The sequence below is a fragment of the Phoenix dactylifera genome, chromosome 7 (assembly GCF_009389715.1).
Source record: "Phoenix dactylifera cultivar Barhee BC4 chromosome 7, palm_55x_up_171113_PBpolish2nd_filt_p, whole genome shotgun sequence".
NCBI lineage: Eukaryota > Viridiplantae > Streptophyta > Magnoliopsida > Arecales > Arecaceae > Phoenix > Phoenix dactylifera.
Genome location: NC_052398.1, coordinates 5576414 through 5647931, shown reverse-complemented (window position 1 = coordinate 5647931; position 71518 = coordinate 5576414). Strand labels below are relative to the sequence as shown.

Below are 71518 nucleotides of genomic sequence, written 5' to 3'. Positions count from 1 at the left end.
AGGAGGCTGTTCGAGCGAGCTGCACTGCCTACCAGATCTGGCTGGCCAGGAATGCTCGCACTTTCGGCGAACAACGTATGTCGCCGCGATTTGTGGTCGAGAGTGCCCGCGTTCAGGCGGCAGAGCTGTGTTATACCACCCCTATTGGAGGGACCTTGATAGCTCAGGACATCTGGGGTTCCCACTCTGCTTCGGCAGTATCCCGTACGGTGTTTTTTACCTGGGAGCCCCCACCCCCGAGTTTTCTCAAGGTCAACTTTGATGGATCTGTTTTGGATGGTGGCATGCGGGGAGGCGCGAGTTTTGTTATTCGGAACCCATCTGCCAGGGTTGTGGCTGCCGGTGGCAGTCAGTTATTTGACACTTCGGTTCCGAGTGCGGAGCTGAGAGCAGCCTGGGCGAGCCTTCGCCATGCCTGGTGTGTCTTACAGGCTAGGTCCATCATCCTGGAGGGTGATTCAGCCACCGTCATCAGTTGGATTCAGGGGGTCCAAGGGGTGGCGGTAGTGACCATCCCTTGCTCCATGACATTTGGGCTATGGCGAGGGATGGATGGGCCTTTCAGGCCAAGCATATTTACCGTGAAGGTAATGGTGCTGCGGATTGGGTAGCTGCATATGTAGCTTGTCACTCCGGAGGCACCTTGTGGATTGGTGATGGGGAGTTGCCCTTGGCACTCCGAGGTATCCTATTTTTTGACCTTATTGGGTGTATCCGTTCCCGTCAGGTATGATCCACCCGCATTAGAAAAAAAAAGGATAGATAAATTAAAATACTAGCTAAATTAAGTCAGATGATAATCAAATAAATTAGATAAAACACAAAATTGGAGAAAAATTGGACTTGAGATCTCCAACGGCAACCTTGCTTCGATAACCTCAAGCATAATTTAATAGGAATGACTCTTGCCCTGATCAAGTGGATAAATGGATGACTTCCGCAATAACATATTAATTAAGAGGTTTTGATAACCTACAATCTTAGTAGCCAGAAATTATTATAGCCAGATATGTAATAGTTATTTAATGGCAAAAAAGTAGGGTAACTCTCAACTATCATCTAATTCGCCAAGGTGGATTACATTGTATGGATTGAAAATCATTAACCTTTGTCATTGATGCAAAACTCTCAATCGATATAATCAACTATGTATGCAAGCTATAATGGATTGAAGAAAATCTGTTGCCACTAATTCAACTTTAAAGTTCTAATGTTGCCTTGGATGCATGAAATTCCAGTGTGGGCCCACATGTATGGTACACTAAAGCTTGGAGTATGCGACAATAATTGATTTCGTTGGTGTCACGCCCCGGACCTGGATCCGTGACACGGCCGTGCTATTGCCGACTGTCGCCCACAGTAGCACGCAGCCTCATACAGGGGTAACAGGTAGCCAAAAGGATTCAAACTTTCATATATTAAAATATTTACAGTACAACCTTGAAGTTCGATACCAAAAATACAGAACTTCTATGCTATTCAAATGTACAAAAGTATATAAGCTTCTCCAAAATAACGAAGCTCTGTAACAAAATAAAAATATATCTGATGGCGATCACTGGTGAGGATCTGAAAGAAAACGAAGCATAAACAGACGTGAGCTACACGGCTCAGTAAGTAATCCTGCATAATCCTACCGGATCAACTAGTAGGCTAAACATGTATATCAGGGTTTGAGAAGCTGAGATGCATATTTATCTAATAATCATCATAGCAGAATATGTATGCAAATTAAACAAAGCAGTAGTGCAAGTCACAAAATTTTTTATAAAATATGCATATGAAACCGTGCCCCCGGCATGCCGTGGTCCATTCTCTCGGATGCTACTGCGAAGTCCATTCGGCCACTGGCGGGGCCAGCTAGTCATTATCGGCCACTAGCAAGGCCAGCTTAGTCATTCTCGGCCACTAGCAAGGCCAGCTCAGTTGCATTCGATCAGTAGCATCTTTGAGCTCATTATAGTGCCTCTTGGTTAGCTAAGACTTTATAAACTTACATGCATGATTAAGATATCAGCATCATCATGTTGCATACATAGCCAAAGCTTCTGAGATCATGCAAGTTACTTATGCATTGTAACATATCATGCATGAAACATATATACTTAAAATAAATGCTTAGGAAACATTAATAACATGGCATGATCCATAACAGGATTAGGACAGGTTACTTACAGCAATTCGTTATCCAAAGTCCTGGTGGCAAATCGTTGATTCCTAAAACCACATTATAGGAATCATGTTATTCTCTATTTATTATAGAATTTGGTTCATCTTATCATGGACTTGCTTGGGGCCCCAACCAAGGATCTTAGCCTATTTAATTTAACCAATTTGAAGCCTTCGGTGTTCGTTTAAAGCCATTTGGATCCATATGGTTAATTGGGCTTTTAATGACAGGGTTGGGCCTGATTTAAAACTAAGTCCAGCCTCTTTCAGCCAATTAGGCCCTCTGTCAATTTAATTAGCTTGGACTGGGCCTGATTTACAATTAATTGGGCCTGCTGGGATTACTATTGCATAAATGGGGGTTCAGACCCAGCTCAATTGGGCTTAATTGACCCGTTTAACTCGATTGGGCTTGAATCAATCCTTCATCGGACTCACCCAAATCGAATTAAAGGATTTAGGCCTAGCAGGTTTCGGATCCGGACTCAGATCCGACCCGCTAGGCAGACCCGTTAAGGGTCCTTTCCGGGGGGTTCCAGAGGCTTCCGCCTCTTTCGCGCGCCCCTCTCCCTTCTTCGGCCTCTCCGCCTCCCTCGTGCTGGTTTCCTCCCCTCTGTTTCACTGTTGACACAGAGGGGGAGAGCACCCCACAGTGGAGTTTCTTTACCCCTGTTAAACCCTTACCCTAATACTCCTTACCTTGGCCGGTTGCAGTCGGGCAGTACCTCCCCCCTTGTAGTCCCTCCTTCCTCTTGGAGCTTCAGGGCTCCTTCGCCTTCGGCTCCAGGGCTTCGGCTCTCTCTCTCGTTCAGTGTTCTAGGGGGTCTGTGACTTTGGGGTCGCCGGCAGAGGCTTAAATAATTTGTTTAAGGGATGAGACCTCCTCTGAGAGGTCCCATCCTCTCCTTCCTTGCTTCGAGACTGTCAGCCGCTCCCCCCGGTCTCAGGCGCACCGGAATCGGCTGCCAGGAGGGGGGTTGAGGTGGCGGCTCCAGGTTTTGCATGGCTGGGGGGCCCCTCGGTGAGGTCCCATCCCCCCTGCCCTCTTAGCTTCGGGAGCTTCCAGCTGCCCCTCCTTGCTCTGCCGTTGCGTCTGGCCTTGCCACGTGGGGCATGAGGTGACCCTCCCCTGTCGGCCAATTGTGGCCTTATCCTTTCTCTTCTCAGCATGAGGTGGCAACCTCTTTCCGGTTGCCACTCTGATAGTACTGCCCACAGTAAAAATTTGGGCCCAAACCCCTAACTGGGCCTATTTCTTATTGGGCCTAGTAGGTTGTGGGCCCGAACATTACAGTTGGCTTTGGTACTGATGAAGTGTTACCTTCTATCTTATGATAGAAATTATCGACAGTTTCCTTCAGAGAATAAAAAAGCATCATGTCCACTATTTTCTTTCATCTCACTAACTTATCCACCAAAACTTTTTCAAGTGCAAAGGCTGATAGGAGAAGGGAGATTAATCTAAAATTCGGCATGTAGAATGCTCAGTCCGATACCACTTTATATCGCATTGACAGCAAATTAAGCCAGCCCTCCACTACAAGAAAATTCAACTTTAACATGCATCCCTCCAAATTTCAAAAATCATCCATCCCTCTAGGTATCTTGTTAAATTTCGTATATCCTTTCCCAAAGCCTACCCTGATGTTTGTCCATATATGGACTCACAAGTTCATGTGAACTCTTCTAACTAGTTGGCAAAATCTTTCTAAACTAGAACTCTTCGGATCATCCTACAAACAACCTTGAATTGACTGAAAACTCGATAATTGATGAAAATCCCTCATTGATGATCCAATAGGTCGGGTTATTGATGCACGACCTTCCATCATTGATCCAATTAAGATCTGGCATCAAGATCTGGCTGACTCTAGGTCGAAATCCAATCGACCGGATTCTAGTTGTTATATATATATATATATATATATATATATATATATATATATATATATATATATATATATATATGTGTGTGTGTGTGTGTGTGTGTGTATGTATGCATATATATATATATATATATATATATATATATATATATATACACATATGTATTTATGTATGTATGTATACGTATAAACTATCACAAAATATCTAGGATTTGGACTTGCATTCTCTTGCAGTGCATTTATGCCAACCGGTAGTATTGTTAGGTAACGAAAGCTCAGCATGCTGGGCGTTTTGATGGATGGGCCATTGGAGAATACCTCATCATTCCCCTCGAGCCAAATCCAACGTTTCTCCGTACCCACTCGTTCCCTGCGTCTCTTCCTTAATGGCACATCTTCTCTCTGCCCTATTATGAAAGGGATGGCAACCTAAACAGCCAAGATACCGACGAGAGACTTGGAATCCCAACGTACGTTAATATGAGTCGCCTACAAACAATAATCATGTACGAGCCATGTGCCGGGCGCGAATCGATTTGCCGGGATCAAACGCTGTTTCCGGGCTCATATATAATTCCACTTCCCACCCGGGTCCGGACATCGGACATCGGTCCAACGGAATGTAGGGCCATTTGTTTGGCCGTCGAGACGCCAGTACGGCAAATCATGGTTTGGCCTCCCATTTTGTGAGAATTTGTCCCGATGTGTATTTAGTTTTGTATTAATTATTAGAATAAATTTTAAATATTCATATAAAATTAAAAAAAATTAAATAATATATTCTAACTATTTTTTTAAATAAAATTTTGAATTATGATAAATGATATCAGCGTAGATCCGGCTCATAATATATATTATAGATTAAAATATATTACAAGATGAATTTATTAGGGTTGATCCTTGCTATTTTTTTTGGTAGGAGTGCCTCTCATGCAACGCACTTTTATTGTCCCTCATGGTATGGTAAATGCATCAATCTAGGACTTCACCCAAAATAGATAGCCGGAAGGTATTATTTGGCTTCTTTAGTCCTGTATAAGTACCTAAGATCTCTTGGACGAATAACTGATGTGGGACTAAACACACATCCGGACGGGTCCTCACATACTTTATTCATTTAAGTCCTGACATCCTTGTCAGGCTAAGGATTCAAATCTATTCAAATCTAATCGAATGCACCACGATAGGTCCGTGGTCAACCTTCATTAATCCATGCTGTAGGTCTCCTAGTCCACATAGGCTATGGGCTGAGTTCGCTCCGATACCATTTATAACAATCCAGGACCTCACCCAAAATGGCTAGTTGGAAGGTATATATTATTTGGGTTCCTTAATCCTGTATAAATACCCAAGATTTCTTTGGCGAATAACTAATGTATGATTAAACATACATCCGTACGAGTCCTCACATATTCTCCTCGTTTAAGCCCTAACGTCCTCGTTAGGCTAAGGGTTCCAAATTCATTTAAAGCTAATCACATACACTACGATAGGCCCATAGTCAGTCTATATTAACCCATGTCGTAGTGCCTCCTAGTCTACATAGGCTATGGGTCAAGTTCGCCCTGATACCATTTGTAGCAATTAAGAACCTCATCCAAAATAGCTAGCTAAAAGATATTATTTGGATTTCTTAGTCCTGTATAAGTATTCGAGATCTTTTCAGCGAATAAACGATGTGAGTGGGACTAAATATACCCGCCCGCACATATCCTTACAGTAAAAGGATAATCTGATCTTGTAGTGAAAAGGTAGAGCACCGGCTTTCCACGGACGCGTTACAAGATTTGATTGCGGTCACCATGATAAAAGGAGCTGTATGTAAGAGCAAATGCGAGAGGGAGGTTTTGGACCGCTTTGTTCTCACGGTGATCATCCTTAACCCACCGAATTCAACTTTGCTACAGCACCTCTCAAGCCTTACTGCCCACGCTTCGTGGTTCATGAAGTCTCCGAAGACCGTCTGGATCAGCTCTGAAGGAAGTTGTCAAATTATCGTGTTCATATATATGGTCATCATGTGAAATCATAGTTACGTATTTCTTTGAAATTGTTAAAGGTGGCAAGCCCACTGAAGCATCTCAAGCAATGGTCATGTGAAATCATACTCATGCAGTAATTCTTTGAAATTAAAGGCCATTCTAGTACTGTTGAGTTGCAACTGGTTGAATATTTGATGATGATGCCAATGCATCACTCGCCACAAAGGACGGACAATTAGAAGTATTTTGCGGCAATGTGACGATAGCTAGCTTCAGATTCATGTGCTATAATAGCTAGCTTCAGATTCGTTGTGCTATAATAGCTAGCTTCAGATTCATTGTGCTTCCCCGGTTATAGCAAACTGCTGCTTATATTAAAATGGCATTGCAATTTGAGCATTGACATTGTAAAGCCATTGGTCATAGATGACTCCAAGATTATCATCGAACTACTTGATTTGATAACTACATCCTAGATTTGATAACTACAACAAAAGTTTGCATCAAATGTGATCTGAATTTATAGTTAGCATACAGTAGATTACAGGCAAAAAATAAGATACATATGCAATCCCACCCTATTATTATTGGCTAGGCAACATTTACTTTCATAGCCCAAATTTATACATATTGAAACTTTATAACCCAAGAAGATGCTTTGCATGGATGATCTGAACACATTTTATGAATGTTAGAATGGAACCATGCACTGTTGCTTCCTCTATTTTCAAATTTATATGTTGATGTAAAGACAATATGAGTAGCGTCTATATTATTAGCGCAGTGATCTAAACAGTGCATGCCTCCATTCTAAGGTAATCTATTCCTTACTTCGTAGGTAAAAGAAGAGGTAACGTCACTGGTAGGTGACAACATCTGCAAGTCCCAAATAACGTGGGAAAAAAGTTTTAAGAATGGAAACCTTTTTCTCTCTACGTCGTACACCCATCGCCATCAAACTTCTGACAAGGGATGCATGCCCAGAGGCACAAAAAAAAAACCCCAAATAATTCAACGATATGATTAACCAACCAAACACAACAGTCCACCATTAACACAGCATTCAAACCCCTCATTATATGGGATCAAAAGTCCGAAGAATAGCCTCAAAATTAAGCTTCTCCAATTCTCTCTCCCTCTCTCTCTCTCTTGATGGTGCATCCAGAAACACCACAACCACTACATTCTGATAGGGAGAAATTCCTTATCTTGCGTTGCTTTAGCAATCCCATCACTGAAACAGAACCCTTTGGAGTTTGCCAAACCGCATCCCATTGCCTTTTTATACAAACCCACCCCATCAAGAACTCAAAGACGAAAAGAAGACGAGGTGGGGAGAGAAGTCAGGGGCCAACTTCCACAGTTCTACTTCTGGGTGATCTCTTCCCTACCCCTTTCTGGTCCCTCTTCTCATTGGCTCCTCGCTCCCTCTCTCTCTCTCTCTCTCTCTCTCTCTCTCTCTCTCTATATATATATATATATATATAGGGCCCTCCTATTTTATATTTTTTGATGGGAAGATGATGAACAGAGCCAACTCTGGTGAGGCCTACGTCCCTTCAGTGATGTCCTTCGTTGGGCTGGAAGGCAGCAGCCAAAAGCAGCAACCTTGGGACTGGGACACCACCACCATCCACCACCACCCAATCGCCACCGCCATTCCGGCCGCCGCCTCCACCACCTCCCTCGCCCTCCAGAACCACCATCCCTTCTTCCCCAACTCCTCCTTCCTGGATTGCCCGCCCTCCCTCCTCCCTGTCGACAGTTTCTCCTTCTACTCCCCGCCCGTCGTCGACTACCCTGCGGCGGACTCGGCGGCCCACGTCAAGCGGGAGGACTACGGCGGCGCCACCGCGGCCGTCGCCGCCCCTGGTGCTGGTAGAATTGGGCTGAATTTGGGCCACCGGACCTACTTCTCGTCTGGAGATGCGCTCGCCATCGACCGGCTCTTCGCCCGGTCCCGAGAGGTGTACTCGCTGAGCCACCAGCCGCCGCGGTGCCAGGCCGAGGGCTGCAAGGCTGACCTCTCCGGCGCCAAGCACTACCACCGCCGCCACAAGGTCTGCGAGTTCCACTCCAAGGCCACCGTCGTCATCACCGGCGGCCTCCAGCAGCGCTTCTGCCAGCAATGCAGCAGGTGAGAGCCTGTTTCATATTATATTCTAATCTGGAAGTACAAAATCCCATAAAATCTTTGGTGTACATCTGCCAAAAAAAAAGAGAACTTTTGTGGTGCTTATTGTTATATTGAAGTTTGAGTTCAATCACTCTGCATATCTTGGCTTCTCTTTTTCCCTCCGGTCTGTTGGTCTGAAAAGTTGTTCATGTGTTGTTTTTTCCTATTTTTCTTTTTGAGTGTAGTTGTTCGTTTGTTGTTGAGTGCTAGCTTCTTGGAAATGGATCGAAACACACAAATCTATATATATCTCGCCTTTTTTGTGGTTATAATATTAATATCTAGAATAAAAACCTCCATACATTTATTGTGCTCATATTTAATAATTTCAAAGACTATATTTGCATCCAGTTAAATTAATAATATTATAAAATTAATAATTTGATTAATATTTTGCTGCATTTTGGATAAAATAAATTTTAAAAAGATAAGTATAAACTTTTCAAATTAGTGGATGTAATTAACTTCCTTCTAAAATTTTAATTTTAGAGAAATTTTTATAATTTACTCTAATATTTACTAGTATGGGGTTTGGGTGCAAAGTAGCACCTAAAATTAGTGTTTAGGATTTAAGGCAGTGTCATCTTCGTTTGCTTGATCTCTTGATCACTTGATATTTTATGTTGAGAAAGAGGTTTTGCGTCTGTATTTGATCTCAAATAAGGTTTGGTTTGTTCCATGTTATTCTTCCATACTTTTTGAGTGTAGCGATTAGCTTGCAGCTTTTTTCTGACACTGGCTGCAAAACCCAAGGCTCCCTGTTTTTTTGGTACAAAGGCTCCTTGTTTTATTTGTCTTTGTGAGCCATAGGAATATAAGCAGCTGGCATGAGAGAGGACTGCCTTTCTATTTTCTCTGTGTTTTCCAGTAGATGAGTACAAATTCCCTGCTCCTTCCTCTCCTCCTTTCTTGTTACCCTTTGGGCCTTTCTGACTGCGCCTGCCCCACCCTCTCCGCTGCTTAACATTAAAGCAATCAGGTCCTCTATATCTAGAACTGGGTGTCTCCCTCCCTGTCCCCTCTCTTCCTAGCTTCAACATCTTTTCTTGACACTGGGATCATCTGAAAGTCTCTACGCTCCTTTTCCTCATGTTGGAAAAGGGGTAAGTGGGGTTCTTAGACTTCTCAGAACGGTGAGCTCTTCTTGTTTTCTCCCATGGTGATAGGCATCTCACCTTTTTCCTCTTCTCCCATTAAATGGTGGCCAGGTTTCATGTGCTGGCCGAGTTTGATGCGGCCAAGAGGAGCTGCAGGAAGCGCCTGTCTGACCACAACCGCAGGAGGAGGAAGCCTCAACTCCCAGCAGGAAACGCAGACTCCTCAGCCCCCAGGAATCCAACCCCCAATTCCATGGAGAAGAGCAAACAGATATCAAAGGCCCCGAGAGACAATTGTAATGAGCTCAAGCCTCAATATTTTCGCGTTTTCCCACTTCCTTCTCTCAAATATTTCATCTTCTGACGGTTTTTAACTCCCATTTTGAGCAGCAACTGGGAAGTCCACAGCTGCCATATGTAAGACCAGTACAAGCTTGGAGGGGCAGCTGGAGTACTCAAACAAAACGACCCCGTTGAGAAATGGGCCAGATTTATCTCTGGGAGGGGTTGGACAAGTGGAGAAAGGAGGTATGGGGTCTTCTAATTCTATGTACGAAAGCCAAGGACAGTTTGTAGCCATGGCAGAGGAGAAGGTTTCGCAGCAGCAGCAGCTGCTCTCTTTCTCACCTTCAGCATCCAGTGGGACCTTCTTCCACCACCATAACCTCTTCTCCTCCAGTTCTAATGAGGCCTCCCCGTCTGCAGGGGGGGGCTCAGACCACACCACCAGCCACCACCACCAGAACGACCTCCTCCACCCGGGGCAGGCCATGTTTGAAGCGGACTTCATGTGAGGATGGATGAGAGCCATGGCAGGTCCTCCAGAGAGGGATTGTATATATCAGTCTCTCTTTTTCTGCTCTTCTTTCCTTCTTACCCTTTCAGTGCGAATAATGTTTTTCTTTTCAGAATTAACTAGCAGTGGTGCAGAAGGGTATTCAGGACTTATATATGTACCTTTCAAGAGATTTTAAGTTGCGTTCCCTTCTTGGCTGCATTCTTTTTTGAACTATTCTCATCTAGCTGCAGGGTTTTTTCCTATTCAAGAGAAATTTCATCTATTAAGTTAAATCTATAAATATACTAATTTCGAAAAATATTCATAGTAAAATAAGCATAAACATGTTTAGCAATGTGAAATGCTTAAGGAGAAATTCTCATGTAGCATGGTGTATCATAATCAACTTAACAAGATCTTATAGCAATTTTTTCAAGGTCTCTAAACCTCTACCTATATTATCAAAAGAAAATGATTTGCCAAGGTTTTAGATGATAACATGATTTTAAAGAAACATATATGTTTGCCAATTATGTCTTTTATGATCATTTTAAAGCACACTAGTAAACTATAGATTTAAATAAATTAAACTTAGAAGCTTTTAATAGAACAAAGTGCTGTCCGTAAGAGTGTGCGTGTGTAAAACCCTAGGGTTACACTCTCATTTCCTAAGATACGTCTAACAGCGTTTAAAATCACACGTGTCTCGGTCCTTGTGTGGATGTGAAACACAAGAAGCAGATGCAGTTCACAAATGATGTTGGATCACGTATGTTTGCACGCATGCAGAATTTTTTTTTTTTTTTTGGTTGGATTTCAGGAAGATAGATTTATGCAAGCTGCGAATTAAACCACGTCTTCTTGGATGAGTACATGATATGTAGCCTTTTGATCTGATATCGCAAGAAACTGTTAGGTTACTTCTGACTGTCCGCCGAAGCCTGAAGGAGACAAAAGGCCCAAAGGCTAGTAGAGTCCTGCTGAAGCCAAGTTGAGCAGTAACCCCGTACGTGTAAGATCACGTGTGACACATTAATGAGATTTAAGGAAGGTATTAATTTAAGGGCAGAAAAATGATACATCCGCCTTCTTCCCTCAAGAAAATCACCGCTTTCCTGATGAACAATGACACTTGTCCTTCTTTCTGAGACGTAACAAGAAACTCGTGCATACGTTCTCTATTATTTATACTTATCCACATTATTATTCCCATAGGAAAGAGTGTTACGTCTCATATTTATTTGCATCAAGAATATAAGATTATATATAATATATATATATATATATATATATATATATGTGGAGGAGGGAGACTTAAGTTGATCGTAGGGGCTTTGCAGGTACAAGTGTAGGGGTTTGCAGGTCCTCGTAGGGCTTGCAGGCCTATGATATGATATTATATAGAGAGAGAGAAGAAAAAAACTATTGGCGATTTGGCCGGAAATGGCTCGCAGGGTCCCGCGCCGGAGGGACGACCGGGTGTGGTGCGGCGGCCTCAATGGAATTCTGATTCCAAGGCTTATTTTAGAGTGCCGTAGGCGGACTAACTGCTGTCCATCGGAGGCCGTCAGCCGTCACAGAGGCTGTTTGGATCGCAATTTTTATGCAGCTGTTGACCAGGCAGCGTGGTCGTAGTTCTCCGACCGGCGCCGCCCTCTCCATCTGGACGGTGGCTGGTGGAAGCGTGCAATGTGGAATAAGTTTGTACCATATCTTCATGTTGTCCAAGATAAATAAGATCCAGATCCGTGAAACAAAAGCATCGGATGTGTTAATCTTTCATGAATTGCTTCTAACTTTTTAATGCTGTTAACCTTCACTATTGACTGGTTTCCATGTAATCTGAAAGGATATATGTGTATATATATATATATAGCAAGTTCAAAGGCATTATGTATTAATTATGCTAGTTAAGCTTATGTAATTGACTTGACAGAAACCTCGTAATATTCCATGAGATTTCGATGCGTAACCAAGTAGATGGCAACATCGGATAAAATGAATCACGCCCATCTCTCATGCATAAATACAAGGAGCGATGCTTGTTTGGTGCGGACAAGAAGTTGTTCTTGCCACATGGCGCAAAAGTTTTGGCAGAATTAGTAGAAATTGGTGCAAGACAGACAACGTGGTTTAGATACTAAGTTGCCAAAACAGCGAGTCAAAAAGATCTTTTTAGGTGTCCAAAGCATTTTTTTTTCCAAATAATACGTCGCATCCAAATGGGAGCAGAAGTAAATCATTCAGCCTAAGTTGACGTCAGACCCAATCGATCCTTACCTAATCTCACCATAAGACTCGTGGACCTGAACTTGGCATTTGCCAACTCCTTATTTAAAAGCAAAGTTTTTAAACCAACGTATGCCACCCGACAAAGAGCTAGCTTTGTTGAAATTAGTTCTACCACACTTTATAGCTATCAATTGTCCAATGCGGCCGGCCTCTAACACACATCATGATCTTGCAATATGTGATGCATGTCAAGGTACGCAAGATGTGTGGTTGAGATTGGAAATGGCCGGACATGGGCGCGAAATAATAATATCGTGAAGATTGTAAAAGAAAACCCCAGCCACCCAACCAGTCTTTGGGCCGTGATGTACACAGTCTTCACACGGTCGCCGTTCTTGTGGAAGACTCACACACGGCAGTTACTCACATGGAGGAGATCCTTCGGTTTGATGGTTCTCGTACGCTTGTGAAAACTACCTCTCAGCGCCACTGGGCTTTGGATGTGGCCTGTCTCTTCCTGTAGGCATGGTCTAGCTTTATGGCGTGAGGCCCACACTAATAGCTCTCTCTCTCTCTCTCTATCTCTTTTGTGGCCAAGTTTCAGTCTTCTGATCTCAGAGCCGTGCCTTGCCTAATTACCATTAATGTCATCCAAAATCATGAAGCTTCTTGGGCTAGTTGGTTTCCATGGTGGCTTGGTGGTCCATGAAATGAAACACGACCTCACATTGCCCGAGGCCTACACGAAAGCCGATGTTGATGGTTCGGAGCTCGGTGATGGTAATGAATCACCTTGGGTTGGTCCACGGGCCAGAGCAAGCGAATTCAAGTATCATTTGGACCGGGGTGGATTAATTAGTGTGCGTTCGGCTGGACCACACTTGGCCGGTGTCGCATATTGGTGATCGAGGCCTATCAAGCCTTTAATTTGTTAGTTAGGAGAAGTCATGTCATCAGCAAACTCACATGGCCGCCGCCTCCACCTTTGTTGTGGCTTCGATACCTTGGAGATGTCTTGTGATTTTTTTTTTTGCACTGTTTTAGCTTCTTAATTTGCCCGAAATCCAGCCCGATGGTCCGAAGCTTCGATGTGGAAGGTCGCTAGTAGATTTGCAGGAGAAGAGCAAGAGCCCATTCACGTTAGAAGACTTGCACACGGAGCAAGAAGACGAGCTTGGAAGGTCGTTGGAGCCCTTTTGATGCTTAAATCAAATAGAGCTATCGGAAACATCGCGTGGAAAAGAAATAGTAGATCAGGAACAAAATAAAGAGAGTAGAGAGTATGTATGTATTATTGTGTTGCATGAGGATTGAGGAGTACCTTGGGTCTCCTTTTTATAAATAAAGAATCTTTGTCCCATGAGGATTGGGCTCTACAATTTGGAGTTAAGTGGAAAGGGGATTCTTCTTTTCTTATCTTGATCAGCTTAGGAATGTAAATCTGATTAAAATAGATTTCCCTTGATGCTACGTGTCAGTCCATGATTGGATGATCGGTTTTAGGCCACATCAAGCTTATTTAGCATGACTTGGTATTGCCTTAAAAGCTTTCCTCTTGCCATCTTTAATTTTACGAACAACATGGATTTATGCATTGCACATTTGTAGAAGAGAAAGTAGGTGTGACAAATTAAAAGCTAAATCATATGTACCAAAGAACCCAGGTAAGACATGAATAAAGATAGAGGTTACATGAGTCCAGCGAGCCTAGAGTTGAGCATTTAAAAGGCTAGATCATTATTTGGGTTTGGAGAGGACCAGCCAGGAAGCAAACAAGGAGGGATTATTTTGATGGACATTCTACCAGTTCGAGCCTTGTTGAAAGAGTATTCCTTGTTCCATTATCTCCAAATTAATAACCCAACAAACTATGGTGACAAGAAAGTTCCGAGGTGCTGTGTAGTCCGAAACTTGTGTTTTGATTGCAGCTCACAATGTCATCTTAAGTGGAATGTGTCATCATTGGCATAGCAACTCTCAGAACTTGCAACTATATCCAAATGTTCCTTGGGATACCATCTTCATCTAAGATGATAATATTCCTTAACATTTAAGCTTCTCCGTGCAAGCTATTCTCCAAATTGATCGAGTTAGAAAGCTCCTTTCAGTGACCAAGGTTATATATTGTCTAAATGATATCAAGGAATAAATAAGAAGTGAGATCATTTCTTCAATGACTCGCTCATTGGTAGGTGAATAGTGCTATCCATGCTAACATAATTTCTTTTCCAAAATTGGGTGGCTCGATCCTAATGGAAAGAATGCAACTAAGAAGAAGATAACCCTATTAGACTTCTCTATTCTACATGAACTTGACATTAATGATGCTGCAAAATTACTGATACAACCCAAAATTATTATCGCATCCATATCTCATCGTCTCGATGTATTTTGCATTTTTTTCTTTTTTTTTTGTCCTTTTCATCATTTATTATCTTTTTTTTAAAAAAAAATCACACCCTCGCTCCACTTTCCTCTTGATTTACAACCCAAGACGGCACTATAAATATATATACTCTTCTATTGATCAATTTGTTCCAATCTAACACGCACTCCATTGGCAATCAAATCAAAAATTTCGTTCAGCCTCCTTCTATATTGTATAAATGAGGTTTGATCACTTGAAAAGCGGAAGTCATCCCAATTAATTAAAATGATAAATAACTACTTTATTGAAGGTTCCTATATATTATGTCAGATCTCAGCATCTGTATCAGAGAAAAAAAGGTTCATTCTAACTTCTTTTGGACCATTTCATGGTCCCCTACAGCATGGGCTATTGGATCCACATCAAGATACATATAATATAAGCCACAATTTTTATGATGCGTCCATTTGACGTACTTACGCGATATGTGTTTCCCCGTGTCTCAGTCAGGCTTGTATATCACCACCACCCTTGCAAAACAAAGAAGGCTTGAAGCTTTTACTAGTAAGAGATCCAAATATCTTACTCCTAAAAAATTTATATTTCTCATGAAGGTTCCAAATGAGAAATGTATGCACCACGTTTGCATCACCATGCTTTAAGAGACGGTCGAAAGGTTCCTCTTTCTGCTGGTTGACGTCGAAATAAATAGTTTCTTCTGAATGTCAAATCTCTCTACTTGGAGTGCAACGCGCGTATGGCCCCCCGCTAACCTTGACCCGTAGAACTGCGTGAAAGCGGTTCTTCTCTTTTGCTTTCTCTCCGTTTTTTTTATATGCATACATGTTGGTATATTGATGGATTATTCTATGCGGCCCATCATTCCGAAAGTGTTACTTAAGAGAGACACGACTTTATCCCATCTGCCTTGCATTTTTTGCTTCTTTCTGACTTTATGAGCTATACTCATACACAATGGGTGTAAGTCACCGATGTAAAAAAAAAAAAAAAAAAAAAAAAAAAAAAAAAACAAAATGTTGATGGATTCCGCTGCTGGAAAGGAGCCTTCTAATTGGGTCGGTCAGCTTAACTGTTCGGATGTTGTCTGATGACGTGTTAGCTGCCGAGTGGCATGTATCACGGAATGTATCTTGTCGAACAGATACATATGCACGATCCGATATCTTAGTTGTGGCCCTTGCCCTAGAGAAAATCTTTGGAAGCCACTTGGTGCCAAAAACTCGAGCAAAGTTGAGCTGCACCCATCCATAACAACCTCGCAAATGTTCTAGCTACTTTGACATAACAACCATAACATGCATGCATGCCTACTTTGACCTTAACAAGTTATTCATCTTAGTCTATTCTGATTCATCGAGCAATGTTATAGCTAGCTAGATACGCTAATCACATTGAAGCAAGCCTCAATTAGAAGGTTCTTTTCTTTCTTTTTTTGGTTGGGATGAGACATTGTTACTTGGGCCATGATAAGCTTCTGTTTTTGTCTGAACAGGCCAAAACGCCAATTTAGAGTTGATTTTTGTAGGCAGGGTTCGCTCGGCCTCGAGCCGGCCCGTTGGCATCCCTATCCATAAATGATGACCATGAAATTTGAAAAATTTGGACCTCAAAAATCGGCCCCCTAGAGTGAGTTCTTACAAGTCTCCAAATATTTTGATCTTGTTTTTAAGAGGACCTTGAAGTCAATCAAAAAATATTTTGAAATTTGGTGGATGATACCATTAATCCATAAATCTGACTGCATCTAGATGAGACCGAGCCTTGCTTAGCTTAGGTCAAGGAGAGCCTTCTGAAGCATTTGAGTTTCTTATGGTTAGTTTGTTATTATCATTATGCTTTATGTTCTTCTTTATCCCAGGTGCTTTTGGTTGGTAACCATGCCGCTGAGGGATGCTAAGCGTCATGTAGAGCCATTAAATGAGAAATCAATAAAACGAATCAACAAGAAAAATATGAAGGGCAATGTGGAGGCTACCGGATTAGGTCACTAAGAGTGTGGGCATGGAGAAACGTGGTGATCCCGTCCAAGTTCCATATCCTAAACTTTGGTATTTTGAGTTTTTTTATTTTTTTTGCTAAAAACGGTGGTATCATGTATAACGTATACGGATACAACCAAGAAAGTCAAAAGACAACATGTCACAGAGTGCACTAGACAGCTCCGCCTCACCCATCCATATGTGGGCCTCTGAGTGGTTTGCAACAAAGGAGTCCACCCAATCTGCAGCTCCATTCACCTCACGAAATACATGCTTCGCTTGAATAATCATCTCATCACAAACTAATGCCCGGATGTCCCTCAAAAGCGGGTGGTAGTCGCCGACCCTCCGACACATGCAAAATCCATCCAATGATCGTCGCAGAGTCACCCTCCAAAAGGACGCTCCTCATCTGCAGAACACGCCTGATATAACACAGTTCAGATCATGCCGCTCTCAACTCTGTCCCTGGCACTGAGTTTCTTTTTACTGTTCAAAACATTGCTCGGAGAAAAAGACTCATAAAGATTTTTTCCTGCACCATTCAGTTGGGAGGTATTGGTTTGAGACAAGTTATTTCAAATGGACTGCCAATCTAGCAGGAAATCCAGTCTAATTTTATTGGATTTCTCAAACAGATCCTTAGATTTCAACTTGTACCAAATAATAACTTACAATATTGTATGTGAACATGGCTTAGGGGCACACTGAGGCATGTCCGATAGATAGATACGGTTCTTTGTGACTCGCGTCATCGTATGTCGTGTGAATACGTGTAGCTCTTTGTGGGTGCCCATTCTCGGACTATGTTTAGCTTTTATGGATCCCGGCCCATCGTTGACCACATTTTATTGAGCATAGCTTCGGCCTGCTCACAGGCCTGTTCGAGTTTTAAAATGAAGAATCCTAGTCTCACCAATCTTTGATGTGCCAGGCTCCAATAACAGCAACATGGCACGGTCCCTTGAAGATTATCTTGTGGGGAAAAAAAGGGTCCAATTCAAGATTTCATAAGATGTGAGCAATTTATCAAGGGTGCCAAGTCTCCCATTTGCGAGGAGGGTGCTTTCGGATTTGCCTTAAAACCACAGAATCTTTTTTTGTTGTTGTTGTTGATGAACGAGGAGAGTTAAGATAATGTTCTATGATTGAAAATTTATAATATTATAAAAATTTGTGCCTTTATATGTATTTAAGAAGCTACAGTTGATAAAAATACTTCAACTTTTAAACTCTAAAATTTTTCAATAAAAATCAATCTATGATTTTAAAATCTAAAACCTCTAATCATAGTCTAAATCTTATTTTTAAGATTATGAGTTTCATCTTCATTATTTAAAAGAAGCGATCAATGTTTGCAATGACTGAAAACTCGAATAAGAATTTAAAATAATAGTCCCAAATATGTAAAAGCTGAGATAAAAAGGGTCTGATTTCTTTAAAAAAAAATTCTTTTTTTTTCTTTTTATAATTTGAGAGCTGTCCTCGATGGACATACCTCCCTTCCATAGTTTGCCATATTAAGAATGGGCTTAAGGTGAGCCTGGGCAATAAGGCTAACACGGATAGCCTAACTCATCCATGGATATCCGGAATCTGTTGCTTATATGTTTTCTTTAGTGAATCAAAATTTAATCACCGATGATACGAGGGTTTCTGAGTTTATCCATGTTGGTGATCGGACTAGGCATAAGTTAATACCTATATTTTGTTTTATGCTTCCACCATTGTTAAATTGCTATTTAGCATATTTTAGATAAGTATTCAACAATATATATATATATATATATATATATATATATATATATATATATATATATATATATATATATATATATATATATATATATATATATATATATATATATATATATATATTGCAATTTGCCACCAATTATAAACACCTGGAAAAGTTGGAAGGGGTTGGCAAGTCTTGTGAAAAGTTGTCTGATAGGCCTTGGGCTAAAACTTTTTAATAAATAGTTACTGTTGCAGGGAGGAGGTGGCCTTGAATTTAGTCCCACATCGACTAGTAGTGGAAAGGTTCTGTGCCTTAAATGGGGGATGGAAATCCTTACCTCTCGAGGCGCCTTTTGAAGGGCAAAATCGTGAGGGCAGTGGTCTCCCCCCGTCTGCGCTGGACGCGCGGGCCGGAGCGCCCAAAGGGCAGTGGTCTCCCCCGTCTGCGCTGGACGCGCGGGCCGGAGCGCCCAAAGGGCAGTGGTCTCCCCCGTCTGCGCTGGACGCGCGGGCCGGAGCGCCCAAAGCGGACAATACCTCGGGAGAAACGCAGTTCTCTTTCTTTGCTAGCTTAATGTGGGCTATGCTGTTGTGTGAGGCTCCGGCCAAAGGCCGTCCCCGCAACAGATGGCGTGCCAGGTAGGGGGCGCCTCCTCCCACCGTTGACTACCCCTCGGGACTGCGGAGGCTCAAGAACCTTCCCGCTGGGGGGGCTATGTTGCAGGGGGGAAGGGGCCTTGAATTTAGTCCCACATTGGCTAGTAGCGGAAAGGTTCTGTGCCTTAAATGGGGGATGGAAATCCTTTCCTCTCGAGGCGCCTTTTGAAGGGCAAAACCGTGAGGACGCCCAAAGCGGACAATACCTTGGGAGGAACGCAGTTCTCTTTCTCTACTAGCTTAATGTGGGCTATGTTATTGTGTGAGGCTCCGGCCAAAGGCCGTCCCCGCAACAGCTACTATGGAGTTGGCTACAGACGAAGATCTATTGCATTAAATAGATTTTTATTCTCATAATATTTGCTCGGCATTTCTTTTTTTTGTTTTATTGTGAAAGTACATGCATGAGAGTTTAGCAGGAAAAGGACATTTGAATGGAATTTTAAGTAAAATGAGAAAAAACCTTCTACCTTGGTTTCAGCTGATTCCCTTCCAATTTTCAAGCTTTTATTATTATTATTGTTGGGGGAAAAATCTCAAGTCATACCGCCACGGAGGCGCTCGGCTAGAGAACGCCGACCGGAAAGGCGCTCGACTAAAGGACGCCGACCAGAGAGAGCGCCAAGAGGCGCCCAACCAAAATAACCAAGTAGGGATGCTCGGCTAGAAAGAGCCAACCAGAAAACGCCGACCAGAGAAGCGCTCGAACTAGGAAGCGCCGACCAGAGACAAAGCGCCAAATAGAGGCGCTCGGCTAGAAGGTGCTCGCCCAAAGGGCGTCGACCAGAAGTACTAGAAGCAACCCCGCCACAGGGCGCCCCTCTGGGCGACCAGCTCGGCTCGGCACCCTTGCCGAGCCGATGCCTTAACTAATACTCCTCCCCGCCAAACTTTCTCGAAAGGTCCGGCGGCTATACACGCGACTCTACTACAACCTGCCACTATCTCCAAGCCATCAAGGCATAAGATCTCCGCAGGTATTCGGCACGACCTGCCATTAATGCATGAGACTCCCTCAAGTCTCCAATGCACTCAGTCATTTAATGAACACGGCTCAAGACGATCTCCGGATCACTGAACCATCAAAGCGTATGGCTCTCCCTGACCGTCGGTTCATTCGGTAATAAATGCACTTACCATCCACAGACCTCAGGCCTATCACGGCCGGCGGTTCAACGACTCCAACAGGTCCGATCGACCGTGACAACTCCCTGGTTCCGGTCTGAGTCGGCCTTATTTTCCACTACGCCATTAATGGGCCAAATTGTGCCCAATTATCACAAAAGAGGACAAATTCCCCTGTCACCTCCCGGGTAACACAATATCCCTCTATAAAAGGGAACCTGGGGGAAAAAGGGGGGAGAGGATTAAAAAACACGAAAAAACAGCACAGACACGATTGAGGACATTATCCTCTTCATCTTCTTTATCTTATCCAAATGCTCTCCTGCCTGCTCTCTCCACATATTCTCCCTCTGACTTAAGCATCGGAGGGCCGGCGCCGGGGAGCCCGGCCACCGGCTTTTTTGCAGGACAGGACAGGACTGGACGCACCACCCCTCTTTGCTCTCTTCCACTCCCCAGCGGAGGACGCGGCCGGCCGGCGCCCCGCCGTCCGCTCTCCCAGGCGGCGGAGCTCCTCCTTCCCCGGCTTCGCGGCGGCCCCCGGGTCCAATTTCCAGCAACAGTTGGCGCTAGAGGAAGGGACCGAGTTCGCTGCCATGAAGCTAAGAAGCAAAGGGGCTTCCAATGCCTCTCGACGTCCTCCACCCAGTCCTGAGCATTCCGTCCGGAACTCACCACCTCCGGCCGAATCAACCCCTCAAGTTCGGCCGGAGCAGTTTGATGCCCTGGTGCAACAAGTGCAAGCCTTGGCTACCGCTGTCCAAAGCTTGCAACCCAGGGGCATCCCAACGGCACCGCCTCCTCCGGCTCCAGCTCAACCAGAGCCTCCTACAAGCGGACTTCCCCTTCGAGGTCAGGACTCCCAAGTCCAGGCCTCCCTCTGGAGAGAGCACCCAGCCAGAGGCTACGGAGGCTGGCCACAGCCTTCATAAGCTGAGTCGGTTCCAGGGCAACCTGCGCTCGAACGAACCGCTGCAGCGATCCTCCAGAATGATGAACTCGACAAGAAGGTCGAGAAGCTGGAGCGCCAAATCCAGGCACTTCACGGGAGAAAATCAGGACGTGATTACGACTTCGAGTTCACTACGAAGTCACCCTTCTCCCCAGAGATCGACGATGAACCGGTCCCACTACGGTTCAAGATGCCCCAGGTGGAGCCCTATAACGGCAAGGCTGATCCCCTTGACCACCTGAAGAGTTACCGGGTCTTAATGGCCCTACAAGGAGCCTCGGAGGCCATGATGTGCAAAGCTTTTCCGGCGACACTCCGAGGGCCAGCCCGGCTTTGGTTCACCGGGCTGAAGCCGAGTACTGTCTCTTCCTTTGAGCAGCTCGGCAGACAATTTGCTGGCAACTTTGCCGCCAGCCAGCCCCAGCGGCGGACATCCGACTTCCTCCTTGATATCAAACAAACAGAGGAAGAATCCTTCAAGGAGTACTTGGACCGGTTCACCGCCGCAACATGGGAGGTCCGGGAGCTTGACCAGTCAATCGCCATGTCGGCGTTGAAGACTGGAGCCCGGTCCTACAGATTCCTCTTCTCGATCGAGAAGAATTTCCCCACGGACCTCACCGAAATGTTCGCTCGGGCGCGGAAGTATGCCAAGGCAGAAGAGGCCGTGGCGGTTAGGCGGGGTGGGACCGAGCAGAACCTCAAGAAGAGACGTCGCGAGGAGCGCAGCCGGCCCAGAAGCCCGTCTTCGCGACGAGCTAAGAATCCGCCCCGCCCGAAGAGTCCACCCCGGTTGAGAGGACCGCCACAGCAGAGGTCACCACTCCGCCCGAGGTTCCCACTGCAGGCCCGTGCACCCGAAGGGAGGTATGAAAAGTATACTCCCCTCAATGCTCCTCGGGCTGAAATCCTCATGGAGATTGAGAGTCGGGATTGCATCCGGCTCCCACCTCCGAAGCCAGACACCAGAATCCGGCGTGATGTCCGGAAGTATTGCCGTTTCCACCGGGATCACGGCCATGATACCGAGGATTGTTATCAGCTCCGAAATGAGATCGAAGCACTCATTCGCCGAGGGGTGCTCGATCGGTTTGTGCAAGGCCGGCGTGAAGGGAAGAAGCCAGCCGAAGGAGCAGCACAGCCTGAAGGTTCAAATGCCAACAGGCCCATCGCCGGCGTCATCAACACTATCCGAGGCGGGACCTCGGCTGGGGAAGCCTCAGGGGAAGAAGCCTCCTCGAAGCGCCCGCGCACCTCTGAAGCCATCTCCTTCTCAGATGATGATCTAGAGGGAGTCGAAACTCCCCATGATGATGCCATGGTCATCTCCATGATCATAAATAAATTTGATGTAAAACGCATCCTGGTTGATAATGGAAGCTCGGCGAATGTTTTGTATTTTGGTGCTTATTGTAAAATGGGGATGACAAAAGAACAACTACGGAGGATGAATGCTTCGCTAGTTGGATTCACTAGGGATTCAGTCCCAGTAGAGGGCGAGATCGACCTTCTGGTCACAGCCGGGCTCGCCCCTCGTGAAAGTACCGTGGGTATGAGCTTCCTTGTAATACGCCTGCCCTCGGTTTACAACGCCATCCTCGGAAGGCCAGGACTCAACGCCCTCTGAGCAGTGGTCTCAACTCATCACCTGCTGATGCGATTCCCTATCAGCCAGGGAGTCGGTGAAGTTCGAGGGGACCAAATGGTGGCAAGGCGATGCTACCTAGCGACCCACGAGGCAAGACGACCAGCCGGGGTGCCTGCCCCAACAACTGACCAGCCCTCAACTAAAGTTATGGAGGCACGGGTCAACCCCCAGAGAGAGCGGGTAGAGCCTGGTGAGTTGTTAATTCAAGTTCCCCTACGAGAGAACTTTCCCGAGCTAACCGTGCAGGTCGGCTCTGGCCTTGGCGAACATGAGAGGAGTCGCCTCGTCAACTTCCTACGGGACAATATGGATGTCTTCGCATGGTCGCCTGCAGACATGCCGGGGATAGATCCGGAGGTCATGGTCCACCGGCTTCAGGTGAAGCCAACCTGCAAGCCCGTGCGACAAAAGAAGCGAGGCGCCGCCCCTGAACGACAACGAGCAGCAGCCGAGGAGGTCGGCAAGCTCCTTGAAGCCGGCTTCATCCGGGAGATATCCTACCCGGAATGGCTCGCCAATGTGGTCCTCGTCAAGAAAGCCAGCGGGAAGTGGCGTATGTGCGTGGACTACATCGACCTGAATAAAGCCTGCCCGAAGGACAGCTTTCCACTCCCCAGCATCGACCAGCTCGTGGACTCCACCTCGGGTCACGAGCTGCTGGCATTCATGGACGCCTTTTCCGGATACAACCAGATCCGCATGGCGCCAGAAGATGAGGAAAAGACAGCCTTCATCACCGACGGGGGAACCTACTGCTATAGGGTAATGCCATTCGGCTTGAAAAATGCCGGGGCAACTTATCAAAGGCTGGTCAGCCGAATCTTCAAAGACCAAATAGGCTGAAACATGGAGGTCTACGTGGATGACATGCTGGTGAAAAGCAAGGTGGCGCAAGACCACATAGCCGATCTCAATGAAGCATTCTCCACACTCCGAAAGTACCAGATGAAGCTCAATCCAGCTAAATGTGCATTCGGGGTCACCTCCGGCAAATTTCTCGGCTTCATCATTACACAACGAGGAATTGAGGCCAATCCAGAGAAGATCCGAGCCCTCCAAGAGATGACGCCTCCCAGGACGGTCAAAGAGGTACAGCGGCTCACGGGCCGAGTGGCAGCCCTCGGGAGATTCATCTCCCGCTCGGCCGAGCGCTGCCTTCCATTCTTTGCAGCCCTCAAGAAGCCGAAGAACTTTTTGTGGTCGGACGAGTGCCAGCAATCTTTTGAAGAGCTCAAGCACCTACTGGCTTCCCCTCCCCTACTCATGAAGCCTCAACAGGGTGAGCTCCTCTACTTGTATCTAGCTGTCTCCCCTGTAGCAGTAAGCTCGGTCCTGGTCCGAGAGCAGGGCAAACTCCAGAAGCCAGTATATTATACCAGTCGGGTCTTAAGGGACGCCGAGACCCGATACTCCAAGCTTGAGAAGACCGCCTATGCTTTGGTCATCTCGGCTCGGAGGCTCCGACCCTACTTCCAAGCTCATACAGTGGCTGTGCTGACTGACCAGCCGGTCAAGCAGATCCTGCAGAGATCAGATCGTGCGGGTCGGATCACTAAATGGGCCATTGAGCTCGGGGAATTCGACATCGAGTACCGGCCCAGACCGGCGATCAAAGCACAAGCACTCGCAGACTTTATAGTCGAGTGCACCGTACCGGATGAGGTCGAGCCTGAACCTGAGCCACCGGTGGAGCAGACCCCGAGTTTGACATGGACTCTGCATGTCGATGGCTCTTCAGAATCGGGGGGTAGCGGAGCGGGACTTATCCTCACCAGCCCGGAGGGGGTGGTCGCCGAGCAAGCCTTGCGCCTCGAATTTCCTGCTTCAAACAACATGGCGGAGTATGAGGCACTTGTCGCCGGGCTTAAGCTAGCCAAAAAGCTAGGAGTGAAGGACTTGAAGGCCTTCAGTGATTCTCAGCTCGTCGTCAACCAAATTGTGGGCGGCTTCGAAGCCAGAGACCCGACCATGCAGATGTATCTTCAGAAGGTACGGGATCTCGTCTCGACCTTGGAATCCTTTCATATTCAACATGTTGCCAGGTCCGAGAACCTCAGGGCCGACCAGCTATCAAAGCTGGCGTCCTCTTGCATGAGCGAGCTTCCCAAAGAGGCAGTACTGGAATATCTCCAAAAGCCCAGCACAGACGAGCCCGAGCAGACCCTCTGCACCGAGTTCGAGCCAAGCTGGATGGATGAACTCATCAGCTATCTGCAAGACGAAACCCTTCCCGCTGATGAACGAGAGGCTCGCCGAATCAAGCGCCTCGTCACCCGGTACATACTACACGAGGGAAAGCTCTATCGGAGATCCTTCACCTCTCCCCTCCTCAGATGCCTTCGCCCAACGGAAGCTAATTATGCCCTGCGCGAAGTCCACGAAGGGATTTGTGGAAACCATCCGGGAGGGCGAGCATTGGCCCATAAAATTCTGCGCCAAGGATATTATTGGCCGACACTCCAGAAGGATGCTATGGATTTCGTCCAAAGATGCGACCGGTGCCAAAGGAACGCCAATGTTCAGCGCCGGCCCTCGGCTCCTTTGACCTCTATCAGCTCTCCTTGGCCCTTTGCCCAGTGGGGAATTGACATTCTAGGGCCATTTCCACTGGCCACCGGGCAAAGGAAGTTCCTGGTCGTCTCCATCGACTACTTCACAAAGTGGGTAGAAGCCGAGCCCCTCGCCCGGATCACCGAGCAGAAGATGCGGGATTTCGTCTGGAAGTCCATCATTTGCAGATTCGGGCTTCCCCGCATCCTTATCTCTGACAACGGTCGCCAGTTCGACAACATCCATTTCAGAGAGTTCTGCTCCGAGCTTGGCATTGACCACCGCTTTACCTCGGTCGCGCATCCTCAGACAAACGGAGAAACCGAGGTAACAAATCGTACTATCTTGCAGGGTCTCAAAGCCAGGCTCGACAAATCTAAAGGACAATGGGTCGAAGACCTGTACAATGTCTTGTGGGCTTACCGGACCACGTTCCGCGTCCCCACCGGCGAGACTCCCTTCAACCTAACATATGGGACGGAGGCCGTCATTCCACTAGAGATTGGGCTCCCCTCTCCAAGAGTTGAGCACCATGATGCCAGCTCCAACTCTTCGCAGCTCAGAGGCAATCTCGACCTGATCGAGGAAACAAGGGAGGCCGCCCGAGTGCGTATGGCAAGGTACCAGCAAAAGACAGCTCAGTACTACAACGCCAGGGTCAAAGTCAAATCTTTCAGACCAGGGGACCTTGTCCTCAGAAGAGCTGAAGCCTTCCGACCAACTGAGCAAGGAAAGCTGGTCCCGAATTGGTAAGGACCATACCGAGTCACGTGCATCTGCCGACCCGGGACTTATAAGCTAGAGTCCCTAGACGGGATTCCCATTCCGCGGAGTTGGAGCTCTGAAAATCTCCGCGTGTACCACCAGTAGAACCCTAAGGGGTTCCCCATTATTCAACCATTGAATTTCATTCTATGAATTTCATTTCACAATAAACTGATGGTTTGCGTGCTTATTCCGAGCTCACCAATTCTCCTGATTATCTCATGCCATCAGGTTTATTCTTCTTTCCTGACCACGGTTGGGATGCCCCGGTGCCTCGGGATGATGGAGTACCTACGTGGGCTCCCTGAAGATGTTCGTGAGTTCGTGGCGCGCTCTCCACCGGCAACGAGCTCGGCTCGTGCTCCATCGGCTATTGAGTAGCGGTCCTCTCTGACCAGACGAGCTCGGCTCGTGCTCCATCGGCTATTGAGTAGCGGTCCTCTCTGACCGGACGAGCTCGGCTCGTGCTCCATCGGCTATTGAGTAGCGGTCCTCTCTGACCGGACGAGCTCGGCTCGTGCTCCATCGCCTATTGAGTAGCGGTCCTCTCTGACCGGACGAGCTCGGCTCGTGCTCCATCGCCTATTGAGTAGCGGTCCTCTCTGACCGGACGAGCTCGGCTCGTGCTCCTACCTCGACCTCGGCCGGGATGCCTCGAGACGTCGAGATGCCGCGATTTATCGGGATGCCCCGATGCGTTGGGATGCGGTCTTTATTGACCAAGACGAGCTCGGCTCGCTGTCCGCCGGCTTCAGCCGACGAGCTCGGCTCGTTCTCCATCGCTGGATTTCTTTGCCGATGTCCTCGAAGAACGGACCCCGAGCAGAGGAGCGTCTTTAGTCGCCTCGGCACAAGGACGCATACGGTGCCAGGTACCCGTTTATTTAATGTCTTTACATTATTCTATTCTTGGACTTTTCTCTGCCGATGTCCTCGAAGAACGGACCCCGAGCAGAGGAGCGTCTTTAGTCGCCTCGGCGCAAGGACGCATACGGTACCAGGTACCCGTTTATTTAATGTCTTTACATTATTCTATTCTTGGACTTTTCTCTGCCGATGTCCTCGAAGAACGGACCCCGAGCAGAGGAGCGTCTTTAGTCGCCTCGGCGCAAGGACGCATACGGTACCAGGTACCCGTTTATTTAATGTCTTTACATTATTCTATTCTTGGACTTTTCTCTGCCGATGTCCTCGAAGAACGGACCCCGAGCAGAGGAGCGTCTTTAGTCGCCTCGGCGCAAGGACGCATACGGTACCAGGTACCCATTTATTTAATATTTTTACATTATCTTATCTGCTTTTGGATTTCTCTGCCGACGTCCCCAAAGAACGGACCCCGAGCAGAGGAGCGTCTTTTGTCGCCTCGGCACAGGGACGCTCACGGTACAAGGTACCCATTTATGTTTTTTACATTAACGTTTCTACATTATCTATTGTCCTCGGATCTCTGCCGACGTCCTTAAAGAACGGACTCCGAGCAAAAGAGCATTTTCAATCGCCTCGGCGAAAGAATGCTCACGACACCAAACTATTATACTATGGTGAATCCCCATCACAAGCTGACGAGTATTCAACCCATTTGTTGGAAAAGAATCTGGTCTGCCCCGATAACTCAAGGCTCGGACCCAGAGTTCACTAACTTCGCTAAAATTTAAGTCCTAGAGACCGCCTTAGGGCTCGGTCGAATTCTGGACTAAGCTCGGGAAGTCTCTCCGAGCCCAAATCCCTTTGGCATAAGTGTTGTTATGCCGCTGATCAAAAGACTGAGCAATGAAGCTCAGCAAGCTGAACCTAAACCCAAACCCTGTGGCGGGCGAAATTAGAGGCCATAGAGCCCATCTCCTTGGAGCCTAAAATGGATCCGAGTAGAAAAACTTGGGACTATAACAGAATGGTTTCCAAAAATATGTATTCATTTCAAAAAAGCCCGCAGGCTGAGTACAAGGATTCGGGCTCGGCCCTTACAAATGTCGTGACCGTCCCGATTTAAAAATAACAGAAGTTATATCAAGGCTCGAGCTCGACGACTTCGGTCTCAGCAGCGTCGGGAGCGGCAGGCTCAGCAGTCGGGGCTTCGGTAGCCTCGGCAGCAACGGGAATAGCCTCGGGGGCGGCTTCGGTCGCCTCGGCCAAACCTTCCTGGTTGGCCCCAGGAGTTTCTGCCTCCGCCTCCGCCTCTGCCTCTGGCCTCTCGACCCCTGCTCCTGGTTGGAGCAGGTTCACATCGAAATCCGGGAGGAGCTGCCGCAGCTGGTTCCGGAAGTCCCGGAAGCCCTGAATCAGCCCGTTCACGCCCTCCTCTGCTAGGAGGTCGCGAAACTCCTCCGACTCACGAAAGAGCGCCACTGCGCTCTGGGCTTGCTCCCGAGCCTCGAGCTCCCGAGCCTCATGATAGGTGGCCTTCCGCTCGAGGTCCCTTAGCTCCCGCTCGAGCTCTAAGTGGCGAACGCGGGCGTTCCCCACCTCCTGCTCACGGGAGGCCAGCACTTCCTCGGCTTTGGCCAACCGAGCCTCTACGGCGCGCAGCTCGGACCTCGCCAATGCATGCGCGCCCTTCTCCTCCTCGAGCTCGGCGGTCAGAGCTCGGACTCCCTCCTCGGATGCTCCAACTTTTCCTTGGAGCACCTGACGTTCGGCCTCGGCGGCTTGGTACTTCGCCTCGGCGGCTAGGTACCTCGCCTGGGCCTCGTCATAACCGCGCTGGCACCTCCGGGCCTTCTCCCGGTATTCTTGGACTAGGTGCATCAGCATCTCCGTCTCGTGCAAATGCTGTAAAAGAGACGAAAAGAAAAACATAAGGCGCCACTAGTAGAAAACCTATACAGATTACACAGGTGGAAAATTTTACTTACCCGGACGGCGTTGCAGCGGGTAATGTCCATGAAAGCATTGTAGCTCATGGACTGCATCGCGGCCCGGTCGGCCGGGAGCAGCGCGACCCGGAATATCTCACGCGCTACTCGAGGGTTTTCGAGGGCCGAATCACCCTCGAATACTGACCAGGTGGGTGCAAGGGGCACCCGTTCCCCCGAGCCCGATGGGCCCGGAAGGCCAGCATCGGCTGGCCTAGGCGGAGCCGACCCAGAGGCTCCCTGACTGCTCCCCGGCTCGGAGCTAGGGGGCTGGGGTCGGACGAGCGGCTGATTTGACCGCCGCACAACTATAGCGGGGCGTGCAAGCACGGGACCCGCGGAACTCCTCCCCTGGTCGGCAACTGAAGCGTCCTGCCGACCAGGAATCTGCGCTAAAGGCGCTGGGCATGGGGGCGCCACCGAGGCTCCTCTGGAGCCCGAGCCCCCGAAATCCGCGCCCTCCCTCCGACCAGCTTCGGGGCGCGCGGGCTGAGAAGGGCCCGCCTCGGAGTGAGCGGGGCGAGAAGGACCCGCCTCGGCCACCGCTGCCGCCGGGGGCGCCGGGGACGCTGGGGTCGCCGAGACCTTCTGTTTCTTCCTCGGCTCGGTGGGCTCGCCCGAGAGCTCGGCTGCCCTCTTCTGGAAGCGGGCGTAGAGGACTTCGCTTTTCGTCACCATCTTTGCGATATCTGCAAAGGCGAACAGGATTAGAACATTAGAACAGTAAGAAAATGAAAAGAGACACTGTAACTACCCTTACCGTGGGGACGTGCCGAGCTCAAGCCCACGTTCACCAAAGCGTCCTCACATATGAGGCCGTTCAGTAAGATGCCGTCCCCGAGGCTGCGGATGGCGTCGAGGATCCCCTGCTCACGTGGAGAAAGTCTGGGGGGTTTGTTGATGGACTTGAGCTGAGCCGGTCCCCACCGGGGGTCAAACCCCCAGGACTGTGCAGAACCAAGGAAGAAGAATTTCTCCTTCCAGCCATGAATGGACGAGGGGGCACCATGAAAGAGTGGCCGACCCGCCCGAAGGGCGATGTAAAGCCACTCCCCGTCTCCCGGATTCGACTTAAAGATAAAAAGTCGCCGGAAAACATTGACAGAGGTTGGAATCCCCTGCAGTAAACACAGTGACAGGAAGCCCATCACTGTCCTCCAGGCATTCGGAGTGAGTTGCGCCGGAACCAACTGGCATACCGTCAGCAACTCATTCACGAAGCCGTGAAGAGGAAATCGGAGGCCGGCCTAGAGTGATTCCAGGTGCACTCCAATCCGGCCTACCAGAGGATCGGTTATCCGATCCCTTCGCCTGGCGGGCTCCAAACGGAACCCGTGAAGAGGAAAAAACCACTCTTCAGTCATTTCGACCTCCAGGATGCTCATGGTGGACTCGACCTCACTGGGAAGAGAACCCATTGCAAAAAAGAAAAAGAAATCAAAAAAGAAGGACGACCTGGGGAAAACGCCGGAGAATAGAACTTCGGACTGAGAGAGGCTGAGAGGAAGAAAGCTAGAAGCAGAAGGCAATAGAAAGAGGACAGAGGACCAGGGGAGAGTTTAAATAGACCTCCCCAACGGCCCGGATCAGCGAGAAAAATGCTGTATCCTGTTTAGATGGCGACGCGTGTCGGTCCAAAAGACAGAACGACGCATTTAATTAGGGCTAGCGCTTCGGACGCCGAAGCGCCCCATCGGATCGTGCGGCCCCATCATGAGCCCACGACGCGAGGACGCTTCGCAAAAAGTGTCCCAATAATGAGACTTTTCGGGAAAGAAGAGACGCCGCCTATTAAAGGCACCTCAAAGCGCTCAATAATTCAAAATACGCAATAAATTAGGATTTTCGGAATCCGTAATGACCCAACTGAAGCTACTTCCCACGTTCCAGCTGTTAGCCAACTGGAACTCGGAAATCGGGGGGTAGTGTTGGGGGAAAAACCCCAAGTCATACCGCCACGGAGGCGCTCGGCTAGAGAACGTCGACCGGAAAGGCGCTCGACTAAAGGACGCCGACCAGAGAGAGCGCCAAGAGGCGCCCAACCAAAATAACCAAGTAGGGATGCTCGGCTAGAAAGAGCCAACCAAAAAACGCTGACCAGAGAAGCGCTCGAACTAGGAAGCGCCGACCAGAGACAAAGCGCCAAATAGAGGCGCTCGGCTAGAAGGTGCTCGCCCAAAGGGCGTCGACCAGAAGTACTAGAAGCAACCCCGCCACAGGGCGCCCCTCTGGGCGACCAGCTCGGCTCGGCACCCTTGCCGAGCCGATGCCTTAACTAATACTCCTCCCCGCCAAACTTTCTCGAAAGGTCCGGCGGCTATACACGCGACTCTACTACAACCTGCCACTATCTCCAAGCCATCAAGGCATAAGATCTCCGCAGGTATTCGGCACGACCTGCCATTAATGCATGAGACTCCCTCAAGTCTCCAATGCACTCAGTCATTTAATGAACACGGCTCAAGACGATCTCCGGATCACTGAACCATCAAAGCGTATGGCTCTCCCTGACCGTCGGTTCATTCGGTAATAAATGCACTTACCATCCACAGACCCCAGGCCTACCACGGCCGGCGGTTCAACGACTCCAACAGGTCCGATCGACCGTGACAACTCCCTGGTTTCGGTCTGAGTCGGCCTTATTTTCCACTACGCCATTAATGGGCCAAATCATGCCCAATTATCACAAAAGAGGACAAATTCCCCTGTCACCTCCCGGGTAACACAATATCCCTCTATAAAAGGGAACCTGGGGAAAAAGGGGGGAGAGGATTAAAAAACACGAAAAAACAACACAGACACGATTGAGGACATTATCCTCTTCATCTTCTTTATCTTATCCAAATGCTCTCCTGCCTGCTCTCTCCACATATTCCTCCTCTGACTTAAGCATCGGAGGGCCGGCGCCGGGGAGCCCGGCCACCGGCTTTTTTGCAGGACAGGACAGGACTGGACGCACCACTCCTCTTTGCTCTCTTCCACTCCCCAGCGGAGGACGCGGCCGGCCGGCGCCCCGCCGTCCGCCCTCTCAGGCGGCGGAGCTCCTCCTTCCCCGGCTTCGCGGCGGCCCCCGGGTCCAATTTCCAGCAACAATTATTATCTGATCTTTTCATGTAGCTAGTTGCACGAAAGTTGCTTTGTCAATTGATGTGATAAATATTTTTTTTGATTTATTAAACATTTTATTTTATTTTATTTTATTTTTGCTAAACTGGATGTATTATCTAATACGGGTATGGATATAACTAAAAATATCAAAAATTAATATATCTTGGAATGCACTAAGCAATTCTCTCTTCCCTACTCAAAGAGCATTTTCAGAGTAGTTGGCTACCTACCACTTAATCCACAACCTCATTGGTCTTTTTGTATACGTGCTTCGTCTGAAAAGGCCAATCTGTCACATATCATAGCTTGGATGTTTCTAAGCAATGGTAACTATATTCGTTTGCTGTTTGGTAACTATATTCGTAAAGTGTTGTGCTACTTTGTTTTGTGTTTGGTAAACAAACTGAGAAAGTACTTTGTATGACAAAATTACCATAAAGGACATTGCATAGTATTATACAACAGAACATAATAAAACATAACATAAATTAATACATAAATATACGATATAGTATAATATTATTGTAATATAAAATAATATTATGTTAATATAGCATAATAGTAATATAATTATTAGAGTAAATTAATATTTGGTAATATAACATAATATTAAATTATTTAACGTAACATATTAATGTATTATGATATAATGTAATATATATTATATTTATAGTATAATACAATAATAAAAGTATAAATTATTATAATTATTAGTATAAATTAATTTCTCATAATATAACATAATATTAAATTATTTAAAATAACATATTAATGTATTATAATGTAATGTAATATAATACAATATTTATAGTATAATACAATAATAAAGGTATAAAATATTATAATTATTATTATAAATTAATTTTTCATAATATAAAATAATATTAAATTATTTAAAATAACATATTAATGTATTATGATATAATATAATATGATATTATATTTATAGTATAATACAATAATAAAGGTATAAAATATTATAATTATTAGTATAAATTAATTTTCTATAATATAACATAATATTAAATTATTTAACATAACATATTAATGTATTATGATATAATATAATATGATATTATATTTATAGTATAATACAAAAATAAAGGTATAAAATATTATAATTATTAGTATAAATTAATTTTCCATAATATAGCATAATATTAAATTATTTAATATAACATATTAATGTATTATGATATAATATAATATGATATTGTATTTATAGTATAATACAAAAATAAAGGTATAAAATATTATAATTATTAGTATAAAATAATTTTCCATAATAATTTTTCATAATTTTCCGTAAAATAATTTTCCGCGGTCCAAGGGCTCTTCTTCGTGGTCCACGCTCGAGGAGGACCTTAGCGTGGGCCGCAAGGTTGATGATAAAAAAAAAATAATAGATTGATTTTGGAAGGTATGGAAAAGGATTAAAATTTTTTTTTCTAAAATGTGGTTCAAGAGATGCATACAAAAATTGAAAAAAAAATACCTTTTCTTATGGAAGGGAGTCTGACGGCTAGGGTTCTTGGCTCCAGCAGATTTTTAGGTTTATAAAGGGACAAACTGTGTAATTATGTTATTTTAATATGAGCATTTTTGTCAAAAATACAGCTTTCCGAAAAAGCTGAAACAGCTTCCTCCCAAAAGCTTCAAATTGGAGCTTCATCCTAAAAGCTGTTTTCAGCTTCCCGCAAAAGCTGAAACAGCTTTTTGAAAAATTTACCAAACACAGTTTTTTATCTAAAAGTATTTTTGGAGGGTCAGAAAGTACTTTCTGGCCCTCTAAAAGCTCCCCTGTTTGGGGGAGCTGTTGGCAGTAGAGCTGTTGGAAGTAGAGCTGTTGGAAGTAGAGCTGTCTGAAGTAGAGCTGTTATAAAAAGCTGTTTGCTGTTTGGTAACTACATTCGTAAAGTGCTGTGGTACTTTGTTTTGTGTTTGGTAAACAAACTGAGAAAGTACTTTTATATGACAAAATTACCATAAAGGACATTGCATAGTATTATACAACACAACATAATAAAACATAACATAAATTAATACATAAATATACGATATAGTATAATATTATTGTAATATAAAATAATATTATGTTAATATAGCATAATAGTAATATAATTATTAGAGTAAATTAATATTTGATAATATAACATAATATTAAATTATTTAACATAACATATTAATGTATTATGATATAATGTAATATATATTATATTTATAATATAATACAATAATAAAAGTATAAAATATTATAATTATTAGTATAAATTAATTTCTCATAATATAACATAATATTAAATTATTTAAAATAACATATTAATGTATTATAATGTAATGTAATATAATACAATATTTATAGTATAATACAATAATAAAGGTATAAAATATTATAATTAATATTATAAATTAATTTTTCATAATATAACATAATATTAAATTATTTAAAATAACATATTAATGTATTATAATGTAATGTAATATAATACAATATTTATAGTATAATACAATAATAAAGGTATAAAATATTATAATTATTAGTATAAATTAATTTTTCATAATATAACATAATATTAAATTATTTAACATACCATATTAATGTATTATGATATAATATAATATGATATTATATTTATAGTATAATACAAAAATAAAGATATAAAATATTATAATTATTAGTATAAAATAATTTTCCATAATAATTTTTCATAATTTTTCATAAAATAATTTTCCGCGGTCCAGGGGCTCTTCTTCATGGTCCACGCTCGAGGAGGACCTCAACGTGGGCCACGAGGTTGATGATAAAAAAAAACAATAAATTGATTTTGGAAGATATAGAAAAGGATTAAATTTTTTTTTCTAAAATGTGGTTCAAGAGATGCATACAAAAATTGAAAAGAAAAATACCTTTTCTTACGGAAGGGAGTCTGACGGCTTGGGTTCTTGGCTCCAGCAGATTTTTAGGTTTATACAGGGATAAACTATGTAATTATGTTATTTTAATATGGGCATTTTTGTCAAAAATATAGCTTTCCGAAAAAGCTGAAACAGCTTTCTCCCAAAAGCTCCAAATTGGAGCTTCCTCCCAAAAGCTGTTTTTAGCTTCCTGCAAAAGCTGAAACAGCTTTTTGAAAAAATTACCAAACATAGTTTTTCATCTAAAAGTACTTTTGGAGGGCCAGAAAGTGCTTTCTGGCCCTCCAAAAGCTTCCCCAAACAGGGCCTTAAGTACTTTTGGGGGAGCTTTTGGAGGGCCAAAAAGCACTTTCTGGCTCTCCAAAAGTACTTTTAGCTAAAAAATGGTGTTTGGTAAATTTTCTGAAAAGCTGTTTCAGCTTTTGCGGGAAGCTGAAAACAGCTTTTGGGGAAAGCTCCAATTTGGAGCTTTCCGAAAATGCTGTTTTCAGCTTTTTCGTAAAGCTGTATTTTTGACCAAAATACCCCCATTTAAAAAAAAAATTTCCTCCCAAAAACCTCTCTCTCACATTCTCACGGTCTCTTCCTCTCCCACCCAACCCCATTCCCTCTCCCCCGCCGCCGCACCCTCTCCCTCTGCCCCGCTGTCGCACCCCCTCCCTCTCCCCCGCCCCCATGGTGGGGAGGTGCCGAAGAAGAGGAAGACAGGTAGTCTTCCCCTTCCCGCGGCCGCCGCCGGCGATGATATTCCCGTCACGGAAAGGGACGGTGCCGAAGAAGAAGGAGGTCCCACGGCCCCCCTCCCGCGTCTGCGAGGCCCCGCCGTCGCACCCCCTCCCTCTCCCCCGCCCCCATGGTGGGGAGGTGCCGAAGAAGAGGAAGACAGGTGGTCTTCCCCTTCCCGCGGCCGCCGCCGGCGATGATGTCCCCGTCACGGAAAGGGACGGTGCCGAAGAAGAAGGAGGTCCCACGGCCCCCCTCCCGCATCTGCGAGGCCCCGCCGTCGCACCCCCTCCCTCTTCCCCTTCCTGCGGCTGCCGGCGGTCACGACCCGCCCCCCTCTCGCGTCCGCCACGGCCCGGCCCGGCGCTGTCGGCCTCGCGGGAGAGCACTTCCCAGGGGGCCCGCCGTGGCCGCCGCCGGCCACGACCCGGCCCCCTCCCGCGGCCGCCGCCGGCCCCGGCCCGGCCCCCTCCCGCGGCCGCGGCGGCCTGGCCCCCTTCCGGCGCCGCCGGCCGCGCGGGAGGAGAAGAAAGGAAAACGGGGGAGAGGAAGGAAGGAGAAGAAGAGAAGAAAAAAAAAAAAAGAAAAAGAAAAGGAAAAAGAAAAGAAAAGAAAAGAAAATTTAAAAAATAAAATAAATAAATAAATAAATATTTATATAAATGAATGAATGAATAAATAAGATAATAAATAAATATATTTCAACATTATTAATTATTTACACTAATAATTATAATATTTTATACCTTTATTATTGTATTATACTATAAATATTATATTATATTACATTACATTATAATACATTAATATGTTATTTTAAATAATTTAATATTATATTATATTATGAGAAATTAATTTATACTAATAATTATAATATTTTATGTCTTTATTATTGTATTATACTATAAATATAATATATATTACATTATATCATAATACATTAATATGTTATGTTAAATAATTTAATATTATGTTATATTACCAAATATTAATTTACTCTAATAATTATATTACTATTATGCTATATTATAATAATATTATTTTATATTACAAAAATATTATACTATATCGTATATTTATGTATTAATATATGTTATGTTTTATTATATTCTGTTGTATAATACTATGCAATGTCCTTTATGGTAATTTTGTCATATAAATGTACTTTCCCAGTTTGTTTACCAAACACAAAACAAAGTACCACAGCACTTTACGAATGTAGTTACCAAACAGCAAACAGCTTTTTATAACAGCTCTACTTCAGACAGCTCTACTTCCAACAGCTCTACTGCCAACAGCTCTCCCAAATAGGGCCTTAGTAGCCTCAGCTGCAATTACGTTGGAGTCCGAATCTAGTCCGAGGTGGAGCTCTTGGTGGAGGACGCGTGGAGCTCTTGGTGGAGGACGCTGCTTTTCGACTCTACAATGCTTTACTCTCCCTCTCTCGCTCTTTTTTTTTGTTTGGGTTGGTGCTCGCGCGCGTAAAAAGCACCCTCTTTTCTCGACCGCCCCGGTCCATGAGTTGGCGTAATTTTTCCATCAAAAAAATAGAAGAGTTGGCGTAATTTGTCCAGTCGAGCGAGAGCGCCCATAAACCCAAGAAACCCAAGCCCTAGCATGGCATCCGCTAGCGCAGGAGAAGGGATTCGAGTTTTCCCGTGGGGTTGGAAGATGGTTCTGGGCTACGCCGCCATCCGGCAGCTCTCCCAGTTCTTTGCCGCCGTCGTCTTCTTCCACGCCTCCGAGTACGCCCTCGCCATCTTGTTCCATGGCCGCTCCAACGTTTCTCTTAGCTGTACGCCTCATCTCTCGCCCTCTCTTCATCTCGTTCCTCTCTGTCTCAGATTATAGAGCTACGTGGTTATATGCATAATGCTATGCAAGAATATCGGGTCATTCGATATTTTTTTTCATCCAAAGATTTGCGATGCCTAACATTATGTTTTTTTTCTTTTTTTCTTTTTCCTCTAAAAATTGCTAGCGAGAGTGAGAATGAAAGAGATTCTATGAAAGGGGAGTCTTTTCCACGTATTTTGCCTTTAACGACTGCATTGGAAAAAAAAAGGTGGTTCCTTGTCATCAAATTTAAAAGGAATAAGTCAATAATTAATCAGATATAGTTATGCATGGGGGATCTTTTTGTTAATTTTATCTTCTACAGAAGTCTGGAAGATTTTTCAAGTTGATGCTTTTCTGTAGCCACTGCATCTTTTTTTATATGGTGTTATATGCATGGAGAGATTCCTCCTGATTTCAGCAAATGGTCGATTCATGATTCTAGTTGGTTGTTATGTTGAGTAAAATCCCAAGGCCTTAAGGCTGTGAATATCTTGTCAATCGGCCAACCTATGGTCTAATACCACTCAAGCCAGAGGAAGGAAATAGTTTGGACATTGGAATTTGTGGGTGCTGAATTACTTTTGGTTGGAGGGACTTATCATAACCAATTGTAGATGCAGGGTGGTGAGTATGCCAAGACTCGAAGTGCCTTTGAACCTCATATAGTCATTGGTTGGTTCAAACCAAGCACGAGTGCATATTTTATTGGAAGATTTTAGCACCCCTCACATCCAAGACCCCATGGCATGGCTTATAATTTCAGTATGGGCCAAAATAATGGCAGGGCGATGTTCATTGATGGTAAATCATGATTTTGCGAAGGATTTGTTTAGATACCCGAACAAATTATCCCTTGGCATTTTCTTCTCAAGCATGATAGGTGGTAGAATATGGGCAAGATGATAGAGATATTGAGTGATTGAAGGAGCACATGGCTTCCACTATTCCTATATTTCAGAGATACGGTAAATCACCTATTTGGCACGAATTAGTTGGCCTGATTTTAGGAATTGGGGCTGCTTAAAGCTTCCCATGATTCTTTTTGTTCTTTGACTAGATGCCCTCCTCTATTTGAATCCTTCCTGCATAGCTAGATTATGTGCAGGTAACCAAGTCCGGCAAAATACTGTGATTTTATATGAACATTTTTTTTTAAAAAATTACATGTTCCAAAATGGTGAGAGAAAATAAGTTATCATTTATGGTATATCTATCTTGCCTATTTTTTAAATGAATGCATTATTTTATCATTAGATTATCGAAGTTTAACTTGTCATCTTGGCTGCTGTTAATTCAAAGTACAAACGAAATTGACAATTAAAAAGTAAGAGAAATTCAAAAGCCTGGACATTTCAACTTTCATGTACGTGACAAAATACATGTTGATTTAAATCATTGGCAATTGCTTTTACCTAAAAGTGACCTAGTAGAACTTGGTAGAACATGTAGTAAATAAGTCAATATAAACTATAGGAGGAACAAAGAAAGGTCCTCTCTTTTTTTTCGATAAATGAGAAATGCATCTCATTGATTTTTGAAAAACAAAAGCCTTTTTTATTCAGTTCTATAGTTTCTTAAGGCACTGAAAGTTGAAGATAGAGAAATTTAGTATATATCTCTTATATTTGATCAACATGTTGCATTTAAAGGAGGAGATAGGGAAGTACCCTTCATGCCTGCTTATATATAATTTCTATATGTGCTATTTGAGATCAACATGAATTGTCATAAATTTCTTCCTGTTGGAACGTTGATTAGTAACCAAGGTGTTTATTATGCAGCGCTTCTGATTAGCAAACAGTATATCATTGCAATGAGTTGTGCTTTGCTGGAATACATGATGGAGATTATCCTCTTTCCAGAGTTGAAAGAATATATGTGGATCAGCAACTTTGGTCTTGTAATGGTAATAGTTGGGGAGTTCATACGTAAAGGTGCTGTGCTAATGGCTCGCCATGCCTTTACACACCACATCAGAACTTATCATGAAGACAACCATGAGTTGATTACTCATGGCATTTATCGGTAATTGATTATTGATGTTCCATACTATAATCGACAAGCTTGTTATAATCATAAAAGGCTTGTACTTGATATGATTAGATCATACTTTTAAATACCCTATCTGAATTGACTACATGTGTAATATAGAGGGTCTATTAAACCGTTAATCACTGTGTCCTATAACATTCTCAACATGTTTGTGACTATCCTTGTTGGAATAACTTTTATTGAAAATTTATTTCTCTGTTGTGATCATATCTTCATTCTGTAAAAAAAAAGGTTGTAGATGTAGTATTTTGATTAATTATTCTTGCTTGACTTTAGGCCACTTGATGGCACTAAATGTAGTTAATTTTCTAGATTGCTGTTGCTGGAATTGGAAACAAAAACACCATAGTAACTTTGATGGATAAACTATTTTATATTGAAAGAGGGATGTCAAGTTTTAATCTCAGTAGAAGCTTTAATTATGTCGGCATGAATCGAAAAGCTTCGAAATAGTTACCATTTTTTCTTGCAATTCTTCTTGTATGTCATGCTTCCAATCAAACTTCTTGATCAAGGAATTGCAAAGTGGCGCCCACAACTTCTTTCCCTTCCCAAAGTGTGGACATTGCAGGCTTTAAGAATAATCAGGAACAAAGAAGAACCTTAAACCTTTTTCCCCTGTTGGTGGAAGGCGTTTGTTTGAACTGTACTTGTTCACGTTTATCTTCTGCAGTCTGAAACTGCAAACGTTACAACCGTCCATATAGAAGGTTGTAGTTTAGGAGGGAAAAGTAATAGTTTATTAGAGCAACAAACTAAAATTAGCTTCAATGCATCATTTTCTTGCCATCATGATGTTATTTCCTTGCAGACAATCATGTAGAAAACAAAGGATTCGATTTGGATTCTGCCGTAGTTTTGTACATGTTTTCTTTTTTTTTCCAGAAACACATACTTCAATTGTTGTTTAGAGAATCTAGAGTCCACCTGTGTTCTCAAATGTTTGGATGTCAGGTCACCGTCTCTACGAGATACCTCTTGTGCTGGCTGGAAGTTGCTCCAAGTAGCGAAAAGGGGGGATTAGGAAGCCATCATTCTCCCAGTCCCAATTTTCAGCATACTAGAATCTGTTTATACAGTGATTTTCAGTATTCTGAATATATTGGAATTGCAGGATCTGTGAACTCTTATGATCCTTCCAATTCCTTCAAACCTTCCCACTCATGTAAAGAGATATGACAGGGATAAGCTGGTTGGCCATCCAGACAGGCCCTAAGTATTTATTGATTGCAATTCAGAAGTTTGTATCACCAAATAAGATTGCTAACTTTTGCAACATTTTAAACTAAACAGTTTCATCCGCCACCCGGGGTATTGTGGCTTTTTCATCTGGGCAACTGGAACTGAAGTCATGCTTTGCAATCCCGCATGCGTAATTGCTTTTGCAGTTGTCACTTGGCAATTCTTCTCTACTCGGATACAGTATCCATTTGGACAAGTATAACGTTTGAAGTCTGATTACATTCATTTGTTGGTTCATTTTGATGGGTGATATGTGTCCCAAATATTTGCCAGTAAGGTTTGAGCTAAAGGTCAACCTTGATGGTGTTGGATATGCTTATCGGCACAAATAATTGAAATAAAGTTTGATTGCTAGTTAGGGTTGCTATTATAGAAAGTTGCCAATCCTTCAATCAGGAACAGATATGAGGAGTTCTTCTTGAGGCAGTTTTTTGGTTCCCGCTATGACGAATATGTTCAGCAAGTTCCATCTGGTCTCCCTTTTGTAAGATGAAGGCCTGCAAAACTGTGAGTAATTTTGAAAGCTTGCATGTATTTTGATAGACCTATTGATTCTGAAGCTGCTGCCTTCCTCTGGATACCTCTTTTCTGGACTATTTCATTGCTAGCCTTGCTTGCATGTTTTCCTGAGTGCAGCAAATGCATGATGAAACTTAGCAGCAATTCATGAATTGATTGTTGTGCTGCGAACTATGAATGCAGGTTGGCTTGCTTTCAAAACAGAAATATCTTTTGGCACCCCAATTATATTTGACCGGTGGTCGGGAGTGTAAGAACATCGGCAAGGCGAGCACGGATCAAATTCGTTAACGAAGATTTCCCAACATACATTAATTTTGGATAAAAAACAGTCACTCATTGGAGAATAGATGAAAAGAACTCCAGCATCCTGTTATTATTTCCTCAACCAGATCAGGAAGCTTCTACTGTGGAGGCAGAGCTAGAAAGGCATTCAGAGTTCATGCCAGTGTTGCCTACGCCTGGAGTTGGATTCTTAAAATTTGATACTTGTATCAGTGCTTATTATTTCTGTCTCTTCTGTTTTTTTTTTGCTGCAAGCTAAAGCATGGTAGCATTGATGTTGTATTATGTTTTACAATTTTTACCACATGGAAGAAGAGTACACTCAACTGGTGGGAAAATATTCCATTAAGAAAAGTAGAAAACCTTTCTTTGATACCAAGGCTTATAATTGGAATAACCCTTCAAATAGCTTTGATTAGTGGATTATGGTTTGTAGCTTCTAGTAATGATTTATGGTTCTTGAACATCATGTTATTTTGTCTTTTTCTTTTTGGGAAGAACATCATATTATTGATTGCTCTTTATTGGCTTCATCAGGTCAGGTCATCTTAAACTACTACATCAACATCATCATTTACGGAATTTGAACCAGATGCCATCCTTTAAATTGTTCTTTTTTGTGGTGGGGGGATCCCCTTCCTTCCATGTTTGTATGTTTAATAGAATGAAGCCAGATGATGTATGAGATTAAGCTGGCTCTATATTGGCAACAAATCTTAGTACAGACAAACATTGTGTCTTGTCTTGATCCTAGATTTCTTCATGAATTCATGGAAAATATGGTGTCCAATGTGATGCTTTTTGGTATGCTTTCTCCTTGGAGTTGGTAGTATCCTCATCAAAGTCAGGCACGGCTCCATTTTGCTCATCTTAAACAGCGACGAGCCTTCCCTACTAATTGTGTCGGTCCCACCACTGAGGTAGTGTCCCTTAGGCCACGTCGGCAGTCCACATCAACTACATTGGTAGAGTACAAAGGTCACGGGGCACGTGGCATGGACAGGGTGGCCCACATCATGCACCATTAATTACACGACAAAAAATATCTGGAAAGAAAGTTCTTGCATGAGACGGCATAGCATGGCTGCTCTGGAGGGCTAAGCCATTTCTTATGTTATGGTTGATGACAATAATCTAGTATCTTGCCAAATAATGGTGCAACACGTAAGCTGACAAATCCTAGAGACCTAGAGATGAAACTAGGGTCAAGTCCTGGGGTTGCAAACTATGGTTGGGAAGATCAGTTGCTCATGTAAATTATGATCAAACGGAGGAACACGAAACTAGTTTAAATTACGACATATCATCCTTTCTTTCATTTTCAGATGGGCCCAACCCAACCGACCAGAGCTTCTCCGACCCAAACATCTCGTTGTACAGTTAAAAAGGCATGCGTCTAATCTCAAACTTTCGGCAGAGGGTCCACCGTTGATTAGGCCGAGTCCATGATCATACGGTGGACCCATCATTTCAACCGTCCTTGTCGATGGCCCTACTGCCCAAATCCATCAAATACAAGAAGCTGGGAGCTGCTAGAACTGACCCTTCGATAGTGATCGAACGATCCTGATTATTCGTAGAAGCGCATGGTTACGATTTGCGGTGCAATCTTGAGAGATTCCGCAACAAATATCTGGATACCGGAGGCGGTTTCTTCTGCAGCGCTCGAGCGGCGAATCCACGGATGCGGAAAAGAGACGCAATTATTTGTCCTGGAATGTGGTACACAGTGAGCTCCACGAGTAGGGCTGTCTCCACCGCTCATTTTGTTCTATCCCAATCCAACCGTACAAACTGCTGGCTCAACGGATGAGGGGCGTCCCCCCCTTCTCCCGCACCAGAAAACCCAGGCAAGCATAACATACAGCGATACCGTTGAAAAATGGACGGTTGAGATCTTCTCCTCCACTGGTTTGATGCTTTGTCGTGAACGCCATATCATGAATTAGTTTTCCACTTGAGACTTGACTTGAAAATTGGACTCCTGATAACATGAAACGTATACGACTCCTCGGTCACAAACTCTGTGGGGTCCACCAGGATGGTTTGCTTGTAGTTCCGATAGATTAAAAAAAAAATTCAAATACACCGACCTATAGGACGCCAGGGCCCAGAAAGCACCCTCTGACGGAATGTGGGCCCAAATGTATCCGGATAGGGTCTTTTGAAGGGTTGATCGTACCGAGACCAAGTGTGTAGAACGCTAGCTAGCAGTAAGGAACACTCGGTCCTTTTAACACCCGAAACTAAACCCAAACTAGCGAGCGTTGTACCAAGAGAGGCCCCAAGAAATGGTTCATCTGTGGTGTTTCGTCTGAACGGTGCGCGAAATTGTAACCGATTTAAAGTGTGGTGGCGAGCGCCTCGAATACGCCTGTTGGCGGCCTGGTAGAACCATCGCTCGCTCTCTCGTTCCCGATAAATTGTCCAGCGGAGCTCCGATAGAGGTTTTGTTCTCCTTTTCTCGTTCCCTGTTCGTCTTCCTCAGTGTCTCGGCGGCCGGGCGGAGAGAGAGAGAGAGAGAGGAGACTGCTGGGAGCTAGGGTTAGGGTTGCTGGTTATGGGATTTGAGCGATGGCGGCGGGGAAGCCATCGGTGAAGCTCTGCAAGGGCATCAACGGCCTCGACAAGGTCTTGCTGAGGGAGGCCAGGGGGAGTTCGGCCGAGGTCTGGTTTCTCCCACTCCCTTCTCTCGAATCTTTCTTCAGAATTCTTATTTCTTTGATTGAGCTTATCCCTTTCTTGGATTCGAGTTGGGAGACATGTCTTGGATAAAGAATTTGGATTCTAGAACGTTTCTTGGAGTTTTGTGGCGGTAGAACTCGATCTGTTCCGGTTTTGCTGGATCTGATGTCTTTTTAGCCGTTTTTGATAGGTCAATTCGTTAATTCTTCTGATTATTTGATAAATCCGTGGATTTCTGCGTTAGCCTATGTGTCTTCTTGCTGCCAGCCGTTGGTTATGGCATGTCAAAAAAACCCATCTGATTCCATTATCTTGATCTTGTGTACAAATAGTTGATGGAGAATACCATGCGGGCGGTTGATCTTTATGAGTTTGTAAAAAAGAAAATAATCTTGATGAAAGTGCCGCGTTGGGTTCTTTTATTCTTTAATATATGGTGAACCTGAAGGTACATATATATAATTTAATGAGTGAGTTAATCTGTCACTGGAATGCCTAGAAAGTGGAGAAGAGTTTGTCAGGCTGTCTTTCTTGAAATCCTTTTGTCTGAACTATTTTTAGACCTTCACTAGGGTTCTTGGTTCCTGTTTTCCTTATCTGGTTGCTGGCAACTGTTCTGGCTGCGGCTGCTGCTGTGTTTTGATGCGTTGGTTCTTGGGATAGCTGCTGCTGTTGCTGGGGTTGGAAATGGACAGTTTATAGAATCCAGCCCAAGAATCATAACTGTTTTTTGATAGACACATTTTTTTTCTTTGGCTAGATGCTGCTTTTCTTTTCTAGTGGTGTATATGGTTTTGAGGCCTTTTTCGCTTCTCTCTGACTAAATCTTTTTTTTTTAAAAAAAAAAATTGTTGAGTGGAATTCCCTGCTAGCAATAGGAAAACAGGATTGCTAAAGGTTCATGAGATACAGGACTTGGCATGTCACACGTCTTGTGCCCTGGCTTTGTCTTGGACATTGCTCAAGTTGGCTTTGTTTCCCTTGTCCTCTGCAGTTGTCTTAGATTGGGTGATACCTCTCAGTTCTTCTTTAATCATGGCTTTCTTTAGTCTCATGACGAGGTAGAAAGAATGGCAATATTTAGTTCATGCTTCTTATGTCTGGTGAAAGTCTGGAACTTTATCTGGTCTTCACTAATTTTAGTCATTGTGTCCTGTAAATGCACATGTTTTGGCATAGCAACTGTCTTCTGGTATTGTTGTTTAAGTACCATCGACCGTGTCCATGCACTTGGCTTAGTGAAGGTGCACTGCTGAATTGCAGTATTAACCCCTTGAGATGCTTTAGCTGAAATTCTTATCAAGCTTGACATTTGACTATGACATTATTTTTTTCTATAAGATACCTTATTATTATTAGGCTCATGGACATAAGCTTGGTCACTTGTGAGAGATCTAGTTCAGTTGTGATGACCCATCTATTTTGTTTTGCTTTGCAAGTGTTTGGTTTCCTTTTATGTTTTTTTTCCTTTTATTGAAGTTGCTGCAACTTTTATGAGTGCCTAGATTATCATTTCGAAAGTAGTACTACTTTTCCTTGGGTAGTTTCCATATTTAGATCCCTTTTGAAACTTTTATGCCTATTTGTTTTTTTGTGCTATACATATATATCCTACAAATATTTGCGTAATTGATAGGTATGACATAGGGAAGTCATGTCGGACCTCAAAAGTATGATTTTTATCATAGGTTTTATACTGAGCGCCTTTTATCCTGATAACATTTCAGTATTTACAAAAGCATATAGTATTTCTGAGCTAACTTGTTATTGTTGTTAAATTCTGATTATTATTCTTAGTTTCAAAATAGAGTTGCTTTCTGATGAAGTACTCTTAATCAGGGATTACAGATTTAACAAATGTTGGTACAGGAGAAATCTTCAGAACTCCAAAGGTTGCAAGATGCCATAGCTAGGACTAGATGCATTTGCTATAGAAACATTATTGCTTTTAATTGGCTTGAGGTGACCATCTTAAGACTTTTATCAGAAAATTCTGAGAGAAGGCAGATGAGGGAAGGTTAGGGATGGGTGAATAGGTTAAGTATGTTCTTAATGGTTCTAAGTTGTTCCAACCATTTGGCGCTTCAACTAGTCACATCATCGGACAATTGGGACAGATTCATTTTTTTAAGGGCGTTCCTTTTCTGTCCTTTTCTTTTGTAGACTCGTGGTTTTGGAATGCAAATTCTGTGCAACTTTATTGACAATGTTATTTGTTATTATTTTCCATGATTTGAGAGTTCCTAGTTAAAATGTCAAAGAGCATGCTATCATTTGCTAGTAGGTTGCGTCCAAGCAAGCGTACAACAGATGACCAGTCTCTAGAGAAAATACTCCTTCAAATTTAGCACTATCTATTATTATTATGACGCAGTATATGGCTGAAAAATTTTTAAAAGGTCAGAGCAACCTATTGTCTAATATTGGATTGAATCTGAGAAATCATACTCCACGTGGATAATGTTAATCATGTAAATTTCATTGTTCAATAGACTTGGTCAAATTTCACCGAACTCTGGCCTAGTAATATGTTCCATACAAGAAATCATATCTCTTCCATGTGATATTTAATCCACATAAAAGTACTTCATGTGTTTAAATGTCTAAAATCTGTATGATCTTTATTTTTAATATCACTAATTTTCATAATTTAAATCCTCAAAGAATGTTAATATCTTACTATGCAAGTGCTATTTAATTATAGGTTATTACGATACAAGAAATTATAACAATCTTCCCTAGATTTGTTCTACTATAGATTGGACAAACTGGATATGTTGCGAAATAAAGGCCCTCTGCTATTTATTTACTTTTGCTGCTATAGATGCATAAACAATTGTGTTTTATACTTGCCATGATAATATTGGATGTTTCACCTTGCTACCATCCCTGCTACCTATGATGCAATAAACTAAGGTGAAGCTAACTACAATCATGATGCGTCTAACATTCCCTTCTTTCCTGAGGATACCCTTTATGATTTTTTGTGCTTCAAATATTACTTTATGATTCGAGAACCCATCACCATAACAATTTGAGTTGGCTCCGGTGTTACTACTGGATTTGGTAATCCTTTCTTGTAACCTCCATCCCGTCTGGCTTGTTCTAAGACCCTTTGAAATAATTCAAGCATTCCCCTATACTCGAGCCTCCTCAAAAAAGCTTTGTTGCACGTGCCCAAACTATTTCTTAATTGCTGCAACCTCCTTCTCTCCTCTAATATATTCGTCCTCTTCCTAGTTTTACCATGCATACTCATTATGTTCTCTTAGACCCTCAATATTACCAACATCTTTTTTTATCCCATAAAAGTTGGGCTTTATTATCGTTGTCAGATCCTTCTTTACTAAGTCTTCCTTTAAGTTGCCAAGGAAGGCTTCGATCACATGACATTCCTTGAAGTGTCTCTCCTCTTTATCTGCCTGCCTCTAATTTTACTAGAAATGCTTATATATATGTATATATCTCCATTTTTTTTATCTCAAAACTGATAACTGACTCATAGTATCCTCATTTCCATTTTCGTTTCCAAGTAGCTTTCGATATTTTGTTTTTGCTCAACACTTACAACTGATTCATAAGCCTTTATTTTCGGATCCGTTCCTTCTTAATTACAATTGAGCATTTAACCTTGTTCTATTGTCAGGACTTTATCAATTTGCAGATTGCATAACAGCACATCTTATTGAATTTTAGTGGTGATTTCATTTATGGTTTGTGTAAAGAGGTCATGTCTTAGTGCTGATCCTTCTGGCACAGGCCAACCACATCTTAGAGATCACTTGGCCCAACAAAACTACACTTAGTGCTTTTGATTTCCTTGGTATTTTGTGTCCACAAATATTTTGATGTGTAATGTCTGCATGTCTGTATTTCTTAACACTGATCATACTATCTCTATTGGGGGTTTGTTTTGTGAGTTCATGTTAATAAAAATGGCAAGAAGCAGACCTCAAATATTTCATTGATCGATGGGATCACGTTTATCCATCAAATAATCTCTCTTCAATCAATCATGTGTATTGAATATGTGAATTTCTTGCATATATACGAGTCGTTATGAATTTGTTTCATATGCATAGTTAATCTTAATCTTATTTTATTATGTACCACGTTAACATACCCATGTTTTTGGTAATGTGCATGTTTCTTGAATGAATTAGTTGGAACATGTTTTAATGGTTTAGAGCTTACATTTACATGAAAAAGCCCTTGAAATGTGAATATTTATATCCCATAATTTGGTGCTTTATACCTAGCAGTTACTCTGTTGTTGTGCTGCCTATGGTGATATTCTTTTAAATGGAGGCATACTGTGCTTGCTGGTCTCTACCCTGCTTCCATTTGCCTTGTTGAGTATTTTTGACAACTTGGATAACCCCTCTCTGTCATTCTTTTTTCGCTCAAATTTTTCAACTACAGGTTTCTTATTTATGACTAAAGTTGCTTGCATGATTTAGGATATCTGCTCCATGCCATGTCTTTTTTGCTCTATGCTGAAATTTCTTAACTAAGGATTACTTGTTTATATCTAAAGTTACTTGCATGATTTAGATTAATATCAACTTCCTGATAAAATGGAAACTAAAAAGATGCTCATGTTGTTGTTGCGGCTGCAGTAGCCACTCTGATATTGTGTTTATATCCATTCGTCTTTTGGCAGGTGTATTTGTATGGAGGTCAAGTAACATCTTGGAAAAATATCCATGGTGAGGAGATGCTTTTTGTCAGCAGCAAGGTACCAACATTGGTTCTTTTTTTTTGCCGAGGATTACAAAATAGGTGCATGAAAGTTCTACAAGATGACATATATTCAAATGATCCTTGTTATTTATTGTATCATCAGGAACCTCCATATTTGAATACTATTGCTAATTTGCTATAATAATATAATGCTAGTTGTTACCAGAAAAATAATATAATACTAGTGAAATACTTATGTTTTATTTAGAGGGAGTACATGAGCAGGAAATATGAAAAGATAATGGATGGGTGCTGATGAAAACCCACTGGATACCAGGCCATTCTGTAGACCTTAGGCAGGCTGTCTGAATGCATCCCTACTAGAACCCTTGGTTTGTACTTGAGGTTTTGGGAATTATCCCCCCATCTAGCAGATGTTCATTGCTATCATGCTGCCTAATTGGATGCCTGGGATGACTATGCCTGTTTTAAATACATTCTACTCGAACATTTATTAATTAAGCACTCCTGCTTGCCATCACTTCCTAGCTTCACCACTTGCTGCTTTGGTGCCATCCAAGAGCTGTTTCTATGCTCATTCATGCTTTGTGCAACTAAGGATCAGTTTCTCTAGGGATTGTATTGTATTATTTTTGATGTTATATTTAACTTCTACTATGGAGATGTTATCTCAAGTTTGAGTTGGAGGTTAAAAAATAATAACTAATAGATATTTGTCTATTTCATGGTGAATGTAATGGACCTTTTGGAGGGCTATGTTTCATGAGCATGAGGGGTATCTGTATCACTTTCTTCTATTTCTATATCTCCTTCAAGGCTTTAACCATACGCTTTGAAGTCTTTTTCCTTTTACGTAACCAACTGTTCATTTTTTTCTCTTTTGAACCCTACCCTATGCATATTTTGAATATCTTTGTTTTCATTATAGCTTTTTCCTTGTCTTATTTCTCTCTTTTTTTTCTAATTGCATATATCAGTGTGTTGCGTCTTTATCTTGAAAAGTTACTCTTATGCCTTCTTTTTATGTCAATATGATACTCCTATTTAGACTCTTTCTCTTTGTGGCCTACAATTGCATGACACCATCATCCTCTTGTTTGAAGGGTTTGGCCATGAAACAAGAAGGAAAATTCCTCATTGCTTAAACTGCTGTTCAAATGTTTTGTATGTTTTGTACCCTTCCCAAGGCTTTTTTATGTTTCATTAGCTATTTTGCGGTCATCATGTGAACAAAGTGCATGATTTCATTTTATTTACAGTACCTCATTATGAGGCTAATTAGTTATGGTCATTGGAGTCAGAGATAGATGTAACATCTGTCTCTTAATGTCGGTTTGATGTTGTCCCTTCTTTAGATTGAATTAAGTTCAACATAAGGGTTTCTTCACACAGCATGTGCTTAGGTAGATATACATCAGGGGAGCTGCCCGTCTTATATTTAATGGTTTTGCTAATTCAGACATTTATCTTGCTCTCGATCATCTGATATACATGTCTAACTTCCCCCTTTTTATTATTTATAGGCTTTTTTCAAGCCTCCAAAGGCAATACGTGGGGGCATCCCAATATGCTTTCCTCAAGTATGACTATTTCTTATTATGTATTTATGATCCAATTACACTTCATTTGTACTTTAATCGTCATCACCAGCCAAAAAAACATCTGCACATGCAGTTTGGGAACCATGGAATTCTTGAACAGCATGGCTTTGCCAGGAACAGGGTTTGGAGGATCGACACTAACCCGCCAGCTTTTCCAGCAAACAGTGCCAGTAATACTTTCATTGATTTAATCCTCAAACCATCTGAAGAAGACTTCAAGATCTGGCCTCACAGGTTGCTATATTGCTGATGGACTTCAGATTTGTTTTTTTGTTAATAAATTATACACAAGCTATCAGTATCATGTCTGTCTAATTTTCTTTCTATTAAGTTCTTTACTGCACATTATTTTGCATCATTCTATGCTTCGCTGCACCACTACTGTTGATTTTCTATCATGGCAGTTATGAATTTCGTCTAAGAGTTGCTCTGGCACCTGGAGGAGATTTGATGCTGACATCGCGCATAAGAAACACCAATACCGATGGAAAACCATTCTCATTTACATTTGCATATCACACATACTTTTCTGTCTCTGACATCAGGTTTGTCACTTAAATCTTGCTAACTTTCTTGTATGTTTGTGCCTTGTCTTTTATAAATATGTATTCATAAGGAGTTAAGTAGTTGTATGAACATTCACCATTTTGAGCAATATGGAAATTTGTTGCATCGGAACAAAAAATAGAGGAAAAGGAATGAAGTGTTCTGGGGCTTTTGGACTTGATATATTTAATGTAAGAATAGAGAGTTATATAACAAACTAGACTGTTTTATTATCTAATCTATTGAAGTCAATAAGTAAGCTTGGATTCAATACTGATATATCTTAAAAAGAAGTAAAATAATATTTAACTACAACTTCAAACTTTAGCTCCTATAACTAATGTCAGCCATCCATTTGAATAAGAGTCCTGACCTTATAGGTAATCATGACTACTCATCCTATATCGAACCTCTAGAATGTTGTATGGTCATTTCCAGGGTCCAAACTCGAACACATGGAATAACATGGGCACCTTTTCTGTCTGGATGGTCATTTACACCCTTCTGTCTCTCAGTTAACTAAAGAGCACTGAACATACGTCTAATTGAGTCCTTGCAGAATCAGGTTTTGGCAGCGTTACTATCATAGAATTCATGCTCATGTTGCAGAGCTCACAGCTGATTTGCAAGTGCATATTCCTTGTGTGCATTCATGGTCTGTTAGTGATGCTTCTCATTAGTAGGCTATCCCAAAGAGGCATGGCTTGGCCTTGTAATCTATCCATGCTGGTGTTCTTGAGTTGAAACCTCCTGATTGTGGATCAGGCTGCTTTCAGGTTCAAGTAAAATAGAGGAAAGATGAGAAAGGGGCATTGACATTAATTGCTTGATTAAATGCTTCCTGGGCACACAACCTGCTAGGGTGGTTTTATGAGATTTTGTTTGAGCTTTTCTAGATCCCATGCATAAGGAACTAGATGTGTTTTGGAAGTCATATGTAAATGGGCATCATCTCTTGCTCTAGTTCTCTCTCTCTATCTCTCTTTTTGTGGGTTTGAAAGAATGAGGTCGCAAGCATTAGAGGCGGTTGTTTGGTATAAAGAAATTATCAGGGCAAAGGAAATTATGAACAAAAATACAGTGGCTATATGAGTTTATGCTTGGGTTTATTCAGTGCCCATTAATTTCTTGTAAATAGATATGAATCATTCTTATTCAGTTCACCATCCATATATAGTCATGAATGTGGATATAGCTAATATATCTGATTGACCTACATTGGTTTCACCCATAATTGGATATTGACATATTTATACTTTAGATAAATTCTGGACATGTATGTTTGCGCGTGCGCACACCTGCGCAGCTGAGTACACCAAAGTTCACCAATCAAATATGAGTGTTGACATGGTCATACATTAGATTTTGGATACAAATACAGTATCTGTGCATACACAGAATAGTCATATGTTTCTGAAGACTAACACCATTAAATCTCTATCATATCTAGTTTGCTAAGCATTTTAATGAGCAAGTCATGCCTTTTTTGCCTCTCCTTATCCTCATTCCAATTTAAATATATAAAAAGGATAAATTTGTCTTGCCAACTTTTTGCTAATATTTCTTAGATCAATTAGAAATTGTTTGTTCTTCCAAAAAGATCTTTCACCATAAGTTTATATTATTTCATCCACTTATATGCTTGGTAAATTTGTGCTGCTTGTTTAGAAACAAATAGTAACCAAAATTATAACCACCAAGCCTTGTCTAAATTACTTGGGGTTGTCTTTATGAATCCTCATATAGTCAAGCGTTCCTATTTAGCACTACCTCTAATGTTTGTTTTTTTTTTTTTAAAGTTTTGGCAATATGCAGTCTCATGATCCTTTTTTTCCTCGCCCACTTTTTTGGACCTAAATTTCAAGTAGATGTTTCAGTGAAGTGCGGGTAGAAGGATTGGAGACAATGGATTACCTTGACAACTTGAAGGAAAGGGAGCGCTTCACAGAACAAGGAGATGCAATTACATTTGAGTCTGAAGTAAGTAAATCAACATGGTCATATAGGCTGTTATAATTTGCCATTTAATATTATCGCTCTTGTTCAAAAAAGGTGCATAAGATATATTTAAGCACGCCAACCAAGATCGCAATTCTGGATCATGAAAAGAAAAGGACATTTGTTTTGCGAAAAGATGGCCTGCCAGATGCAGGTGAGTTATGATATTAGTATCTATTTTCCTTTTTTTCCCCTATTATCTTCTATCTTCTTTGAACCTCAGAGGATTCCCATCATATTTACTGCTTGCATGAAGAATGGTAGGGAAATAGAAAATTGAAATCATAATCTTATGATGAAGTCCTTGGTGGCATATCTTTTTCCTCCATGCAGTGGTATGGAATCCTTGGGACAGGAAAGCCAAAGCCCTGGCAGATTTTGGGGATGATGAGTACAAATATATGCTATGCGTGGAGGCCGCATCCATCGAGAAGCCCATCACTCTGAAGCCTGGTGAGGAATGGAAAGGAAGGCTAGAGCTCTCTGCTGTTCCTTCCAGTTACTGTAGCGGGCAGTTGGATCCTCAAAAGGTTCTTCAAGGTTGAGCGGCTGCCTCACTGTGTACATCCTATATAGGTAATTGTTCCATATCCCAGTCGTGGAGTACTTTAAAATTATTGTATTTCAAGACTGGTTCATTGGCAGTCCAACTTCCAGTGCACCAAGTCATAAATTGTCAAGATAACAGAACATTTGACAAGTAAAGGATGCGGTTGACTGTGCCATTAGACCAGCGTTTGAGCAGATCTTTTCATGAACCTGCCTGTATCGATTAGGCTTTTGGATTCTAAACCTTACATGTGGACTCACATGTTTTTGTAACTATCACATTGCTGTATGTACTTCTATAAGTGAATAATGAAATGGCTCCATCAATCATAGAACCAATGTGAAAGGGCAGTTTTAATTTTAACATCAATTTATAGTTTTGGTATTTTGGTTTATTATTTTAAGAGAGTAATTTTGAATGAGGTTAGAAATCTTAGTCGGAGATTCAGTTGAGCTGACTAGATTTTGTTTTAGCAGTTTGGATTTCCATTTTGTTTTAGCAGTTTTCAACTAAAAGCTTGAAAAAAAGAGGTTTAAACTAAAATTAGGAAAATACTAATGTAAAAAACTGCTTTAAAAATCATTAGAGCATATTGTGCTTTTTGAGATCTCTGGGTGCATATATATTTTTTCATTTCTCAAGAAAACTCTATGTACAGTTTTGATCGTGGTATGCCATATCGTACCGAACCAGGCGGTACAGAGTGCACCGTATCGGTTCGATACTAGTATATAGTACGGAAGGCGTACCGATATTCGATATATTAAACCAGCTTTATACCATACTATATTGACACAATGATAGTGTGGCATCAATACGAAGCTTGATACCGAGACGACGTATCTTAATTTTGATTGTTGAGGCTATAATTATCAAAAAATTTAAAAATATATATAATAAAATGTTGACATATATGTTGTACACTAATTTAGAGTGTAATATATTATTTCACTTGATAAATAATTAAATTAAAAAAAAAGAAAAATTGTTAATTTTATATTTTTTACTGAAAAGTGCAAAACTTTCAGTTTAACTCAAGTAGCTCATGATAGATCTATTAGATTAGTACATAAAGGCGGTCTATGATTTCGCCCAACAAGAGTTAGCAAAACCTCTTAGGTTTTGAAACTTGATACCCTATATAGGAGATTTGATCTCAAATCTCATGAATCCAAGCTCAAATCTTGTGAATCTAGCTTCACAAAGCTAAATTACACCACAAGCCCATTCTTCTGCACCCTGCTCCCTCACTCTCTCTCCTCGAAAGTCTCTCGTAATTCCTGAAAAATTTCTAAAAACTTTCCAAGATGCATGTACACACATATATACATATATAGATACAATGTTTCCTTTCCAAGATTATATATTTAATTCTTCTTACTATCTAAAGAAGTAAATAAATGATTGAAAACTTATTATTGCTGGCCGTGTATACATTTAATATCAACCTGCAGGTTATTGCAGCTAAATTAAAAATTTACCTCTATTTAGGATTGCTTCCAAGCGAAATGAGAAGTCTTTGTTTCAGTCTCAGAATGTTGGGCTGAAATTTAAAATCATGAATTTGATATTATATTGCGATGTTAAACTCCTTAGCTCCATCCCAAGGTTCTAGTTTAAGTGAAATTGTAAAAATGATTTGTTTATTTTTTTCCTTTTTTTAATTATTTGTTCTTATTCAGCAGATGGTTCTTTTGTTTTTTAATCATTTTTTCCCTTTAATTATATTTGTTATCTGCATATTTGTATATCATGTTGTTTGCAGGCACTCTCCTGTTGCATCTTCTGTATCGATGCCCAGAAGTGAGTTCTAGCTGTTTTCTTGCCCATTCCCGTTCTTTTTCTTTTTCCCATCTTATAGACAATGATGAATCCCGAGGCACGGTTTCTGTGCAATAATAACCAACTGTTTTTCATGGTCCACATATATCAATAAGAAAAGGCATTTCGGCCCAAACCGGAGGGTACATGAATTCAAGCATGACCTGTTGCTTGTTTTTCGTAGCATGTCATGTCATGAAACTTTGTTCTTGAGGATGAGAAAGAGGGGCATGTAATGGTCTAATGGCCCTTTTTGAATGAATTAATCTTTTTAATGGGGCTCGTTGCCTTCTGCTGTAAAACTTGTTTACTCAGGGTCTGAAATTTATACGGCAGTGAGGATCCTTCTATTAAACCTTTTCATTTTGTCTGGTGGATTATCACAGATATTGTACTATCTTAACTGATTTGGAAAGCACCAAACTTTGTATTGTTAGTCCCATTCAGACAAGTTACGGCCAGAAAGGCTGTCCTTCCAAATTTGCCAGCTGATAGCGCAATTCAAGAACTTAATCAATTCTTTTCACCATGTCTTGAAATCTCTGAATCAGTTGGAAATAAATGCTCATTTTAGAGTTATCAAAACTGTTCGAATCTTTGGCTCTACCAAGTGAATCGAATTGTAATTGTTTGGCTCAAGTTTGTTGTTACATTGATCTGTGAGATTTGCTCTGCCAAGTTAATCGAGTTGGAGCTGCTGCCTGTTTGGCTTATAATGTTGTTAATTGCTCTGTGACAGCTCTACAGATAAAGGCATGATCCAAGAAATTACAACTCAATTGCAAGCAGACCATCACTAGCCAAGGAAGCATTAGATAAGACTGAAGTCTGCTTTAACACACACACTGAAGGGATCATTTGGTTGTGCAAGGAGTATCTCCCATGGCGCAACGAGTTAACTCCCATTGTTGAACAAACCTCAGTTTAGTTTGCACGGCTCCTAATTAGCTGCTTTCGACGCCGCCTAAGACAGTCTTTCAATTGATCTTGCCTAGTGGTTCGATGCCAGCGCTTCATCTGGCCATGGTCTCTCTCTCTTAGTTTATTGAAATGTTGAAATGACCCTTCGATGCACCTTCCCTTCGCAGCGCGGGCAGCAGCACCATCCGCATTATTCTTTACAAAATCAACCAACATAAAGCCCTAAGATTGCGTACATTAACTTTGCACTTACATGATTACGAACCAAAAACAAGCGAAACCTTATTGGTGGGGTCATTCCCACCTTTTTGGAGGGTCTGTTATAAAACTGTCATTCATGTCACCATGTTTAAATATATGCAATCTAAAGAAAAATATTTATTAAATCATGGTTTTTCTTGGTGCCTTCAAGCTTTTTGTTTCTTTCATATTATTAACAATACTAATTGCTATGACAATGTCAAATGATATGCCACATCATCCAGATTAGTTGGCAAGTTACTTCATGCGTCATCATCCTTTTATATGACAGTTGTGAGGGGTGCAATTAACATTGACAAGCACATTAGTCTATTATGCATTGGGTGGACTTGTATAAGTCGTCAAAATGTATTAGAAGGCCATTCTTAATTTTACAATCTACGCTAAATGCAATTCCAACTCCTACCCATGTAAAGTTGCAAATAGGGTGGGTTGACCCAGGATCTGACCCGCTTAGACCCGATTCGACTCATTTTAGAGGACCTGTGAGGCCGGGTCAGATTCTAAAATTGGATCCATTTCATTTTTCGAGCTGAATTTGAGTTTACTAAATTCAGACTCAATCCGGCCCATTTGAATTTTGAGCAATTTTGGGTTCCCAACTCTATAACCCGACTCGAACCGAACTCAGTAAACTATTTGAGCCCGAAAAAGTCCGAACACATGTTGTTCTTTAAGTTATGCCTTATGATTGATGTGCATGTCCTGTATGTGAAGAGTATTTTGCATCTTAAGTTTACAGCTTCAATTTAAAATATAGAATAATTCATATAATTTTATTGCTTGGTTTTGAAGGCTTATTAAAGAATAATGAGCATTTGTAGCAACAAAGTAACAAATGGATCTAGAAAAGGCCTAAGTATGAAGACATGGGTTGTTTCCCATATTGCATGTTTTTGCAGGTAGTCAACCTTATCTAGTTTGTGGTTTTTGTCCTTCAATATCCAAAAGGGTAATCATTAAGGCTCCTTTTTGCTTCACAGATACAATCATACTTTTTCAGATTTATTTGGACTCGATCGAAATCCAAATTTTTTGAATTGAGATCGAATTATATATGGACCCGACCTAAGCCGATTGACCCATTGGATCAGAAATTTTAGTAATGAACCCAATCTGACCCGATCCGATATTCTATTAGATTGAGTCTGGATCCAACATTAGGACCTGAACAAAAAAACTGGGTTGGGTCGGGGTTGCTCATATTCCAGTCCGACTCGACCCATTTGCACTCCTATATCCATGTTAAGTTCACTCACTAAAAGCTATTAGTTATTTTTGATAACCTCTGCTCGGTCCTCCATTGAGTCCTCAAAGCAATTAAAAGGCTTCCTATATGACTTGAAAAGTGCGACGGAATCAATCAAAAATTAATCCAATGTTGAAGTTATTTGGATTAAGTTTGTATTCAAAAATATGACTTGCTTCGGCATGAATTTGGATAACTAAATTTTCAATCTGAACCTTAACCAAACCCAATCGTGTCCAAATTAGTATAACATATTTTTCAAATCCTCTTCGAATATATGATATAGTTTTCTTCTCCGAGTATAGCTTATTAATAATTTATTTGTTGATTTTTATGAGTTATCAATGAAATCTATTATATATAATGTGTTTTTGAAATGCTGTTTAACATTATTTTGTTACACAGTATGCTTGTGATGTAATTAACAAATTAAATATGCTATTATGATTGGATTTTTGGGCATGATTTAATTAAAAATCCAGTGAAGTAATAAATTACTAGTAAATCTGATCCGACCCAACTCAAAGGAAATTGGATTTTGACTTTTTTAAATATGAATTAAATTGGATTTTTGCCTATCACTAATCCATCTCAATCCCTTGCAGCCTAGCTTCCAATCCTCCTTGGTACATCTTTTGGCAGTTATGATCTACTCCTATGTTAAAGCCTACCTCTCATTCCAATGTACAAAGAAATATATTTGCCATCATGTACGCTCTCACTCAAATTGAGCAAAATGAACTCACGAAGATTGATTTTATTTACTTTTTTCTTCCAACAATAATAACAATATTAATAATAAACAATAATAATACTAATTTGTGATCGTCATCGAAGAAGAAAATTGACTCCAACTTCTTAACCGTCAATGCCAGTAAGCCCAAATCCTCGGCAAACTCGGAAAACAAACATAAAAAGATACAAAACAAAAAAAAAAAAACACGGAAAGGGAAGCATAATTAAAAATTGAAAACAAAGGGCCGATAGGGAGAAGGGGGGAAACGAGAGAGAGAGAGAGAGAGAGAGAGAGAGAGGGGGAGAGAGCGAAAATATTCTTTTTTAGCTCTTTCAGCGATCGAGAGAGCGAGAGCGACAGAAGGAGAGCTCAATCCCATCCTGCAGCCCCTTGCGAGCGAGCAAGAGAGACGTAGTGGTGAAGAGAGACCGAGGAGAGCCCGAAGCAAAGCAGAAGCAAAGACGAGAAGCAGAGATACAGAGAATTCGAGCTCTCTTTCTCTCTCTCTCTCTCCCTCTCTCTCTCTCTGCGCTCGGTGATGCGCTTCGAATCCCCGCCTCCCTCCCCACTTCGAGCTCCCAAAGGTCAGCTTCAGCCTTCCCTCCTTCCCCTCTCTTCCCAAAGATTAGGTCTTTCCCTGCCCTCCTCTTTTTCTTCTTCTCTCCCGCTCTGATTCCTCCAATCCCGCACTCCGACCGTGGGCCCGCTGCGATCCGACGTGTTCGAGTGGATTCCCCGATCGCAGAGCGCGGAGTCGATCTTTGGAAGCTCCCCGACGAGCAATTCTTCTGTAAAGAGATAGCTTTTTCGAGCTCTGGGCCGCCGAATTGGGTGCTTCTCTAGCTAGGTCCCGTTCACGTTAGGGTTGCGATCCACGGGATCGGAATTCAAGTTTCCGGCCAGGGTTTTTGGAGGAGTTCGAGCTGGGGATCTTTGTTCTTGGGCGTGGGCCTCTCTGTCCCGGCTTACCCTAGGGTTTTGTGCCCCAAAGGTGAAATTTTTGTCCGCATTGTTTTGGCCGAGCAGTAGGGAATTGGCTTTGGTTCATGTAGTTTGTAGAAGGTGGAGAAAAACCCTAACTTTGAATTAAGAGAGAGGATAGAGAGAACGAGAGGAGAACCCTAATTCTGTTGATCTGGTGAATTATATGGCTGCCCTGCATTGAGAGATGCCGCCACCGACGATGTCGCCCCCCATCCGGATCAGTCTCGGCGACCTCAAGTCCCAGATAGCCAAGAAGCTCGGCCCTGAGCGAGCCCAGCGGTATTTTGGTTACCTGAATCAGTTGTTGGCCCAGAAGCTGAGCAAGCCAGAGTTCAACAAGTTCTGCCTTTTGATCCTTGGGCGCGAGAACATCCCATTGCACAACCAGCTCATCCGCTCAATCCTTAAGAATGCCTTTCATGCCAAGACCCCACCTCCACTGGTTCATGACAAGGCCGCCCTGAAGCCCATTGGAAGTGCAGGGAAAAAATCCCCTCAAGGAGATGACAGAATTAATCGGGCACCTGCTGCTTCAACTCCATCGCCAACTATTTGGTCCAATGGGGACATCTTGCCACCATCACCTCGCAAAGTCAGGTCTGGCATTCGAGACCGGAGGATCAAGGACCGCCCAAATCCTCTTGGACCAAGCCACCTATCTTTAGTACCCTCTGATGAAGATATTTTCAGGGAGAATTGCATTTTGGGTCCTTGCGATTTGAAGAGACCTGTGCAGCATCATCAAGGTGGGCCTGCAGAGCAGCCGGCAAAGAGATCTCGGATGGAGAATTTGTCACCACATGATCGGGCCTCTGTACATAGCAAGGGTCTGGTTGAAGATGGAGAGGAGGTGGAACAGAGTAATGATTTGAACTCCAAGAGAGGTCATCTTCAGGCTCCACTCGGGATACCATTCTGTCCTGCTAGTGTTGGTGGGGCACGGAGATGTCTGCCATTGGTAACTAGTACTAGCACTGGTAGTTTTAGTAGCAACTATGATGAGGGTGAGCTACGCCGTACTGAGGCTTTGAAGAAATGGATGGAAAAAATAGCAGGGTCACAGGGCTTGGGAGGGGTGACTATGGAATGTGCTAATTTACTGAATAATGGCTTAGATGCTTACTTGAAGAACCTGATTAGGTCATGTGTTGTGCTAGTAGGAGAAAGGTCAGGACACGAATCAATAAAGCAACCTGTAGCTAAGCCTATAAATGGTTTTTGGCCGGGAAAGCACATGCATGTACAGAGTAGTGGTGGGTCTTCAGAGGGTACACATGATCTGAGAAAGTTGTGTTCAATATCTCTACAGGATTTTAGGGTAGCAATGGAGCTAAACCCACTGCAGCTTGGTGAAGACTGGCCATTGCTACTTGAGAAAATATGCCTCCGTTCATTTGAAGAATAAGGCAGATTCATATCAAGCTTTCTAGATCTACGAAATTGTTGCTGGGTGGATCTCTAACAGCCTCAAGGGGTGGCCTTTGGGCAAGTCTGGACAGAACTAAACTCAGATTAATGGCTCTCTTCTCTGGTAGAAAATCATCAGAGTTTAGAGCGAAAAATTTCTGTAAAGGCATGGGCCTTCTTGAAGATCACATTCCTTAAATCAGTCCATCTGAAGGAAAGTTTTTTAAAAGAATTCCCTGTTTGGTGCATTTGCTGTATGTGTCAGCATCCGTGAGGGGGATATCTTCCACCACAACCAGAAATCTCAAGCTTTGACATAATTTACAGCCAATGTGGAGGAAAACAGTTTTGCAGGAATATTGATTAGTAATTTGGTATAGGTTCAATCATGTCTTGTAGGTCTTGCGGGGTCTTGTTGTATGTATTATTAATTGCATAAATTGCTTCGTCGGTTTTAGTAGTGATCTTACCATTTCATGAATTGTTTCAGAAGATTAAATTTGAATTATCTCATCAAGTGATACATAAGAAATCAAGTATGTGAAAGAATGCTGTGTATGTCCTTTGCTACCAATTTTATATAACTGCCTTATTTCTTACATTCTTCTAGGCTCTTAATTGACATATTTCTGTAGTATCAATGTTGAGTTGTTTTGGATGTGTAGCATCTTTAAGCAAATATTGTTTCTTAAATAGAACGACTCACTGTTTCATATTTTGACTTCCTCTTTGCTGATTTCTACTATGCAGTGAGAATCACAACATGCTGATTGGGCTTGTGTTATCATGTTTTTGTGGAGACTTTTATGTTTATCATAAAATTTTCAAATTTTGAGATTATTTAGAGAACATACAATATTGCTCACAGTGGCAACTGAAAGTGCCTTATGAAGAGCAGGCATGTAGAAAGTACATAGTATCATCCATCCTGGTTAGAGGTATTATGTATCATACATGCTCGTGCCACTTCTACATTAACCGCGCCCTACAATTCTGAGTTTGGTTACAGAGACACGGAATGCTATGCAGTGGTGTGGTACTTCAAAGGGACAATGATACAAAAAAGAGAGAGAAGTGGACACTATATTAAATGGCTTAGGCTGCATGTGGATATACTGGAAAATCATGATATTTCGTGGCTTTTGAAATTACTCATCTTGATGTTGTAAGGTGAGGTGTTTGGTTGTGTGATGAAATCTCAAAATGATCTTAAAATCTTGAAATTGAAAATATCTACTTTTCATATTTGTGTTTTTCTCTCTTAGTTGTTTTTTGAACTTCTCTCTCTAACAACCAAATACTTTCCACAAGACCTGAAATTCTAAGATTTAAAAATTATAAATTCATGAAAGAAGTCATTATTTTTAGATTACAACCTCCAAATGCAGACTTAAAAATGATTGCGAAACATGTTTCGAATAGTTAATCTTCTTCTCTGGCTTATCATCCAGAACATGCATGACTGTATTGACGTTAAAATAGATGGTAATTTGAAATACCGCCATGTACTAATTGGACTGCCTAGCTTTAAACATCACTATACAATGTCATATATATCCTTGTATATTATCCAAGTAAGATTGTATGTTTATTAGTTTAGGTTATTGAATTGGTACATATCTGTACAATCAAAACCTAAAAAGATACTCTAACCATAACAGTTTTCGTGATAAAGACTAACAATAACTTTGACTTGATTGGGTGAACAATAATATGCAAGGTGCAGAAAACCTGTTAAAGATACTCTAATCATCAGACTAGGTAGGGTATGCTTTTTCGGTTGTAAAACTCATGTATACTATCTTTCTCCAAAAATCTCATATTTTATATGAACAGTTAAAATAAAATGGAATAATTTATTAATGTTAATGTATATTAGAAAATGTATGAGCTTTAGTTTTATTGAGAATGCATATGCACACAGAAATATGTATGTACATACATACATATACAGATGCATATACACACATATACATATACATGCACACATACATATATATGAACCAAGGTCAGAAGTAAATTTAGTGAATCATATCTTCATTTTTCCCTTTATGTACTATTTATTGGAAATTTTAGTTGTTTTTTAGTCAGGAATAACATTGGTCCATGAACTTTCCATATTGCTATTTTTAGCATATCATATCAAATCATGAAATAATATGGAGCAGTTTTGTGAATCTATGATTCACAGCTTTGGTTTCTTTTGTTTTTTTTTTTATGTAAACCATTTTTTTTCGTGGCAGATTGGTTATGCATCTTATTGTATTAACTATAAATATGTTAGACCTAAACATCTCAGACTGATACTGCTGTATGAGATTTTAATGTTTACACCTCAAATAACAAGCCTTATCCCAGATGCACTGGGTTGCCTCAAGATTGACTTGATCCATTAGAGATCGAGAAAAATTTCGAAACTAGCTTTCAGAAGGAAAAAATGGTGCTAAACTTTTACCAGACATCCTTTGAAAAATGTAGGGCCTGCCATGAAATCTAAAGTGCCTTTAGACAGGCATGCATATTCATCTTTCATCATGTGTAGTTTAAGATGAGGAAATCAAGAGAAAAAATTCTCCACATCTCCTAGACTTGGAAAGAGTCTAAAAGATGGAAGAAGGAAAGTATCAATAGTGGAGCTTACATTCATTAGTAAGTCAAAAATTATTGGCCAAAATTCCAACTTCCCAGTAGGAATGCAGTTTAGGTAATATTAGTGTTTGTGCATACCAAATGCTAGTGGTTTATACGTATTTTATTTATGCATATATATATATATATATATATATATATATATATATATATATAATCTTATGTTATGTTATGTATTTTCATTGATGTATTTGTGTATGTATGTCTGCATGTCTATGTATATATGTGTCTTTCTTTCTATGTATGTTAATATATAAAATTACAAGCAGACAATAAATCATACAAAACATGGGAAGATCGGTAGATGCTGACATATGTATATGTCTATGCATTAATGAGTATTTGATATATTATTTACATTCTATGTTCATGCATGTATGCATCAGAATATATAGGTATGCTTGTATACTTAATGACCTCCATACAGATCTTTTCAACAAACTTAAAAGGTGGCTTCCATGTGCGGGGCATATTTCCAAGCTTAGATGGTTCATGTTTTCAGCAAGGTTAGCAGAGTTAGTTTTAGCTTTGTTTTCCTTCAGACCAAATGAGTTTTGCTTTCAGCGGCTTCAGTGATTTTGGTGGTTTAGGCAGTTTGGCTCCAGTTTTGGTCTTTATATCTGAAAAAAATTAGAAAATGTGAGTAGGCAATTAAAATTAGGAAAAATAGGTAAATAAACAAAGTAATCAACAATAACATTTAAAAGATATTATTTTGTTTGGACATTTGGATGTATCATATCGAGAGTGTTACACTATGAAAATCATTTTTTCCCTGGAAAATACAATGTCAAGACATGTTTGGATGCAACATGTCATTTTCCCAGTTGATGGCTATATAAGAAACGAAATCTCAATGTCTATAATATATGAGCTCTAGATTAGTTGAACCTTTTGAAGTAAAAGAAAATTCTTCAAATGTCTTGAGAGCCTAATATTGCAAGGCTTCCAAATCTTCTAAAAACCTGCAAGTTCAATCTAAAGAAAGTGCTGCCTAATATTCAGAGAAAAAAAGAGGCCACAAAACATTAGCATAAATAGCTTATATATGCAACAGTATGGTTTTACAAGTTAATTCTGAGACTAACCATATTTTTGGATCAAGTCAAGCTGAAATCAAAATATTCTGGTTTCAACTTTGGAGCTTTGTGCGAAACTTTAAATCATACTTTGCTGGGTTTACTTTATTTTTTCATTACATTTAGTTCAATTTATTCTCCTAATTGGTTGTCAAATTGCTATTGATCTATGGCTGAATGAGTTAACAAAGTATGCAAAATCAAGAGTTAAAAGAAGAAAAAAAAACTCGACACAAACGAAGATATCGCTTCATCTTTTAATTTTATTATTTAGTTTGCTACAAACTTCTCCTTCTGTTGGTACTAATCTTCTTAAGTTACTTTGAAGTTCTCACAAGACCAAATTAGTTACAATAAAGTCTATTGTGCAAAAGCTTCACGCAAACTAGGGCAATGTGTTGCAGAGGTTGAAATGTTGTTTATATGGAAAAAATGATGAATCATATGGTAATTATAATAAGTAGTTGTAGAGGCACACTGCTGATACATATAGATACATACATGTGTATTCTCTAAAATTTCTCAGTGAAAGATGGCCTTTATGATGTTATTTGACATTGCCAGTTCTAGTGAAATCTGTAAAAGATTTTAATCCGAACTCAATAAAGTAATTAGATTCAAGTTCATATATGTCTAGTACTCATTTCTCTTTTTATGTTTGATTTGGACTCTAAGCCATTATCAAATACCAAGTGGCCCTTCGATAAATCTTCTAGAATTATTGTGTCCTTTGATCATTTTTTCCCAACATCTTCAATACTTTACTTAAGCCTTACTTTCAAAACTTATGACAAGAGTCTATTTAAATTCATAAATAGGAGGTTCACACCTTCCTTTTGTCCTTATGATTTGATGTAGCTTCAACTGAATAGGATTTCAAACTTTGATTATCATTTATTTAGTGCATTCTATCTTAAATTTAATGCATTATTATGATAATACCTAGTTTATGGGTTACAGATTCAGAACATTCATTAGTACAAAAGTAATGCATACACATACATATACACAGATTATGTAATAGATGCATGTATGTACATATGTACATGTGCACATACTTTCACAACCATATACATGTATATGGCCGGTGAGGAGGAGAGAGAAGGGGGTTGGTAGGGGGGAGAGAGAAAGATCTGCTAGAGTAAATAAAGTTTATGTAAACAAAGCTGTAAAATATAATCTGCTGGAGTTGAAATCATGCCTGAGTTTTGGATGAAGTGAACGAGAAGGGTAATCTTCTGTGAATTCTAATATTGGACTCTCTTTTTTTTCAGAGTGAGAGTAAGGAATAGGTAACGAGGCTTAGATGAGTTGTAATGGAGCTTATGTGAGAAACAAGCTATGAACTTTTGAAAAGAGAGACGGAAGAATCATGTTGGGAGGTCAGAAAAATGTCGTGGATTAGATATCAAGGGATTTGAAGATGTTTAAGTGATTTTCATTAATGTTCTTAAGGGCTTAGACTGAGAAAAAAAAACAAGAGAGTGCAAAAGCTAGAAAAACCCTGACAGAGATAGAAAAAGATGGTCATTTGGCAACATAAAAAGACCCAGTCATTGCACTTTGGCTTGAAGGATTTGCACCCTCAAAGAATGTAACCACCCCATATAGAAGAAGAGGTGAAACCCTCACGTTAGTGCTCAAAATCTGGAGTGCATTATAATGATGGAGTATTTCTTACATCGGCCATCATAGGCTTCTTTTAGCTTTAGAGTGCAACTTACATAACAAGTTTTCCTTTCTTTTGGAGAAACGAATGAGGGCTGACATAAAAAGGAATTAAACTCTCTTATGTAAAAAAACAATTAAGGGCTCCTATGACAAAAAACATTGTTAGCAAGCAGATTTGTAAAAAGACTAACAAAAGAAAAAGAAGGTTTTGGAGAAAGCAAGTTACATAATTTTAGTCACTATAGAGTAAAATGTATATGTTAAATGCGAACAAACTTTTCAAGGAAAAATCCTAATGATTTTAAGGCTTTCCTAACTCAACTTATATCCATAATAGGATTTTTAGACTAATTCTACCTTAATAAGGATTCTTTGACCATAGTATAAACCCATAAGTTAAGAAGTAGAATCATCATAATATGAAAAATAAAATCCTACTATTAGAATATGACTAGAGTATGAAATAGAATCTATGCAGTCAGAACAATGCTTCTTCAGTGGTAGGTAGATATGCAGAAGCTATATCAATATCGTTTCAGAGCTGTTCTCTGGATACCAGTTGAGATAATACCCATGTCGAAACTCAACACAATCAGGAAGCCACATCTGATTATTCTGTTAGGATCAGGTTGCTGGGTGTTATTTAGAGCCCTGATGCTATCAGCTGGATACTGCATAAAGGAAATTTTGTTGCTTTCTGACATATGCATTGGAAAAGTGTACGAGTTTTCAATGAAGACCAGGATATTGATATTAAGTACATAAAAGATTGGCACAGTAGGTTAATGAGCTTGCTGAAAATGGGTCTTGGATGAACAATCATGTTATTCAATATTTACCACCCATTGAATAAATATTCCTATCTGGTGATTTCTACCAGTTGGGGTGCTTTTTTTTATTGCAGCTCTGTTCTTATACTAAAACTCTTTCATTTGTTTTATACAATAGAATTTTTGCTACTAAGTTTTTCATCTCCTGTGGTTTGCTGCTAACTTTTACTTTTAGTTGCAATGTAAAAGCACCCTAAGCTTCCTATCTTATGTGACACATGCTTTGTTTCTGGGAATTGGAACTTAAGGAGGAATGAATGCTTCTGGCGGCTTGCTGATACATATCAAAGACTGTCAATCTTTAGCATAATATATGTGGAAATATGTAATAATTGGTTATGATCATCCATGATGTAGTCTCTCACTTATCTTCTTTTGGACCAGACACGGCAGGACCTGCTTATGATTATGGGAAAAAATTGTAATTAATAAGATAGTGTTCCATTGAAACTGTATATGTATCTTTTCTTTCTAGCTAAAATGTAAGGGACTGGAACCTTGTTCAATGCCTAAGAGAACTTGTATTCAATTCTACTGAAAGACAAAAAGAACTTGTGTTCAATTGAGAGGACTCCTAGCCATATTACGATAGGAAAAGAAATGCAAAGAAAAATTTTCCTATTCAGCTTTGTCGAGTCTGTTCACCTGGATTATTCTTCTATCATCTTTATTTTTCTGTATTTTTTGTCTTCTATTTTCCTATATAGAATTTTTTTTATTTTTATTTTTTTGGCTAGGACGATCTTTAGGGCCACATTTTTCCAATGGCAATTGTTTGCTGTTTTGTATGTTTTGCTCTGCTGGGAAAAGAACAGCTGAACCTTTTCTTCTTTGGAGGCTTTCTTTCTCTTTGATGTTTCTGATTGGGTTCGTTTTCCGAGGATTGCGAGCTTCTATTTGTCCCTGAATTATGACTGATGCCGGGGGCAATGATACCAGACGGTACATATCCACAAGGAAGGATATAATCCGATTTCAGATAATGATCCTAAGTACCGAGGGATCCTGGAAAGTCCAAGATTCCTGCATGATGCACAGCCTCATCAGCAAGATTGGTAATAGTAGAAAAAATAAATTTATTAATAATATTAAAAATAATTTTAATTGATATATTTTTTATAATTTTACTAAAAATATTATTTAACTTAAATAAAATTTTGAAAATTAAATTTTAGTTATGGCTGATAGGAGGTACCGGTTTTTTTTTGGAAGATATTAAGAACTAATAGCTGAATTAATTTAAAAATTACTTTAAAGCTGGACCTTTATCCAAGAAGTATTTAAAGCTGGACCTCTATACATGATTTTTTTATTAATTTTTTATTTGAAATTATCTTTTAATAAAAAATAAAATAAATATCCAAAAATTGAAAAGTTATATCATTGCATAGATCTAACTGGGATTTAAGATGTCACAAATCATGCCAATATATATATATATATATATATATATATATATATATATAAATTGACTAGATATAAGCTCTAACTAAAATTTTGGCATGATTTTCTTATATTTTTTATTTTTTATTATTTATGGCATGTAACATAAAAAAAATGGAAGAGGAAAATACCCACCTCAAGCTTCTTCTATGGTTTGCGGAACTTTTTTAACCGTCGATGTGGGATTATGACATTCCCCCCATCCAACCTTGTCATGCTTTCATTATGTTGGCATGACTAATAAGGGTTATGACACACTAGACCTCGCTCTGATACTGCTTGTCATAGGCTCATAGTCCAAAAGCTTAAACTATCGAAAAACAGATTGGTTCATGCTAATAAACCCATATGGCACCTATTTTATTAGTTGATACGGGGCTACAATACAATGCTATATCCATTTTCCACTCAAGCACTAATTTCCTTCACATATTTTTAAAAACGTTGACGTTAGGCTTTGATTTTTCATATGCAACATTCAATCAGTTTGATAAAATCTTGAAACTAAACCTATGAGCAACACTGCAAGTAGAGCTTGGGATTTTCTTGCGAGCGATTTGGAACAGCTGTAACAACATGTCCATCCAAAGCATGGCATCAAATGACAATGAGAAATTGCTGACAAAGTCGTGAACTCTGGCAGCAGATCGTTGGGAGCTTACACAGATATTTCTTAGCTAATTTGATGCCATGATCATATTTTCACTGTTCACACAATTTCACCTGTGGCCTAAGCGCCGGCTTCCCTTTATGCAACTACGAGCACCTAAAAAGCCTTTCCAATTTGCGGGCATCAAATTAGAAATCCTTGTCAACTAGTAGGTTTCTTTTTTTTTCCTGTACAACGGCAGCTCAGAAGCAACAGGTGTAAATACGGCCAACAAAGTCAGAAAATAGTAGCTCACTAAAAGGCTCCGGCAGGGACTTTTGGTTTTCCCATATAAGGCCCCTAAAATGGTAGGCAATAAATGATGTAACCCAGTCAGCCGCACAATTTGCCTCCCTGTAAATATGCGTGGCCGTATAGAAGTCACATTTCCCCAGGAGCCTGCGAATGTCGTCAAGCAACAGCCGACCCTCTACTACGCCTCCTGAACCCTGGATCCACTCGACCACTGTGGTCGAGTTGCCCTCGAGGAGGAGATGATCTGTATCCAAAATGCGCCTCGTGAAGGTAATGCCCTCTTAAGCAGCTCTGAGCTCGGCATAGACAGCAAACGTGTCAAAAATACGTCGACCCGTGGTCGCCACCAGTTTGGCACTATGGTCTTTGATAACGAAGCTCATACCGCCACAGCTCCGGCTGTCACCGATACTGCCATCAAAGTTTATCTTAAGATAACCAGAGGATGGAGGCACCCAAGAGACAAGTCTAGTCCTGAACGATGCAAGAGCAGAATGTGGGCCCCACATTTCTCCAGCATTCTCAGAATATGAGACCACAATAGTGCCAAGAATCTCCGCCACTTGCTGTAGAGCTCTATTTGCCACTATCCTCGGAGGATTGTTACTACTCTCAAAGACCCGGGCGTTCCTATCTAACCAGCAGTGGTACGCTGGGCAGGCGGCTCGCGTCTCCCTCTCCATGAAGCTAGGTCCCTATAGGGAGGCTGCCAGAAAGTGCAGCAGCTTCTCGATCAACATCCACCTCTGCCGCTAGTCGGGATAAGCTACAACACACTCTCAGATCTGTCTGGCCCGTGGGCACTCTATCAGCACATGGTATATGGATTCCTCTACCTCCAAGCATATCGGGCAAGCTGACGGAATCCTCACTCATCGCTTGCTAGCACCTCTCTAGTAGGTAAACACCCCTAAACCACCTTCCAAATGAATAGTGCTACACAGGGATGGATGTACATCCTTCAGATCCACCTTTCATCAATCTGCCAAGCTGAGGGCTTTCCGACCAACCCAGGCAAGTCTCGGGCCCGCACCGCCGACCTTCCAGTCATACTTCAGACTTGTCTGTCCACTGCCTCGCCTGTAGGGATCGAAAAAGACAAGACCCCGCTCCGCGAGCTACATCCCAAAAACTAGCCTAACAAGAGCCTCATCCCATCTCCGTTCCCCTAGGCAAAAAGATCACATACCCTACATCCTCCAGCTAGCTCTGATCAATTAGGTTGGGCCAATCTCGCAGAGGAATCTCGGATAATTACCTATCCTATAGGATGTCAATAGACCGTCTGTCTCCGATCTCTCATCTGATCATCGGAGATACGACCAGGGCTTTAGCAAATCTCTTGCCATATGAAGGAGCATCCTCGCCTGCTACAAATGACTGATCGGTCAACCGGATCTCCATACTTCGCCCTCATCACAGCACCTTAGAGACTCTTCGGCTCTAGAATATACCTGGCTGCCAGCTTGGTCACCAAGACCTCCCGGCACTCAATCAGAGAATGAACTCCAAGCCCCCCACTGTTGGTCGGCTGACATAAAATCTCCCAAGCCACTAGTAGTTACTGGAAGGCCACAGACCATGAACTACATCGTTTATATACACTTTCACAAGCTTCCCTTAGTAGAAGGGTGTCCATTCCACTGCTCCACCAAAGTTAAAAAACAAAATATCTACTTGTATAGTCCCAACGACTCACAGAATCCGTGGAGAACTTCGAAAAATTACAGGCTCACTTAGTTGATAGCCATTTGTCATAAGGGCTGGGATCCTGCTAATGTGACAGGATATTAAAAAAATCAGGCATTTGGCCCGTAG

General features: G+C 41.7%; 4 protein-coding genes across 6 annotated transcripts; all 4 read left to right on the top strand.

Annotated features, from left to right (window-relative positions):
* Positions 1–7131: 7131 nt before the first annotated feature.
* On the top strand, positions 7132–10309 carry LOC103695867 (squamosa promoter-binding-like protein 10). 2 transcript variants are annotated; one of them, XM_017847045.3, is made up of 4 exons: positions 7133–7412; positions 7569–8174; positions 9422–9606; positions 9701–10309. In XM_017847045.3, the coding sequence occupies exons 2-4, from the start codon at positions 7603–7605 to the stop codon at positions 10102–10104; spliced, it is 1161 nt and encodes a 386-aa protein (XP_017702534.2). In that variant the 5' UTR covers positions 7133–7412; positions 7569–7602; the 3' UTR covers positions 10105–10309. The 2 variants fall into 2 exon arrangements, with proteins under 2 accessions (XP_008775519.2, XP_017702534.2); XM_008777297.4 differs by having other exon boundaries at positions 7132–8174.
* Positions 10310–37176: 26867 nt separating this feature from the next.
* On the top strand, positions 37177–42069 carry LOC103707074 (probable protein-S-isoprenylcysteine O-methyltransferase). The gene is made up of 5 exons (XM_008791429.4): positions 37177–37519; positions 39345–39588; positions 40909–41037; positions 41260–41364; positions 41560–42069. Exons 1-4 carry the CDS (start codon positions 37342–37344, stop codon positions 41348–41350), a joined length of 642 nt encoding a protein of 213 aa, XP_008789651.2. The 5' UTR covers positions 37177–37341; the 3' UTR covers positions 41351–41364; positions 41560–42069.
* Positions 42070–43993: 1924 nt separating this feature from the next.
* Positions 43994–55668, top strand: LOC103707075 (putative glucose-6-phosphate 1-epimerase). Of its 2 annotated transcripts, XM_017842789.3 has the most exons (9): positions 43994–44328; positions 49010–49084; positions 50574–50630; positions 50725–50885; positions 51056–51196; positions 53066–53177; positions 53250–53349; positions 53529–53771; positions 55511–55668. In XM_017842789.3, the coding sequence occupies exons 1-8, from the start codon at positions 44236–44238 to the stop codon at positions 53738–53740; spliced, it is 951 nt and encodes a 316-aa protein (XP_017698278.1). In that variant the 5' UTR covers positions 43994–44235; the 3' UTR covers positions 53741–53771; positions 55511–55668. The 2 variants fall into 2 exon arrangements, with proteins under 2 accessions (XP_017698278.1, XP_008789653.1); XM_008791431.4 differs by lacking the exon at positions 55511–55668 and having other exon boundaries at positions 44001–44328; positions 53075–53177; positions 53529–54108.
* Positions 55669–58995: 3327 nt separating this feature from the next.
* LOC103707073 lies at positions 58996–61670 on the top strand. Its single transcript, XM_026804643.2, has one exon. The coding sequence runs from the start codon at positions 59902–59904 to the stop codon at positions 61120–61122; it is 1221 nt and encodes a 406-aa protein (XP_026660444.2). The 5' UTR covers positions 58996–59901; the 3' UTR covers positions 61123–61670.
* The last annotated feature ends 9848 nt before the right edge of the window (positions 61671–71518 follow it).

Bases quoted from the DNA above. Each gene is read 5' to 3' on its own strand.
- LOC103695867 (XM_008777297.4), top strand. From the start codon at position 7,558: ATGATGAACAGAGCCAACTCTGGTGAGGCCTACGTCCCTTCAGTGATG. The intron at 8,175-9,421 runs GTGAGAGCCTGT...AATGGTGGCCAG, and splicing joins TTCTGCCAGCAATGCAGCAG to GTTTCATGTGCTGGCCGAGT. The intron at 9,607-9,700 runs GTAATGAGCTCA...CATTTTGAGCAG, and splicing joins AAAGGCCCCGAGAGACAATT to CAACTGGGAAGTCCACAGCT.
- LOC103707074 (XM_008791429.4), top strand. From the start codon at position 37,342: ATGGCATCCGCTAGCGCAGGAGAAGGGATTCGAGTTTTCCCGTGGGGT. The intron at 37,520-39,344 runs GTACGCCTCATC...TTTATTATGCAG, and splicing joins CTCCAACGTTTCTCTTAGCT to CGCTTCTGATTAGCAAACAG. The intron at 39,589-40,908 runs GTAATTGATTAT...TAAACTAAACAG, and splicing joins ATTACTCATGGCATTTATCG to TTTCATCCGCCACCCGGGGT.
- LOC103707075 (XM_017842789.3), top strand. From the start codon at position 44,236: ATGGCGGCGGGGAAGCCATCGGTGAAGCTCTGCAAGGGCATCAACGGC. The intron at 53,178-53,249 runs GTAAGTAAATCA...TGTTCAAAAAAG, and splicing joins CAATTACATTTGAGTCTGAA to GTGCATAAGATATATTTAAG. The intron at 53,350-53,528 runs GTGAGTTATGAT...TCCTCCATGCAG, and splicing joins AGATGGCCTGCCAGATGCAG to TGGTATGGAATCCTTGGGAC.
- LOC103707073 (XM_026804643.2), top strand. From the start codon at position 59,902: ATGCCGCCACCGACGATGTCGCCCCCCATCCGGATCAGTCTCGGCGAC.